At 39.2% G+C, this 72,089-nt stretch overlaps 1 pseudogene; it reads right to left on the bottom strand.

Annotated features, from left to right (window-relative positions):
- Positions 1 to 39,440: 39,440 nt before the first annotated feature.
- Positions 39,441 to 49,361, bottom strand: LOC135151456 (uncharacterized; annotated as a pseudogene).
- Between the last annotated feature and the right edge of the window lie 22,728 nt (positions 49,362 to 72,089).

Below are 72,089 nucleotides of genomic sequence, written 5' to 3'. Positions count from 1 at the left end.
ATGACCTAATCTCAAGTGCCAAAGATATGTTTGGTTCAAACTAGAAGGTTCCTTTCTTTTATTAGAGGTAGAAGATGTGTTGTTCAATACCCTATGTTGTAGTTGCAGTGCGGGTTGACTAGGATTAATTATATACAAATTGTCTTGCAATGTACCAGAACATATAATCCGTTTATTCATCATAATAGAAACATTACGATCCAAACAAACATTATAACCATCCATAGCAAGTTTAGAAACCGAAATCAAATTCCTTCTAAAAGAAGGTACATAAAGACAATTGTTCAAAACCAAAATCCTATCAGAACCAAAAGATAAATGAATAACTCCTACTGCAACTACTGCTACTTTCGTAGCATCTCCCATGAACACGTATATCTCGCCATCTCTAAGCATTCTGGATTGCTGGAACCCCTGCATAGAGTTACAAACATGATCAGTGGCTCCAGTATCTACACACCAAGTGCTCGTAGATATAGCCGCTATAAATGTTTCTGTAACTAGAGAAAGAGACATACCAGTATTGTTTGTCTTCTTAGGAAGAGGACAATCCTTTTTCCAGTGACCCGACTGCTTGCACCGGTAGCACTTCCCCTTAGGCTTTTTCACACCACCTTGAACCCCCACTGCCTTCACAGCTTGCTGTGTCTGAGCCTTTTTCTTCTTCTTATTGCCTTTCGGCTTAGAGGAAGAACCTTTCTCAGCCACATTCACTTGAACACTCTGGCGAAATAATCCTTCAGCTGCCTGAAGTTCTGTCAGCAGTTCCGCAAGACTATACTGCCTCTTGTTCATGTTGTAATTCAAGCGGAACTGCTCAAAACTCTTGGGCAAGCTCATAAGGACAATGTCAATCTGGGTTTCCCCGTCAAGCTCTGCACCAAGGATCTCTATCTCATTCAGATGTGACATCATCTTGAGAACATGATCCCTTACAGGTGTACCTTTAGCCATCTGAGTGTTCATTAAAGCCTTCATGGCTACTTGCCTAGCAGCCCTATTCTGATCTCCAAAAAGTTCCTTGAGATTAAAGAGCATATCCGAAGCAGTGGCCATAGCCTGATGCTGATGCTGCAAAACACCCGACATTGCTGCCAGAATGTAACATCGCGACATCTCATCAGCCTTTGTCCACCGCTTATAATACTCTTTCTCCTCATCAGGAGCATCAGCAGCGGGCTGCTCAGGCTTGGGTTCATAAGTGCAAAACTTGTACTCCTCAGCAGTCAACACAATGTCCAAATTACGTTTCCATTCAATATAGTTAGGTCCGGTAAGTTTGTTATCCTTAAGTATGGTGAATAGTGGATTAAACCCCATTATATCCTGAGAATCATGCATGAAAAAATCACATTACACATAAAGAAGGGTGCATAAAAAATTAAGTCCTATTGGTTCCTCTAACAATTATTAAAATTAAATGCACTAACGTTTAAACACCATAAGTTTCTGGTACGTCACGATGGGTGACATGTATACCACCTAAATTTGTTTAAACGTTACTTCGGTCCTATTACTAAACAATAAGCCACGTTGGGGTGGTCTATATTATTTTTCATAGCTAAGTGTATACCATCATCAAATCTTAAATTACCCGAAACCTATGGAACTTGGTACGCCACGATGGGCGGCATGTATACCTTCCAATATTTCTCGAATAGAATACTTCAATTCAATATTCGTGTCTGGTTTGACTTCTAGGCAGTGGAGGAGTCACATCGGTCTCACTTAATACCCATAAGCCTTAGAAATCGCCCCAAATCAGAGATAAAGAAAATTCGTATCTATTCGTATTAATTCAAGAAGTTTGTTCCAGTAATATCTATAACATTCTAGGCACCATAAATTACATGCCACGATGGGTGACGTATACATAATTTATATTCGCCTTATATGTTAAATTACATACAAACAATGATGGAGACCATGGGATTTAATACCATATTAACTCCCTCTCCCACTTAGAATTTACTTTGAGGATTTTAATCTAGATGCATCGCCCTATTTTATTTCTTCGAAGTCCACATGCATACTATCATGGTTATAGCAACATAAAGAACACATAACATGGCAGCATACTAGCATGATTAAAGCATTAATTAAAAACATCCCTATGTCCATGTCATTCTAGCATGCGAAGGGTTAGTATCACATGGCATAACAACACAGACAAGAAACACATAGTAGCAATAATCAAGAAAAGGCAGAAATTATGTAAAACATAATGAAACACATCCACTATTATGGCCCCGGAAAAACAGCTTCGAAATCATCCTTCGAAAAATTCCGAAAATCTTCGAGAGCCCGTTTGGAGGCCTACACAGCCTCAGAACGCCCTGAAAAACTGCACCAAATGGACTATGTCAATTTGGAGCCTGTCCGTCTAGTTCTGCCGTCCCCGAAAAGGTATTATGCGCCCAAATCGGACATCGTATGCAAAAGTTACCCTAAATAGCAGCGGCAACAGATCGCAGCAGCGGAAGATCTCTGTTTCTTGCAGCCCCGTTGATCAAACAATTACATACAAATTGTACAGGCGAACCAGCCTATTCTATTACATCAGATCATAATCTAAAACAATTATAAATTGAATTACAAGATTAAACTATCACGATCAACCCTCGTGATTTACAACAGCCACGATAAACCACGTGGAATCCAAACATAACAGAATAATTAAAACACGGCCATAATAGTGGACAACGACCTGCATCACAGAATCACTATATACATGCATATATAATCATGACATGGACTACATATCATAAATCGCAGAACCGCAACCTGGCTCTGATGCCATTGTAGGAACAATCGGACCTTGGTCCTGCGTTTTATGATATTAATTAAAAGTTCGAACAGAATATTAACCTTAATCGCTACGGCGCAAGCGATTCAAATCCACGTCTTCTACTGTATTCCTTGATTCTCCTTGGACGAAGTGTGGCCTTCGATCTCCCAAGGTGTGCCTCTCCTTAAAGCTCCGAAAACCCAAAACCCTAGCTGTCTCCTTGAGAAAAACGTCTGCCTCTCTCTGACTCTAGGATTAATTCGTTTTGGTGTGTCTTTCAGCTTTAGGAGAACGAGAATATATATAGGCTACAGCAGGGATCATGGATCATTAGGTCAGGCCTTCCAATGACATTCCGGGCCAGGCCCAATGTCATTAAATATTAATTCTATCCACTAAAGAACTAATATTTGCACTACCTTTCCTAATTCCGTAAATTAATTATTTAATTCGGCTCCCATATTAATTGCTTATAAATTCCCCATGTTTAAGATATCGCATGTCCATTAATTAAATTAATTTCTGACAATTAATTTAATCAATATCTTTTATCCTTGATCATCCACTCAACCTTATAATTATGCAAGAACAAATCTGCCTGCAGGACTAAAGCATAATTATCTTTATGAGCTTTCAAGAGGACATCATCACCCGAATATATTTTTCGGACACGGTTTCCTTTTATAGTCAATATCCCACTCTGTATATAATGTCATTGCCCAATACATAAATTCGTAATTTAAAATAAATTACTTAATTTATGAGTCAAGGCATGTGCATTAAATACAAGTGTCAATCACTATATCCGGATTAAGAACTTAAGCATTAATAACATCATAGAATCTTAGTTCTTTATTGTCAGAATTAAAGAAACAATTATTCTACTATTTTGATCCCGTTCAATATACACAAAGTATATAAGTATTATTCAATAGTCAAGATAAACTATTTCCAAATAATACTTCAGCCGTTCCAGTGGTTTGTCTAACACCACCTCGACTGTGAACCTTTATTATATTATATAAGGAGTCTGACAATCTAATCTTCTGCTATCCCATTTGATACTAGATTGTCTACAATATATAATATACAGACAATGTGAAAACATGCATTGAAGATTCTCAAATAATTGTTATATACTTCAAACGAATATTTCAGTATAACCCTAACAGTCCTGACAGACCAACCTCTCCGAAATGTTATACATAGCCCTAAGGCTAGTGGAAGATTGATCAAGTGGGCAATTGAGCTTGGAGAATTTGATATCCGATACAAACCTCGAACGGCGATTAAAGCACAGGCCTTAGCTGACTTCCTAGTTGAATGCACCATTAGCAACCAGGAAGTCGGGGGGCAAGGAGACAAGGTAGAAGAACCTACTCAGGAAGAAAAACCTAAAGAATATTGGCTACTATTTTTTGACGGGGCTTCAAAAACAAAAGGTAGTGGTGCAGGACTTGTGCTCCAAAGCCCTGATGGCTTTACTGTGGAATATGCTATTAAGCTAGACTTTCCGACCACCAATAATGAAGCAGAGTATGAAGCATTGATAGCTGGGCTTGGCCTAGCCAGAACCTTGAGGGTAAAGAATTTGAAGGTCTGTGGTGACTCAAAGCTTGTAGTCTTCCAAGTGAATGGTGAGTTTGAAGCCCGTGAGGAGACTATGCTAAAATATCTAAGGATTGTAAAGACCCAGATGGCACTATTCGAAGAATGCTTGGTAGAATATGTGCCAAGGGAGGAGAACACCAAGGCTGATGCCTTATCGCAATTTGCATCCTCTGATGATGAGGTATGCTCAGGAAGCGTTTATTATCAGGTTTTAAGGACCCCTAGCATCGAAGCAAAGTTAATTGCCCCCATTGACATAGGGGACACTTGGATGGATGAGATTAAGCTGTATTTACAAAGCGGTCATCTGCCGCCTAATGCTGATGAAGCACGAAAGTTACAGGTAAGGGCCCTTAAGTATGTACTCATTGAGGGGGTCTTATATAGAAAATCGTTTGTGATCCCTTATTTAAGATGTTTGAGGCCGGATGAGGCTCGAGAAGCCCTTAGAGAAGTTCATGAAGGGGTATGTGGCCAACACCTTGGTGGAAGAGCATTGGCTCATAAAGTGACTCGCCTTGGATTCTATTGGCCAGATATGCTAAAGCACGCTCAAGACTATGTGAAAAGGTGTGATCGTTGTCAAAGGTTTGCACCTATTGTACGACAGCCACCTGAGATGCTGACATCTATCAATACTCCTATCCCCTTTGCAATGTGGGGGATGGATATTCTTGGACCGTTTCCACTTGCTAGTGCGCAGAGAAAGTTTCTATTGGTTGCGATTGATTATTTCACTAAGTGGATTGAAGCCAAGCCGTTGGCCAAGATAACCACCAAGCAAGTTGCTCAATTTGTGTGGGAGAACATTATCTGCAGGTACGGGATACCTCGAGTAATGGTTACAGACAATGGGACTCAGTTCAATAATGCTGAGTTTAGAAGTTATTGTGAGGATTACTCGATTGAATTACGCTTCACTTCAGTTGCCCATCCTCAAGCTAATGGACAAGCTGAGGTGGCCAATAGGATAATCCTTGATGGACTAAAGAAAAGAGTTGAGAAAGCCCAGGGATCATGGGCCGATGAGATACTCCCTATACTATGGGCGTATCGAACAACTTGTAAGGTTTCAACTGGGACAACCCCCTTTCAGCTAGCTTATGGAGCTGAGGCAGTGGTGCCACTTGAAATCACTCATACTTCCTCCAGGGTCCAGCAGTATGAGCCAGAGGCCAATGAAGAAGGTATGAGACTTGCACTTGATATGATTGATGAAATTCGTGACGAAGCTCATGCTAAGATTGTGGAAAACCAGAAACGAGCTTCCTATTACTATAACCTACGGGTTAAGGAGCGATATTTCAGGGAAGGAGATCTGGTACTTAGAAAAATTGAGGCTTCAGGGGTAGGTCCCAAAGGCAAGATGGCTCCAAATTGGGAAGGCCCCTACCAAGTCAAGACTGTCACAGGCCATGGCTCATACAAGCTCCAGACCTTGGAAGGAGTTGAAGTTCCTAGGAGTTGGCATGCAACCAACTTAAAGATATATTACATTTGATATCTATTCTGTAATGACAGAAGTTAGTAGTTACCACAAGAATAAGGTCATGTTGACCACTGCCATATAGTTGATTTCCCAAAGTAGTTTATCTCTTTTACTACGATATTAATAAAATCCTGAGGATTATCTAACTTGTTTATTCAAGTTATTCTTACTTGTGTTTCCACCTGTGTTTTCTTCGATGGAAGTTCACGAGTTTCAAGTTTGAACTTACACGCTTAGAAATCCTAAGTACGAATCACTCTGGATAGAAAGCTCATGAAATAATATACTGACTCGTAAGAGTTAAACCCTGCCGGGTGATTACAAAAATCAGAAGATTATTCTAAGTCTTGGTCTCCCAAGTTTAATTTCAATCCTAAGTTAAGGATGTTTTATTGTTAGGTTTGAAATCCTAAATTAGATGCACGATATGCAGAAAAGCAGATAAAAGCATAAAACAAAAGTTAATCTAAAATGTTCTAAGTAAGGAATATTGAATGCGCAATATGAAGCAAAGTTAACTTGAATAAATAAGTTAAAACCCCGAAGGGTATAAATATCCGAACAATTAAATAATTACAGAAAACAAGCCTCGCAGGGCCGAAGGAAGGCCTAGTCTAGGGAAGCCCATCATCAAAAATATCTCCTTGGGCCTTCTCCTGCTCTTGGGCCTCCTTCTCCTGGAGCTCCTCGTCTTGGGCCTCGACCCCCTCCTCGAGATCCTCCTCGACCCGCTTGGGATCCTCGATCACAAGAGTCTCGGTGGGGATTCCCCCATCTTGGGAATCAACCGGGTGCGAATCGCCGAGATCCTCTACCGCCATCGGAGAAGGGGTTTCCTCTCCGGGAAGTGTAGGAACCGGGAACCGCTCCAACGTGACCCCCTCGACTTGGGCCCCCACCTCATCTATGATTCTCTCCCAGCAGGACTTGAAAGTCTCGTGGAAGGAAGCGTCGTACTCCGCCGCGAGGAGGTCGGCAAACTCCGGCGACGCCTTGTAGTCCGCGATCGCCTCCCGGCGCACCCTTTCCAACTCGGCCTCCAACGACCGCACCTTTTCCTGCTCGGCCACCAACTCGGCCTCCGTCTTCCTGAACTGCTCGAAATTGGCGGTTGAGGCTTCAAAGTAACGATCACGGTCACGTTCCGCGATCGCCTTCTCCGCCCTCACTGTTTTCAGGTTGTGGACGGCCGCCTGGAGATAAGTGTTCACCTGCCAGGAAGCAAACAAAAGATATCTAAGTAAGACAAAAAGAAGGAAAAATTCCTAAGTAAGAATATAACATCTAAAGAGAAATGGGCCTTACCGTCGCCACGGCTTGGGCCCCCAACATCTATATTTGAAGGTCCTCTGAGGACTCGACCACGTGGGCCCGGTCGCGAGGGGTCACCACGTTCTTGGACCACTCCGCAGCGGCCCGGGCGTCGCCCACAATGGTGTCCTTGTTTAAAAGGCCCCATTGGACCACGTAAGGACTCGGGTCCTCATCCACGGTCTTGGGCCTTGGAGCCAAAAAGGTAGGGACCCTCTCCACTACCTCTTGGGCCCCACTCTTCCTGGGCCTCTTGACCCGCTGGACCTCGGCCGGTACAGCTTTCGCCGCGGCCTTCTCCCTTTTTGCAAAGATTGTGTTCAATCTTTCCTGGGCTGCGAACACAAGGACAAGAAATAATTAGAACACATAATAAATAAATACGACCCAAAAAAGGAAGGGGTAAAAGCAAAATACCCTCGGGGCCCAAATCGCTAAGCCTGTGTTCCTGGAGCGAGGCCTCAGAAACAAGAACGGAGCAATGGTGGAGGCAGTCCCCGGTCAAGATTTTTATTGCGGCCTCTTCCTCCACCCCCAACTTTAGGGACCTAACAGGCCCATCTTCGGCTCTGCTAAAGTCCGAATAAAAATAGTCGGCCCAATTCCCCTCGTTCAAATATAAATAAAATCACTGTTTCTTCCAGTGGGGAAGTGAGTCAGGGGCGGTGCCTGAAACAAAGATGCTACGAGCCAAGGTCCTATATTGGATCTTGACCCAACCCTCATCGTTGGGCGCATTAACGAACTTGAAGAGGTATCTAAACACCGAGACACTGGGCTCGATGCCGTGCTTTTTGCACTGGACTAAAAAGCAATAAATAAATTTCCAGCCATTGGGCTGGAGTTGGGTCGGACAAACGCGGGCCTCGGCCAGAAGTCTAAAAACGAATTCTGGAGGAGGCAATCTGAAGCCCGCGTAAAATGTTTCTTTGTAAATTCTAAGGGCCCCAGGTTTGGGATAGCAGGCTCGGTCATTTGGGCCTGGGGCCATGGCACTATAAGGCCCATTGATGCCAAAAAGATAGGCTATGGCATCAACGTCCTTTTGATCATATTTGGAAGGAAATTTATATGCATCTAAGTGGAGTAAATTTGGGAAAGCTTGGCCGAATTCAGAAAGCAAGTCACGAAGAGAAAAAACACTTGCGTGAACGAGAGATTTTTTACCTCGATTGACCTTGGCGGTGGCCACCGGAGGCTGGGATAGCTGAGATTGTTGAGATTGTTGAGAGGATGAAGAATCCGCCATTGATATCCTTGTGATGAAGGTTTGAAACCCAGAAACGAATGAAGAAAAGATGAAGATTGAACGGGATCTGGGGAAATCTTTGAAGATTGCCCAGAAACTGGAAAAAGCTTTGAAGATTGGCCGGAAACTGCAGAAGAACTTGAAGACAGCCGGAAATACGCCTCAGAATTCGCCGAAAAACTAGAGGGTTTGAGAGTGTTTGGGAGGATTCTTTAGCTCTTAAACTTGGAAACTTTGGGTGAAATGAGAAATGAACTCTCAAGTCACTCATTATATAGGCAATCAACAACCGGTTCATTTACCGGTAAACCCTAAAATGAACTGGCAACAGCCCGTAGATTGGGCTTTGGGCCGGTCACCAAGCCGTGTCACAGGCGGGAAGCCCATAAATTTGAAAAATTCGAACCTGTTCTAGAAGGATCTCGAGAATTCTGGGAGACACCCACGAGAAAATAATAAATAAATAATAATAAGCTATATAGGCCTGACAAGTTATAGACTAAGGCCCACAACATATAACGCTACTTGACTCCCAAAACACATCTTCTAGGTGTGGCACCTGCCATGTCTCCTTGGCGGGGCATGCAACGCCTAGGGCACATTCACTTGTTGAGCAAAAACATCGTTTACTTGAAAAATAAATGGCAATTTCATTAAGGCCATAAAGTGACTATGTATTCTTGGCGTGGGTTCAAAACTATGCTTTTTAGGCGCGGCATAGCACGCCTAGGAAACAACTATTTCTTCAATCTTTGGCAAGTTACACTCATCCACGCCCAGGAGACATATCTCCTAGGCCTGTTAAATAACGTGTTTCCTTGGCGTGGTAAGGCACGCCAAGGAAGCATCATCTTAATCAGCCAGGACAGGCCTTATCTATCAATGCCCAGGAGGCACCCTGAGTAAACATGTCTCCTTGGCGTGCCCACGCACGCCAAGGAAGCATCAGTTTGATGGGCCAACGCAGGCATCAACCACACACGCCCAGGAGACACGTCTCCTAGGCGTCGTGTATATCATGCCTCCTTGGCGTGGCTAAGCACGCCAAGGAAGCAGCATGGCACTCAGCCACGGGTGGCTAACTCATCCACGCCAAGGAAGCATTCCTCCTTGGCGTGGCAGGTGACATGCCTCCTTGGCGTGGCAAGGCACGCCAAGGAAGCACCACACGAACCAGCCTTGACTGGCCTAAAGCAACCACGCCCAGGAGACATGTCTCCTCGGCGTGGCAGTAAATATGTCTCCTTGGCGTGGCAAAGCACGCCCAGGAGACACATTCCATTCAAGGGCTGATGGATCAAATTAAAGAATTATTTAATTCTTTGATTAAAATCTAAAAATTCCTGAAAAATCAGGAAAAATAGTAAAGTTGGGATTTTAATTTTCAAAAATATTTTGAAAATTCTTTAAAGGCTCAAAAAATTCTAGAAAATTTGAATTTAACCGCAGAAATTCCAATTTAATTTGAATTTAGCCTTGGAAAAATACGAAAGTGCTCGAAAGTACCATTACAAACGAAATTTTGAAGGATACTTGTTGTACCAATAAAAAAAGACTCGTAGTGTCATGAAAACGACTCGAAAAGTCAAAAGAAAGACTCATGTCTTCCGATACTCCAATCAAAAATGAAGTACGATCCCGAAGGGTACGAAACAGAGCTATCTTTACTATACAGTCAATTCGAATCATCTCTCGAATTGTTTCAGGGTAGTCAAGATCGGTGAGATCCTTGCGCTATTTATGGAACTTCAGACATTGGGTGATAAGAATTGACAGAAGTTAGCTTTCTCGCGTAATGAATGAAGCTCGGAAAGCCGATAAGGTCTCAGCAACTTTTGAAAAGTTTCTACGAAACTTGTCGAAAGTTGGGGGGCAAATGATATGGGTCGGAAATAATATTTGATTATTATTGGATATTAAAAGCCCAAGAATACTAAAGCTCAGTTAAATAGGGCCTGAGATATTAATTTCGTAATTAATTAATAGAGGCCCAGTTAAAGGTCCAGTTACAAGTCTAAATTCTACAATACATCTGATTCTAGCGGATAAACATCCCGGAGTTCGAATAAATATCAACAACGGAAGGATAAGAGTTCTATCTTATCTCTTGCCTCGAGGCATACTTCGATAAGAAGTCTGATACACGGAAACATACTTCCATCCGACTTCTGACTCCGAAGCGCCTATATAAAGGGCTCTACCCCTCGTAACTAGAACTACGTTTTGGACTTGATTCTTCTCCACGCAGAAGATACGTAGGCATCTCGCACCGAGACCAGTCCAAAGCACGAATCGCTCACCCCCGTTTTTAGTTCTATAACACACGATAAATTATGAATTAATTTAATAGAATTTAAAATTATAAAATACCCATTTACAAGCATTATATATTTGTATTTTAGAAATATAGTAAGCATGCCTTTTGTTTTGTATAAGTATTTGGATTTTCTCCTTTCAGGTAAGACAAAAAATTGAGAAAATAAACAAATGATATACATTGCAAATATATTAATTTATGTATAATGTGTATTTTGTTAAGTTTTTTTTACATACATACTCTGGTGGTGGAGACATAATCACAAATCCTCCTCCCTTTTCATTAGCAAGCATAATACACATATTTTGCATTAAAATATGATACTTTTAGCAGATTGATTATTTTATATATAGAATATTTATTATTTATATTTATTAAGTAAAAATATAATATAGAATTAATGAGTGTTTTAAATTTATTTAAATAAAGATATAAATATTTTTAAATGATATAAATTATATTTGAAAATTATAATATAAAATTTATTAGTTCTAAAAACTATCATATAAAAGGACACATCAAAAACAATTATGGGATTCCTTGAAGAGAAAATATCAAGGGAATAAAAGAGTTCAGCGTGCCCAACTCCAAACACTCCGTGGAGTTTTTGAGATTCTGGAGATGAAAATTGGTAAATCAGTAAATGCTGGAGAAGATATGTTAGATGTGAATATTATTGTGAAATCTTACGCACTTTGACGGAGAATTTCAATTATATAGTTTGCTCCATAGAAGAGTCAAAGGATATAGATCACTGGATGAATTGTACAGCTCATTGCTTGTACATGAGCAGAATATAGAAAGGTTAATAGTGAAGAACAGACCCTTAAAGTTACAAGTGGTGAAATAATCGGGAAAAGAGGACGTGGATATACTAGAGGGAGAGTGGAAGAGGACGCCGAGAAAGACAACCTTTCACTAAGGCCAACATCGAGTGCTCAAGTGTCACAAGTTTGGTCCCTTTTAGTATGAGTGCCCTAACTCAGATAAATTAAAATGTCAACTTTGCAGAGTTTGATTAAGAGATGGTACTCATGGCTCATGTTGAGATGTATGATTACACAAAAGAATGGATGTGGTTTTTGGACTACGGATGTAGAACCAGGAACCTTTCATTTGGATGTAATATTATTCATAAAAGATGTGTGAAACTCGATGTATAATAATTTTACGAATTTCGTCTAACGATAGAGTGATATTTTTTATATAATTTTTTTAATTAACTCATTTGAGTCAGTTTTGTAATCAGTGACGCACTTGATGCATTTGAACGTAAGTGACCTATTTGATAATTAATCCATTGTGTAAATATGATTGGGATGAAAGTTGTAACAAAAAATATAATGATAGTTTTAAGATGAATGTAACGTAATGGATAAAATAGTAATTTTAAAATTAAGTGTTCAACAAGGAGTAAAATGGAAATTTCCAGTTAAATGTAAAACTAATATAAAAAGATAAGACGAGTGTTAGGCATCAATTAATCCCTAATTGAAAAACTAAAGACTAATCATTCGAAAAAAGGAGGCCGCTGGTGCTAGTCATAGTCTTACAAAGTCCTTCAATCTCGAAATCGTTGTTCCTTCATGGTAAGTACTCGATTCGCACTTCTTCTCTTTAGGGGATCTAGATTTGTATATTTTATTATATGTGGATCGTATCTGGTGTTGTATAAGTGCTTGATTCTCAATTCTCAGTATTGGATCTAGATTTGTATACTTTAGTTATATATAGATCGCACCTGTTTTGGTATAATTATGAGATATTGTAGCCGATCAATTTGATTTACGGTGCCAAAAAGCTTGAGAAGCTTGAGTTAGCAACTCTTATAGTAACAAAGATGATGAATTTATTTATTTGCTATTTATTTCAGCTTATGAAATTTATACATTAAATTATATAGCAATTTATCCAATTTTAGTATCTACTCACACAATCATATCTCACATATAATAGAAACCTTTAAATTAATAATTTGTAAAGAGATTGTCTCTTTAAATTGATAAAAACATTCTAGGCATAAGTCAAGATATATATTGACATTAAACAATCCATGAATTAGAAATTTAAATTTTTAAAGTAAATTATAGTGTTTAATCTTGGCTCAACCCTTATATAAAGCGATCTTTATAATTATATACATATCTTTTTTTTTGAAAGAATTATATACATATCTTATACACTTTATGGATATGAATTGTTATGGAATATTAAAAAAATGAAGGTGAAATTCGTGTTTTTGACTGCTCTTGTTTGACGAAATTCAACGGTCTTTATGAGATGCCTAGTACCTTTAACTTGAATAAAAACGACCAATTCAAAAACATAGTTCAAGTTGTGCGGGGAAGATACCTATATAGTAGTTTCTCAAGTCTTTGAAATAATAGAATAAAAATAGGTATTTCAGATAGAATAGAGTTAATCCTTCATCTTTATTTTAAGTATTCGATGCTTATGCATGAGTCTTGATAGTCATCTCTGAATATTTAGAATTTATATAGAACTCTACGGTTTTGAATTATTCTATTAGCTTCTTGATTGGGCTAGAAGTTACAAATATGGGCTTTGATGGAGGCCCGTGCCTTGATGTTTGACAACCAACTTATCTTAAGAGTCGATGTACATTGGGCTTTTATTAAGCTTGATTGATTAATTATAAAAAATAATAAATAAATTATAAAGCTAGCTCTGAATATTAGTTCAAAAGTCTCATATTTTTTGAAAATTTTACAGTGCTCCCGGATGTTTTATGACATTCTTTGGTTTATTTTTCCTGACCTTATTTCGTAATAGGGCCAAAAAGAAATCATTTTTGGATTATTTATTAATTTTCAAGATTTTTGTCGAATTAATTCTTATTTTTAGAATCATTTTATTGAACTCACAGTATTTTTGAAATCTCTAGATATAATTTTCATAATTATCTTTTAAATATTTCTTGTGGCATCGAGTATTTTGGAAATAATAAATATATATGTACACTCATGCATAAAGTATTACTGATAACAACATAATTTTTTTTTCTAATTTGTATTAACTAAAATGAAACAACTAATAATTAAAAATCAAACTATCTTTCCTTTAATCCAAATTTCTCAACTATCTTTACTTCAGCAACTTCGGCATTTCTCCAAACTTCACTGCTGGCATCGCTCATTCGCTCCCCATACAAATTTTGATGACGTATAAGAATGTGCTTACTATAACCGTGGAAGACAGGGTTCTTGGTCAATCTATAGATGACTTGTTATCAACGTAAATTATCACTGAACTTGGGCCAACATCAGTATTTGTATTAACAAATTTCTTAACCAAATTCCTTGGCACATGCAGCAGTGGCTGTCATTATTCAGTTTCACAAGAAGATAAGGCAACACACTTCTGCTTTTGAGACACCCATGTTATCAAATTCTCGTTCATGTAGAAAGACAAGCTTTTGAAACTTGGAGTGTTACTATTTTAAATTTTAAAATTTAAAATTTTAAAATATGCAAGAGTTATGAACTCTTGCATATTTTAAAATTTTAAATTTTCTGTGTCTTATTCCCAGCCATGATCGACACACTCGGCAACATCAACAACTCAAAACTTAGCTAGCGATTGAGGGTTCGAGTCACACGGGTTTGGAATACTATTTCATCCATTTCTGACAGGTTGCTGGCAAGTGAACCTTATAGTGCTGGACAATGATGTATAATCTTTTTAACCTAAATCTATTTAACTTTATAATCGTTGAAATTGTTATAACCAAAGTATAAATATGATTTTTTTGAGTACTATCAATCCATGCTCATATACATGTGTTTCTATTTGTTTCGAGCACATAAAATTCCCATTCATGCCATTATTACCCCGGAAAAGTGGAACAACATGACTGAACCTGTGGTCGAAGGCCATGTCTATGAAATATCTGAATTTTTGGTCAGAGAGTCGAGAGTCAATATAAGGCCCCTGTCGACAACTAAATGTATTGTATTCACACCTTCGACCGTTATGCATTCTGTCATGGCAGTTGAATATAATATCCCGGTGAATTACTTTCAGTTTACTCCAATCCCAGCAAATTGAACAATTACGTTATGTTAACACAAGAGATGATCACGGTGTGCATTGTATAGGTATACCGATTTGCTTCACTTTTTGTTTGACAGGTCACCAATTCGTGTTTAAAATTCTTAGTCTACTTCGTCTAAAAAGTTTATGTACAAGCGAACATTTTTATGATACCTGTATGTCTTGATGAATTGCTGTAAATCCACAGATATAATCGGTGTGGTGGAGGATCCCGGTAATGTCTCTGACATACGTACTCGATTGGGTCAGAGGACGGTACACTCATTTACAATAACCGATGGTTTAGACTCCGGCAACATCAAAGTCTGGGAAGATCAGCAATCAAAGTTCCAATGTGTTGTTCAACCAGAATCTGGACACCCGAGTTGTTGTGATATTGACATGCATGCGGTTTCAGCCTTTGTTACGTAAGGCACTGCATATTCAGCGTATACTTGGTCCACACAATTCACTGCAGCGATATACTTCTTAAGCAAGAACAGAAGTGCATAAAAGTCAAAAAGATATTGAGATGCAAATCGGAAACCATCCCCAGTTTTAATAGGGATAAACATTATGTTCTAATTATACGAACATTAATCATGTCGGGACTTATGAATTCCAATCCATGCAGCGATATTTATAGGTGCAGAGAGACTTGTGTGCTACTCTTTTCAATAATTAAATAATCTGGAAGAGACGGATTAAAAAAATTTGCAAGCTACTACATTCCATAAATAATCTGAAATAGAATCAGATTAATTTATGCCAAGATATATACCATATCAATTAATCTGAAACAAAAAAGTAGTTTTTATTTTTGATATTTTCTCTTTTTCCATAATTAAATAATCTGGAACAGAATCAGATTAAAAAAGTTGCAAACTACTATATTTTATAAATAATCTGAAACATTAATTTATGCCAAGATATATACCATATCAATTAATCTGAAACAAAAAAAGTAGTTTTTATTTTTGATATTTTTCATCCAAAAATTCCGGAAAATTAGAAAAATAGAACGGAGCTATCTGAGAGGCGCCACCTACAGCCCCTCGCTTCTCCTTTATATAAGTATATTGATTGATGATTGATAGTAGCATCCATAATAAAATTATATTATAAAACTAATGAAATAAACAACCACTATATTTGGTCCAACTATTGTTGTTCCTTTTTGCATAAAAAATTAACGGATTAGTTAACTTATTCAGTGATACTATCTTAAAATAAAAATTATTGTGTTACTTATTTTATATATATTTTATTTGAATTTGTGTAATCTAATATTAGAAATTAAAATACTCAAATAAGTATTTATAAAACTAGAAACGAAATGTATGTACATGTGATGTATATTATATATAATAATATGTATAATTTATGGAGTGATCATAAATAAAAATTTGAGCATCTTTAAATTATGTGATGTTATGTAATTATTTTATTTAGGTGACCTTTGGCTTGTGGATGACTTTGTCCTTTAACTTGATTCTTGACCCTTCATTATACTAGTAACCTATTTTTCATGGCCTATATAAAGGCATTTTGTATTGCTTGAAAGGATATGAAAATTTTTCTCTATTCTTGATGTGCGGAAAATAATACCTTTAAATCACAAGCGCACGATCTCGTTATAGTAATATATGATTCGTCCACAGAGATTAAAATTATTTTCAAAATCCTTTACTATTAAGCTAGGCGGATTAGAACAATTAATTAATGGAGGGGTTTTTTTTAAATTAAATCTAAGACTTTGAAAGGAATTTAAGGAAAACTCGGCGTGAGTATTTTAATTAAAACAAAAACTTAATTCTACCTACAAAATTTCAATTCGATTAATACAATAAATAAAGTAACGTCAAAGAAAATACAGCAAAACTCAATTAACCAGCCAAACAAAAGTAAACTCAAACCAAAAACTAAAACAACGCAGACCCTGGCAATGATTTGAAGGATAAATTAAACAGAAATCCACTGAACAACAGCTCGACTCGGAACTATGTATCAACACACAGCCACCCGGTTGCCATGACTCAGTGCTCACTCACTACAACTCAGCTGTACTACGACTTAAAACAGAACTCAAAGCAACATAAACAGACTCTGGGCAACAACGCAGCAAGTCCAAAACAAACCCAGCAGAAACGAACTGGAATATACACAACTCAGTACCAAAAACTAAACAGAGCAGAGACCACAGGAAATCGACACAGCAATGAGACCCAGCAAACATATAAAACGCAGTGGTACTCGACTAAAACAGCAGCCGGAAGGAGTGAAAAGGATTCAAAAATGACTCGTTACTGTAGCCACAAACTCGACAAAACCCCGCTGAAAAAAACGGAACAAACTCTACTAAAACTCACTAAACTCAGAACAAACCCGGCTACAACGAGTCGAAGAAACAGAGCACAACTCAGCGAAGCACAACTAAAACACAGCAAAACTACTAGAAATCAGCCAACAACCAACAAAACTAAGCCAAGAAACACAAGACTGCAGCAACTCGGAAAGCACGACTCTTGCGACTCGGAGTCAAACAGAAAACGCAGCACAGCTCGATTCAAATCAAGATTACAGCAGCAACTCGAAAACTGACTCTGGACTCAGCTACACTACCCAACAAATCAAACTCAGCAACTCAAACATGGCAGACTCGGCATAAATTAAACTCAGAACTCGACGCAAGAACTGCGACTCGGTAACAGCTACACTAGCTCAACCCAGTGGTGACTCGCTAGCGACTCAACAGTACAAAGCAAAGAAAAGAAACAAGGCTGACTCAGTTTAAACAAGGATATGCAGAACCCAGCTAGCGACTGACACGGCGATAAACAACTCAACAAAAGCAAATTAACTCATCAATCAGAACAGCAGACAATCGACATTAAAATAAACAAAGGGTTTGGCTGGGGTTTTAAAACGAAAACGGAGGTGGGGGTTTTGTTAAAAGAAAACAGGGGAGATGATTTCAACAGGGGTTTCCAGATTTAGTTTTAAAAACTAAATGAAGAAAAGGTAGAGTAATAAACAGAGTAACGCTTTTAACATATATTTTTTATATTTATTGGCTTACTACTTAGCAATTTAAGCAATAAAACCAAGAACAAGAAAATTTAGGGTTTTAGTTATAAACCCTAACGCAAATTGATTTTGTGCTAGGATTTTAATCACTTCCCGAAAGTAAATCTATAATTAATCAACTATTAACTAGACTCCTTTCAATCCACAAGTAATTTTGAGTCTCATGTGGTTAGAGATAGATTTCATAGCCTAGGAGTAAAAGTAAAGAGCAAGATTTAAGAACAAAAATGAATAACAAAGATGAATACTTGTATTGATATAAAAGTGATTACATATTTAGAGTGCTACTACTAGATCTACTACACAGAAGATAGGCTACTAAAAATAGAAAATCCTACGTAGGTTGAAACATGATGGGGAGATGTGTATTTATAGGGGGAAATTAGGGTAGAGGGGGGGTGTAGGTGTCCCATCTAGATGCTTCCTTGAGAATATTTCCCTATGATCCTTTTCTTCCCATCTTTTTCTCCTTTTTACTTTATTCTTTTATTTCTTCAAGCTTTTGCAATTTTCCTGAAAAAGAGACAAATAAACAAATAAATAAGTGAGAACAAGCAATAATTAGGTACTTAAAAATATGAAAAATATGCACTTATCAAACTTCCCCATACCTATATTTTGCTCGTCCTCGAGTAAAATCAAAAGAAAAGAAAATAAATAAGTGTGTTACATATTTGATGATGTCACAGGTATTTAACTTGTTTAGAGTGCAGATTCAAAGATCAGAGTTTATCTGGAGATCAGAGTTTGACGACCGCCAGCTGGACCAGAGTTTATATGAAGGTCAGAGTTTGCAGGCGGCTGATTTCTAGGAGAGGATCTGGATAAACAAGAAAGGAGAATATTAAGGAAGATATGCAAATCAGAACAAGAAAAGGATAGCTACTGATTAGATTATTTTAGGAAGCAGATAATTGTAAATCAATCAGTAGATATCATGAAACTGTGTATATAATCACAACTTAGGGTTTACTCTAGATGAGTTATCAATAGAATATCATTCATGTAACCTAGCAGCTCTTAGTGATAAAATATAAATCACTAAGAGATTATTTGTAAGCTACTGTGATTTGTGAATAAGAGTTTAGTTGAATTATTCTCTTATACTGGTGTTCTGTTATTGATTGTGTTCACTATATTAATTCATATAGTGTGTTAATTCGGCCTAACAAGTGGTATCAGAGCCAGCTCTGTTGATATACCTACAGTGAGATCTTATTCACACAATCATGTCTGAGAAATCACAAACTTCAAACAGTAGATATGAGTCACTTAGGGTTCCGGTCCTCAGGGCATCTGAATATCCTATCTGGAAGGTTAGAATGGCTATGTTTCTGGAATCTACAGATCCAGAGTACCTGGACAGGATTTATGATGCTCCACACATGCCAACAAAGCTCTCTGTTGCAGTTGGAGATGAACCTCAGAAGATGATCCCCAAAGAAAAGAAAGACTATACTCCTGAGGACATCTCATCAATCAGTAAAGATGCAAAAGTAAAACACTTGTTGCACAGTGCTCTTGATAATGCTATGTCAAATAGGGTGATTGGATGCAAAACTGCAAAAGAAATATGGGATGCTTTGGAAGTCAGATGTCAAGGAACCAAAGCCATCAAAAAGAACAGAAGAACCATACTTACTCAAGAGTATGAACACTTTGATTCAAAATCTGGTGAATCATTGACTGATCTTTATGACAGGTTTGTCAAGCTGCTGAATGACTTGTCTCTTGTGGATAAAGAATATGATTTAGAAGATTCAAATCTCAAATTTTTGCTTGCTCTTCCTGAAAAATGGGATCTGAAGGTAACCACTATAAGAGACAATCATAATCTTGAAGAGATGTCTCTGGATGATATCTTTGGAAGATTGAAAACTTATGAACTTGAAATGGAGCAAAGGAGCAAACGACATGGTGGGAAACCCAAACCAGTTGCTCTAAAAGTTCAAGAAGAAACAGCTGTGAAAAGCAAAGGAAAAGCACATGTCAAAAAGTATGATACTGAGTCATCAAACTCTGATGATGACTCAGACACTGATATACCTTCAGACTCTGATGACAGTGATACTGAGATGTTGCAGCTGGCAGCACTGATGGTGAAATGCTTCAAGAAGATGGCTTACAAGAACTTCAACAAAGGGAAGAAGTTCTCAAGGGAAGACAGAAACTTTGATAAGAAGGCCTTCAAAAGGAATGAAGGCAAAGAAGAAAAATCTGGAATAACTGATAAGTCTAAATACACTTGCTTCAATTGTGGTGAGAAAGGCCATTTTGCAACTGAGTGTAAGAAAGCCAAGAAAGAAAAGGAACAAGCCTTTATCACAAAGAAGGGAAGCTGGGCAGACTCATCAGAATCAGAGGAAGAAGTCAACTATGCCTTGATGGCAAATATGGACAACAACACTGAGACTGTTGAAACTAAGGTACCTCATTCCACTCTTGCTTTTGATACTGAAGATATAACTGAGTTAAGACTGTTCCTTAAAACTTTGCATGTCAGTTATAGAGATCAGACTTTAGAAAATGATAGATTAAAATCTGAAATCTTAGAAGTTAAGAAAATGAATGATTATCTTGAGAAAGAACTAGTTCAGATGCTAGAAGTTCAGAAGGAAAGAGATGACTCTGTTTTTGTTAAAAATGAACTCTTAAAGAAAAATGCTTCTCTTGAATCAGAACTTGTTAAGGAAAGAGAGATAATCAGAACTTGGACTAACTCAGGAAAGACTACTCAGAATATCTTGGAAAGTGGAAACTGGAAGAAAGGCTTAGGATACACTGATAAAAATGAAGCTGAGTCATATAAACAAGAAACCATTAAAATTGAAAAAACTAAGGTAGTACCAGTAAGATTTGTTGCAGAATCTAAGGAAAACGACAAATCAAAGACTGATATACCTAAACAGGTCAATATTGGTTTAATGACTCAGAAACAGCTTAAGCATAAGCTCAAGGAGATTAAGAAAGAATACAGGATTAAGGAACCTAGGAAAAATAGAAATGGGAAGGTAGGAATTAACAAAAGCAACAATTATATGCCTGTTCCTAATGCTCCTAGGAAAACTTGTCATAATTGTGGTAATCCTAATCATCTTGCTTCTTTTTGCAGGAAGAATAAGGACATAAATATTATGTCTCCCAAATCAGGAGTTAAGATTAGGAATACTAGATTTAGACCAGAAAATCCTTGTTTTCATTGTGGTAGTTTATGGCATTCCATCTACACTTGTAAGGAATACCATAGTTTATATTATGATTATTATGAACTGAAACCTTCCTTGAAGAAAAAGATTGATTCTCCTAGCTTAAACTCTGTTCAAAAGTCTGTTAGCACAAACTCTGATTTAAACTCTGATAAATCTTCCGCTGCTAGTGTTAACAAACTTAACAAGAACAAAGGATCCAAGCAAGTCTGGGTCCTTAAAACTAACCATTAGTGGTTTTGTGATTGTAGGGCAACAGGAAAAATATCCTAGTTCTGGACAGTGGATGCTCAGGACATATGACAGGAAATAAAGCCCTGCTATCAGACTTTGTGGAGAAGGCTGGCCCAAATGTTTCTTATGGAGATGGCAACATAGGGAAGACTTTGGGATATGGCAATATCAATCTTGGAAATGTCATCATTCAATCTGTAGCTCTGGTCTCAGGACTTAAGCATAATCTGTTAAGCATAAGTCAGATCTGTGACAGAGGATATCATGTCGATTTCTTTGAAGAACATTGTGAAGTAGTTAGCAAAACCACTGGAAAAACTGTTCTGAAAGGATTTAGACATGGTAACATTTATGAAGCCAAGCTCTCTTTAAACTCTGAAAGCTCTGCAATCTGTCTACTTGGTAGAGCCAGTATTGAAGAAAGCTGGAACTGGCACAAGAAATTATCTCACCTGAACTTCAATAATATAAATGAGCTAGTGAAGAAAGATCTTGTAAAAGGACTTCCCAAATCAGTTTTTACTCCAGATGGACTCTGTGACTCCTGTCAGAAAGCAAAACAGAGAAAGACCTCATTCAAAAGTAAAACTGAGTCCTCAATTTTTGAGCCATATCATCTACTTCATGTTGATCTTTTTGGTCCAGTAAATATCATGTCAATTGCAAAGAAAAGATATACTCTGGTTATTGTTGATGAATTCACTAGATACACTTGGGTATATTTTCTACACAGCAAGGATGAGACATCAACTCTGCTAATTGAGCATGTCAGACAACTGGACAAAAGTTCTAAAGATGCAGTCAAGATCATCAGGAGTGATAATGGCACTGAGTTCAAGAATTCAAAAATGGAAGAGTTCTGTAAAGCTAATGGTATTAAACAAGAATTCTCAGCACCTGGAACACCACAGCAAAATGGTGTTGTAGAAAGAAAGAACAGAACTCTGATTGAAGCTGCTAGAACCATGTTGGAGGAAGCAAAGTTACCAACCTACTTCTGGGCTGAAGCTGTGCAAACTGCTTGTTTCACACAAAATGCAACTCTGATAAACAAGCATGGGAAAACTCCATTTGAAATGGTCAAAGGCAGAAAACCAAATCTCAAATACTTCCACATATTTGGGTGTAAATGTTTTGTTCTGAAAAATCATCCTGAACAGTTAACCAAATTTGATTTAAAAGCTGATGAAGGAATTTTTGTTGGTTATCCTTTATCAACAAAAGCCTTCAGAGTTTATAATCTGAGAACAAGGATAATCATGGAATCCATTCATGTGTCCTTTGATGATAAGAAAATTATTGGAATGGAAGATTTTGAAGATCATGAGCAACTGAGATTTGAAGATGAAGATGCATTCTCTGATTCCATAAACTCTGACTCTGAGACAATATCAGAACATGTCACTTCAACTCATCAACCTCAAGCACATGTTGAGGGGGAGCACTTTCCACATGAAAATCTGGATGAAAATGTTGCAGACTCGGCAGAAAACACAAACTCTGATTCTGACTCCTCAAACTCTGATAATTCTGCATCAGAGAATCATGAGAACACATCTTCAGGGAGAGCATCAGAAACTCAGAATGCTCATGGAGACAGCTTGAATAATGGGGGAGAGGCATCAGAGAATCAGAATGATACTGGCATGGATTATGGGGGAGGATCTAGTTCCAGAAATCATCTGCCACATGAAAGGAAATGGACAAAGTCTCACACACCAGATCTGATAATTGGAGATCCAGATGATGGAGTACAAACCAGAACTGCAACAGCAAATGAGTGTTTATTCCATTCATTTCTATCTCAGACAGAACCAAAGAAAGTGGAAGAAGCTTTAAAGGATGCAGACTGGGTAACAGCAATGCAGGAGGAGTTAAATGAATTTGAGAGAAATAAAGTCTGGACACTAGTACCAAGACCAAAGAACAGATCAATAGTTGGTACCAAATGGGTGTTCAGAAACAAAACAGACAGTGATGGAGTAATCACAAGAAATAAAGCCAGACTGGTAGCCAAGGGATATTCTCAACAGGAAGGAATTGACTATGATGAGACCTTTGCTCCAGTTGCCAGATTGGAAGCAATCAGAATTTTCTTGGCTTATGCAGCACACAAGAAATTCAGAGTTTATCAGATGGATGTAAAGAGTGCCTTTCTCAATGGGGAGCTGGAGGAAGAAGTATATGTTGAACAACCTCCAGGATTTGTGGACACAAAATTTCCAGATCATGTCTACAGATTGGATAAAGCACTGTATGGACTAAAGCAAGCACCAAGAGCATGGTATGAAACTCTGGCTCAATTTCTTTTGGACAGTGGTTTCAACAGAGGTACTATTGACAAAACTTTATTATATCTCAACCATGGTAATGATCTGCTTTTAGTTCAAGTTTATGTAGATGATATTATTTTTGGATCTACTAATCCTAAACTCTGTGAGAGATTCTCAAAGCTTATGCAGTCCAGATATCAGATGAGCATGATGGGAGAGATGAGCTATTTTCTGGGACTTCAAGTCAAACAAACTGATGAGGGTATTTTCATTAATCAGTCTAAATATACCAGAAACTTGCTAAAGAAATTTGGCATGCAGGATAGCTCAGCTGCTACCACTCCAATGGCAACAGCCACTAAGTTAGATAAATATACTGGATCACCAGTAGAAATTCCTAACTACAGAGGTATGATAGGCTCACTGCTATATCTGACTGCTAGTAGACCTGATATCATGTTTGCTACCTGTCTCTGTGCAAGATTTCAAGCAGATCCAAGAGAACCACATCTTGTAGCAGTCAAAAGGATATTCAAATATCTCAAGGGAACAGTTGAGATGGGACTCTGGTATCCCAGAGAATCAGACTTTACACTGATTGGTTACTCTGATGCAGATTTTGCAGGGTGCAAAATAGACAGACTAAGCACAAGTGGAAGCTGTCAATTTCTTGGAGGAAGACTAGTTTCCTGGTTCAGTAAGAAACAAAAATCAATTTCAACATCTACTGCAGAGGCAGAGTATATTGCTGCAGGAAGCTGCTGTGCTCAGATTTTATGGATGAAGAATCAACTACTGGACTATGGGTTAACTCTGACGCAAATTCCTATTTACTGTGATAACCAAAGTGCTATTGCCATGACAGGAAATCCAGTACATCATTCCATGACCAAGCATATCAGCATAAGATATCATTTTATCAGAGAGCATGTGATTGAAGGGACAGTAGAACTTCACTTTGTTCCAACAGATCAGCAGTTGGCAGATATCTTCACCAAACCTTTGGCTGAAGCAACATTTACAAGACTTGTAAACGAATTAGGGATGATTTCTGGTCCTCTCTAAACTCTGACACATTGCATAATATTATATCTGTTAGTAATTGTTGTTTTAAACCTGATCTACAACTGCATCTGTTATTCTCTGATCTAAACTCTGATATTTAAACTCTGACCCGACAAACTCTGATGGCATAAATTTTCACTGATATGAGATATCCCTATGTATAATATATTGCAAATACTTGAATTAGATCATGAAAAACTCTGGAGTCTGATTTTTGAGACATTACATATGTGGAAATCCTTGCTACACAAAACATGATTAAAATTTGTTACTTAGACTGCCTTACTTCTTGAATATTAGATAAGTATTCAGTGAAGAATTTGCTTTACTCCCCTTATGACCTAAGAGTAATTAGGTCTTAGATATGGATCACAAATTTGTTTCCTCTCAGAAAAGAAAAAGAAAAGAAAAGACAAGAAAAAGAAAAGAAAAGAAAAGAAAAGAAAAGAAAGAAATTTCAGGTACTCCTTTGAGATCTTAGAAATTCTGTGAAAGGAAAGATCCATGTGCACTGCTGGTATTAAGCAAAATGCATCAGAAAATTGTATTTTTTCTTGGTGACCTTTCACATTCTCTGATTACTGGAGAAATACACTGAAACAAAAATCTGATGGAGGTTATGACTCACTTACCCTGAGAAGTTTCCTTTCAAGAGATACTTGTCTTACAAACGAGAGAAACTTTAAACTCTGATCCAATGTGTGAGACACTCGGCTTATGAGGTGGTTAAAACATCTTCTGTACATCTGATTCTTTCCAATTTTATTCAAGAAATTTGTCAATCTCTGTTGCAATTAGAATAATCATGACAACACACACCTCTCATTCCACATCTGTGATTAACAAAAATTAAATGACATTGAGTGATTTTTGATTAAATTCAAATAATTGTTTGCAAACTCTGAGGAAAAATTGGTTGTCAGATTTTCCTTATTTATCTCTAATCAGTGCAAGATTTTATAACTAATCGCTTTTTTGTCTCATAATCTGCCATTTATTTAAACTCTGGTCAATGGTCAAACTTCTGATTCAAGTCGGAGTTTAAATTAAATGAATTTTGGTCAGGTGAATATTAGATTTTACTGTCAAACGGTACAAAATCCTTTTGAATTCCTGAGTGGAGAAAAACACGGTGAATAATTGTGTCTTCTCGGTAAATGTTACACAGTTGTACACATTCACACGCTTGCTCATAACTACTGCTCCACTACCGTTTTTGTTACCGTTCAGAGTTTGCCACGTGTCCCACTAACACTGAGAGTCAGTACGTCGTGTATACACACATATATATCGATCTTGAAAATTATTTTCACTTTTTATACACGATTTCTACTCTCTCTCTCTCTCTCTCAAACTCTCATCTCATTTTCTCATCAGAAATTTGTCAAACACCTTACCTGCACTCTCATTTTTCAGATAATGTCGACCACTGCTTTTGAAATCGATGGTGCCAAGTTCGTGACCAACAACTATGCAGCTATTCTTTATAATATTGAAGCCCCGTCAGAGTTTCACTTGATTCAGGACTTCCTCGCTCATAGTGAGCTCATGTATGCTCTGACTCAGCCTGAGTCTTTCAGCCCTTCTCAAGTGCTCACTTTCTGGAGAACTGCCAGATATGATGATGGAGGTGATCATTATTCACCATCTCTGACCTGTGAATATGAAGGTCAAGAATATTTTGTGTCCCCAGCAACAGTTAGGAAGGCTCTTCATCTTCCTAATCACAACAAGTTCAACTCCACTGTATCCACTCAGACTTTAAGAGATATGATGATATTCTTTGGGTACTCAGGGAACACTGACAAAATGGGAGAGCTCAAACGTCCACACCTATGCAAGGAGTGGAGTTTCTTTTATGACTGCATCACCAGAGCATTTGCCAACAAATGCAGCAATTTCGATGCCATACCCATCTTCAGTCAACAAATTGGGTATTCTCTGATCCACAATCTCAAGTTTGATTTAGCAACTTCTATTTTGAGATTTATAGGTGATAGGAGAACAGAGAATATGAACATTGTTTACTATGCTAGATTTTGTCAGCTGATATTCTCTTATTGCTTCCCTACTGTTCCTATTCCTGAAGCTGGTAATGAGTTGCCTTTTAAAATTACCAAGCGTGCATTTACTGATTTAATTAAAAAGGATAGTAAGAAGCCCAACGCTCCTCTATTTGCTATTCCTGTAACTGTACAGGACAAACTGAAGCTGGCAATGCCAGATAGATATGGTTCCTTATTCTCTGATGAGAATATACCATCTTCTTCCCACCAGCCACAAGATGTACCATCCTCTGGTCCTTCCCAAAAAGGGCCAGTTGTAAAATCTGACCACCAACCATCCTCTGGTCCTTCCCAAAAAGGGCTAGCTGTAACATCTTCACCAACCAGAGTGTTGAGATCTTCTAAATCCCCTTCTAAATCTTCTCCTCCACCCAGGAAGAGAAGATTCTTACAGAAAATCTCAGACTCTGACTCTGATCATGAAACTGTACCAACACCTCTTGTCTCCAGACCAAGGAAGAAGGTTAAGCCTACATCAATCACTGATCTAACTGTAGATCCACCTCTGAAGTCAGCGGTTAATCCTCTTGAAATGGTCACAGTCTCTGATCCTGTGATGGTGGAACCACTCTCTACAGTTCCTCTGACCACTTCATCTCCAGAAGCTGATATTCATATGTCAGAAGCCATTCCTGATACTCTGGCTCAGTCAGAGGACACTTTGCCTCCTACATCACCAACAACTGTTGTGCCCTTATCAGAAGAAGCTCCAGAACAACCTGCACCTAAAATTCCAGAGTTTGATCAAGAACCTCTGATTCAAGTTGAGACTCATGTTGCAGCTCCTGTTCAGGAGATCTCAGACAAGACAACCTCTGAAGCAGCTACAGCTCCTTTGTGTTCTCACACAGTCAGCATTATAGCAGATGATGATGATGATGATACAGAGATAAACTCTGTTCCACATGTTGACTTAGCTTCTCTGATAGCTGATATCTCTGCTCAACTCAGAGAAACTACGTCTGATAGAGAAGTCTCTCCAGTAAGAATATCTTCACCTGTCAAGATTCCCTCACCAGCTGCTTCCTCTTCCATTCCTCAGTCAATACCTGCACAGAACAAAGTCTGCACACTGACATACTCAAGAAAAATGGACAGAGCTCCATCTTCATCAGTGGAAGACAGATTATCATCCATTGAAGCTACTCAGAGCTTAATGCAGCATACTCTGGCTGACCTGAGCTCCTCAGTAGCTCAGCTGGTTAAATTTCTTACCTCTGCTGATGTCAAAAAGGGGGAGAAAATATCAAAAGACAAATGTAAAATGGACCAGCAACAGCAACAGAAGCCAAATGATGATGAGGACAGGGATGAAGAAAAGAAGAGAGCTGATACAAAGCCTGATAAAACAAACTCTGAAATGGTTTTATACTCTCAGGCTGAGGAAAATAGAAGGGATAAGGTTGGAAGCAGTTCTAAACAGACTCAGACTACAACAAAGTCTCAACCTCTGATTCCAGCTGACAGTAAAACAAAAGCTCTGTCTGAGCAATTGATTGAGCTTGGTAATCCTGAATCCAAAATCTTGAGTCATACTGTGAAGATTCAGGGAGAGGAAACAACTTTATTCTACAAAGCTCCTACACAACTGGATTTTGATGAAGCAGTTGCAAAGAACTTATTTGAAAAAGAAAATCCAGGAGTATCAATTGAAGATATCAGAAAAGAAGAAGAGAGGTTGGCTGCAGAAAAGAAGAAGATCAGCAAAGCAAAGTCTAATGAAAAGAAACAGATCACTGATTCCTCAAAGAAATTACCATCTTCAAGAAGAAAAGGAATAGTGATAAGTGAAGTAAATTATGCTGACATCAATAAGCCCAGAGTTTACCAGAAAAAGTCTGACTCTGATTCCAGTGGAAAAGGGAAGAATGTTATAGATGGTGTTCCATCTGAAAAGAAGGATGAGTCAGAAGCAACACAGATTCTTGAAACAATTTCTGAGTCTACTGATCAGAATTTAGCCTCTGACACTGCTCAAGCTGAAAACTTGAAGGAAATTCAGCTGAATCCAGCTGAAGTAAAAACCACCTGGATAAAGACAACCTCTGACAAGGCTCAAGTTGACACAGCTGAATCAAAGAAGAAGAGCTTGTTTGGAAGCCTTGGTACAGGACAGTACAAGGAAAGCTCTTTGTTCACACAAATCAGAGATAAAGGAACAAGAGGAAAGGAAGCAAGGGACACAACTAGTCTAGGTCACAAGAAAGAGAAGATTCAGACCAGTGCAGCAACTGTCTTCAAAGACCCATATCCTCTCACTGAGAAGACTGGAGAAGTTGTAACATAAAAAGACCTTGACAAAATAGAGTCAGTACAAATTCTGATGGATACTCATGATGGGCCAGAAGATAAAGAGAAAATTGCTATATTTTTGGAATCTGGCAGAGTTTACAGAATATCTGAAGCTGATCTATTGGTAAAATCTCTGAGGGAACTTGAGCATATTCACTATATGCTTGAGATAAAGAATGAAGCAACCAAGAGATGGTGTGAGCTGTTGAAAAGAACTATTCGAGAGAAAAGAAGATTTTATGGGATAAGTTCTGATGCAGAGTATGTTCCTAAGATAACTCAAGAAGATGGTTCAGAGATTAATATGGAGAAAAATAGTTCTGTCATAGAAACTATAGCTGGAACCAGAATTTTGGGTTACAATAATGAAGCTGACAGACCAGGAGCTATTCAACTGGGAGAAGCCATGAAAAGATGCAAGGCAAGGGCCTTGAGATCAGCTATATACCAGACAGGAGAACAAAATGAAGAATTGAAGACTGTCAAAGCTCAAATGATACAGACTCTGAGACAAATTGAAGAAGATCTGATAACTCAGTTTGTTAAAGAGAGCTATGGGTATAGACTGATTGGATAGCTAGTTCTGCTGGTTCTGTAAGTTGTAATTAGTTCTGAGAATTAATTATTTCATGCATTTGTCCTTGATTATTTTTGACATCATCAGTAAATATATAGAACTTGTTCATTCTGTCTAATGTACAAGTTGGGGGAGATTGTTACATATTTGATGATGTCACAGGTATTTAACTTGTTTAGAGTGCAGATTTAAAGATCAGAGTTTATCTGGAGATCAGAGTTTGATGACTGCCAGCTGGACCAGAGTTTATATGAAGGTCAGAGTTTGCAGGCGGCTGATTTCTAGGAGAGGATCTGGATAAACAAGAAAGGAGAATATTAAGGAAGATATGCAAATCAGAACAAGAAAAGGATAGCTACTGATTAGATTATTTTAGGAAGCAGATAATTGTAAATCAATCAGTAGATATCATGAAACTGTGTATATAATCACAGCTTAGGGTTTACTCTAGATGAGTTATCAATAGAATATCATTCGTGTAACCTAGCAGCTCTTAGTGATAAAATATAAATCACTAAGAGATTATTTGTAAGCTACTGTGATTTGTGAATAAGAGTTTAGTTGAATTATTCTCTTATACTGGTGTTCTGTTATTGATTGTGTTTGTTGTGCCATAAAATCTCCCTGGACTTATTTTATAGCCCATCATATTATTTGGGCTTCGCTTGGGCTTATTGGAATCATTTGGTTAAGAATAATGGGCTTCGCCATGGCTGGATGGATCATTGAAGATGTACAAGAAGGTGTATGGACTTGCATTGGAGGCACATTGAAGGCTGCCATCATAATGGGGTTGCACCTGAAGGCGCTTTAGGGGTTACCACTGTTAGGGGTTACCGCTAAGTGCATCCTGGCTTGCAGTTATGGGGCTGCAGCTAGGGGATGCCGCTGGCAGGGCTTCCGCCGCCTGGGCAGAATGGCAGGCAGATTTCAAGCAGGACTCTTCTTCCTTGTTTCTAGGAGGACGAATTGGAGACATATTGGGAGTGTATCAGCTATTATTTATCTACGAATTAAGGGATAAATACATCTATTATGAAGATAATTATAATCGGAGGAGATAATTCACATATATTCGGATATCTATTGAAGATGAAGGCTTCAAGTGACCTACTTGGAGTGGGATACCTCTGGATAACTACTGAAAGAAGGCTGTTTTATCCTAAACTAGAGGGGATAAGAGCTTATCTCTTCAGAGTCCTAAATCGAGAACTAAATGGGCTTGATCCCTATAAATATAGGGTATGTAGGCACCTTGCAAGGGGACGAGAATCATATTCACGAGTTCTACACTCTAAAGAGAGGCACGTGTAACCTTTGTGACAGATATTTCCGGGCAATTGCAGGACGGAATTCCATAATTCCGGCCTCGTTGTTTGGTTCTTTGCAAGCTCAGCCCTTAAACACACTTGTTTCTCATTTGTTTTGTTAGTTTATGTCAACGGTAGCCCCTAAGAGCTAGCCGTGATTTTCGTAGTTGTAATAGATATCCCTATAATTGTGCTATACGGTTCTGGGGGTGTTGTATCAATTCCTCTCACAACACTTTTTGGCGCTAGAAGGAGGGCATTACTGATCTTAGAGAGGAGAGATGTCAGAAATTCCCGAAAACACTGAAAACCCCAAGACGCCGGAAGGCGCTACGCAGGATGAAAGTGATGTTCCAAGCGGAGAACTAACCCGCGAGGAGATGAAGGCAAAAATGAAGAGAATGAGTAGGAGGATTGCCTCCTTGAAAAGAAAGTCAGCAAGGTCGAAAAAGGCTAGCAAGGTGACTCCCACCAAGCAAGATTTTGGTGTAGAAGGCGGCAGGAAGGAAGGTGGCAACCCTGAAAAAGAAGCTAACCCCGAAATGGATGATAGAGAGCACTCACAGGCTGCTAGTGTGTTCGACCGCCTTGGGAGGAAACTGACCGAGCAAGACTTGCGGCACAGGCTTGGCAACAAGGCCCCTAACGGGGATGGACCTGAAGGCTCGCAACATAGGGCTCCTCCCAGTCAGCGACATGAGAAGCCCGTGTCTGAAGCTCGGTCGAAGGATAAAAACCAAAGGCCGTCAAAGGTTATCTCCATTCATGACGATGAAGAAAGCTCAGGGTCGCACAATGATAATGAAGTGAGCAAGAAGAAAGACCAGCCCCTGGATGATGACTATGAGGTGGCACTTGATGATGGGGATAATAAATGCAAGATGGAAGAACTGCTGGAAGCCCTAAAGAAGGTGAAAGCCGACAAGAAGTCGAAAGCCGAGCTTACCGTAAAGTCACCCTTTACTAAGAAGGTTAGGGAGTCACCCCTACCTCGCATCTACAGGGGGGTTGGCGACCTGCGATTTAACGGAACCACGGATCCCGTGGAGTATCTTAGCCGGTTTGACACTGAGATGGAGGTCTACCAGATTCCGGACCTCACAAAATGTCGCTTGTTGGCTGCAACCCTCAGGGATGACGCTCATCACTGGTTCAAGAGGCTTCCCGCTGATTCCATCAGCTCTTGGAGGAAAATGTGCGAACTGTTTGTGGGACAATTCAGGGCTTCCGTCACTTACGCCCCACCTGCCAACACTCTGGCCAATATTAAGCAAAAGGAACATGAGACATTGAGGGAGTATTTTAAGCGCTTCAACGCAGAGGTACCCCGGGTTAGGCCAACTTCGAAGGAAACCCTGAAGAACTTCTTGATAGCGGGGGTAAGGCCTGGAACAGACTTTTGGAAGGAGTTGCAAGGGCGGGAACCTGAGACCCTAGCTGACTTCTTTGCTAGGGCTGAACCCCATAAGGTGATAGAGGAATCCCTGGCCAAGTTGAAGAAGGAGTCAAAGTCTGAAAGCCGTAGCAGCTGGAAAAACAAGAGGGATAGGTCTTACAGCCCAGATAGGAGGAACACCTACAAGAGGAATCCCTACGCAAGGCCTGCTGGTGAAAAGCCCTCGAGTCGGGATGGCAAAACCTCGCCCATTACAGTGAACACAACCAGCACGCAGGGCTTCGACAAGTCAAGGTTGACAGTGAGGAAGACAAGAGAAGCGAGGTACCACGAATACACGCCACTAACGGCCTCTATAGATCACATTTTTGAGGTCGGAGACAAGGCGAGACTCTTCCGGAAGCCCTTTCGAAGTGGACCCCCTGGAAAGAAAGATCAGGGAAAATATTGTGCTTTCCACGATTTGAACGGACATGACACGGCGGAATGTATTCATCTTAAAGACCACATAGAGGATCTTATCAGAACAGGATATCTGACGGAGTTTGTAGCCCAAGAGGCTAAGAAATATAAGGAAAAGAAAGCTGAAAGGACAAATAACCAGGAAGCCAACCGTAACACCCGTGCTGGTAGTGTACGAATGATCATCGGAGGGCCCTTTGTGGGAGGCCAGGGACGCAGTGCTATGAAGAGATATGTACGGGAAGCCCGAGGGCCGCCCTTAACCAATGTGTGCCATCTGTCTGAAAGGCCTCCCAAAATGTTCAAAGGGGAGACTATGGACATTACCTTCACTGAGGGGGATGCACGCGCGGTACACCATCCTCATAGCGATGCCCTGGTGGTAACAGCCGTGATCGGAAATGTCAATGTACACAGGCTCCTCGTCGATAACGGAAGCTCTGTCAATATCTTGGCCTACAATGCGTATCAAAGAATGAAAATGGCGGATAAGGATATGATGGCTTGCTATAATGAGTTGTATGGTTTCACGGGGAATGCTGTCCAGATTGTTGGAAGGGTAAGACTCCCGATCACCCTTGGAGTGGAACCCCGAGCTGTCACTCAGGTTGCAGAGTTCATGGTAGTGAACGAAGACATCTCCTATAACGGGATCCTGGGCAGACCTATTTTAAGGGACATGCGGATTGTAACCTCAATATACCACCTATCCATGAAGTTCCCAACCCCCAATGGGGTAGGATGTGTACGAGGATGTCAGGCTGACTCCCGGGAATGTTATAGCAAGGCTTTGAGGTCCGCAGTAAAAGCCTGTAAAGAAGCCCAGCAAATGGATGAAGACATCCCGGAGAGCTGTTACAAGCAAGTGGATATAGAAGAGGAACCTGAGACCAAGGCTCAGGGAAGGGTTTTAATAAAGTTTGTGAAAGCAACCTGCAACATGGTGATTATCGTGCAACATCCGGGGGAAGATCCTTATCTAGAAGCCTCGCATGCCGTGCATGAAGGGCTTGCACCCACGGATGCACTCCCAACAAAGAATATTGATACGGCCGAAACCCTGGTTGAAGGGATCGTGGAAGATGCTACTGACAGTGACTTTGAAGGGGATGGTCAAAAACAGCCCCAAAATAAAAAGCGAGAAAGTGGGTGCGAGGCACCTTGTGACTTCAATAGTGCTATGGTAACCTATCAACTCGGAAACTGAACACGGCTTCCCGTTCATGAAATCCTGGGTACGCAACCCCAAGGGGGTGGCAACAAAGAGGTTACCGTTGAGATCGACCTCGACCCAAGGATGCCGGAAACCCAGGTGAAGACTGGAGCAGCTGGGGATACCCTGTCCATCTTGGTGGATGAGTCCGTCCCCACTAAAGAACTAAAAATTGGGGAGCAATTGGGGCCGGACCTAAGGGAAACCCTGACCGCATTCTTAAAGAATAATCTGGACGTCTTCGCTTGGAACCATTCGGATATGATCGGGATTCATCCAGAAGTCATGTGCCACCACCTCAATATTGACCCAGACAGGAAGGGAGTCAGACAGAAGAGAAGACCAATTAGTGGGGAAAGGGCTACCGCTCTTCAAGAAGAGGTAGACCGACTATTGAAGGCAGGCCTAGTGAAAGAAGCTTTTTACCCCACGTGGCTAGCAAACCCAGTGTTGGTGAAAAAACCTAACGGAAAGTGGAGAACTTGCATAGACTTTACTGATCTGAACAAGGCTTGCCCTAAGGACAGCTTCCCGCTCCCTCGAATTGACCAATTGGTGGATTCCACTGCGGGGCATGCACTGTTAAGCTTCATGGACGCCTACTCGGGCTACAATCAGATCCCCATGTTCGAGCCAGATCAGGAACACACCTCCTTCATCACCGACAGGGGGCTTTATTGCTATATAGGCATGCCGTTTGGGTTACTAAATGCTGGGGCTACATATCAGAGGCTGGTCAATAAGATGTTTAAAGATCAGATTGGAAGAACTATGGAAGTGTATGTAGATGACATGTTAGTAAAATCAAAGGAAGCTTACGATCATGTTACACACTTATCAGAGATGTTCGACATACTGAGGGATTACAGGATGAAGTTGAATCCCCAAAAATGCGTATTCGGGGTTGAATCCGGCAAGTTCTTGGGCTTCATTGTCAATCACAGGGGAATCGAAGCTAACCCTGCGAAGATCAAGGCCTTAATTGAAATGAGGTCGCCTAGGAATGTAAAGGAGGTGCAATGCCTTACAGGCCGGGTTGCCGCCCTAAACCGGTTCATCTCAAAATCCTCAGACAAATGTAGAGAATTTTTTGCAGCCATAAAAAAGGGGCAAAAATTTGAATGGACGACAGAATGTGAGGCTGCTTTCCTGAAGCTGAAGGAGCAACTTGGAAGCCCGCCACTGTTGGCCAAACCAACGGAGGGTGAAGCCTTGATCCTTTACCTAGGGGTTTCCGAGTTCTCAATTAGCGCCGTCCTGATCAAGGAGGAAGAGCAAGCCCAACAGCCAGTATACTATGTGAGCAAGAGATTACTTGATGCTGAAACCCGCTACTCAAACATGGAGAAGTTAGCCTACGCACTAATTTTGGCTTCCCGCAAATTAAGGCCTTACTTTCAGGCTCACAGGATTGAAGTACGAACATCCTTCCCTCTCAGACAGGTCTTGCACAAGCCGGAAGCCTCGGGAAGAATCATGAAATGGGCAATCGAGCTGGGCCAGTTTGACATAGAGTACAAGCCTAGAACCGCAATAAAGGGGCAAGCACTAGCTGACTTCATCTTGGAATTTCCACCCACTTTTGAAGTCGAAGGGACAGAATGCATAGCTGAATCCCAGTCTCCAGTAGCCATACCTGAGAATTGTTCCCCTTGGTGGAACCTGTACGTCGATGGGGCTGTAAATGGAAATGGGGCCGGGGCTGGCATTGTCTTAGTCAGTCCGGAAGGCCATAAGCTGCAAAGCTCCATTCATTTCGACTTCAATGCCACTAACAACGACGCGGAGTATGAAGCCCTAATAGCTGGCCTGAAGCTGGCCTTGGAAATGAGAGTGGAAAACATGAATGTTTACAGTGATTCTATGCTGGTAGTCTGGCACATCCGAGGAGGCTTTCAAGCTAGGGGTCCCCGCACCGATCTCTATATGCGGTATGCCCAGGAACTAATCGGGAAATTCAGGGAAATCAAGCTAGAGCAAATACCAAGGTCTGAGAATGCAGATGCCGATGCCTTAGCCAAGTTAGGCTCTCAGAGGGATGCACACATGCTCGGGGTGATCCCCCTCGAGATCCAGTATCAGCCTAGCATCCCCAAAATTGAAGTTATGGATGTTGAAGCTGATGAGACTAACCTCTGGACAACCCCAATCCATGAATACATAGCCAACGGAACCCTGCCTACCGACAAGGATGAGGCCAGGAAATTGAGGTACAAGGCAGCCCAGTATGTAATTTATGATGGAATCCTTTACAAAAGGGGATTCAACCGGCCCCTCCTCAGGTGTGTTGCTGGGGTAAGATGTGAATACATTATGCGCGAGGTGCATGAAGGAATCTGTGGGAATCACTCGGGGGGTGCCTCCCTCGCTCACAAAATCCTCCGTCAAGGCTACTACTGGCCTACCCTCCACAAGGATGCTCATGCCTTCGCCAGGGCCTGTGACAGTTGCCAAAGGTTCTCTAATACAAACAAGAGCCCCGCGGTACCCCTGAAGACCCTGACAAGCCCCTGGCCGTTCGCTGTTTGGGGTATAGATCTGATTGGTGAATTACCAAAAGGGAAAGGAGGGGTGAAATATGCAGTCGTGGCTGTAGATTACTTTACTAAATGGGCTGAAGCTGAACCCCTAGCTTCCATCACTGCAAGGAAGTTGGTAGACTTCGTTTGTCGCGCGATCGTCTGTCGATACGGGGTTCCCTACAAGCTCATATCAGACAATGGGAAACAGTTTGACAGCAATGAAATGATGGATTTCTGTGAAAACCTAGGTATAAAGAAAGGCTTCTCCGCGGTGTGCCACCCTCAGAGCAACGGTCAAACGGAGGCCGTAAACAAAATTATTAAGCACACCCTGAAAGCCAAACTCGAAGAGAAAAAGGGATGCTGGCCAGAAGAACTTCCCATGGTGTTGTGGTCTTACAATACCACTCCAAGGTCTACCACCGGTGAAACCCCGTTCACCCTAACATACGGGTGTGAAGCCATGGTTCCCGTAGAAGTTGGAGCAGGATCTTTTCGAAGGGATAACTACGACCCTGAGAATAATGAAGTCAACCACAGGCTCTACTTAGATCTGATTGAAGAAGTACGAGATACGGCTCAGTTGAAACTTGCTGCATATCAACAGAGGACCCGTAAATATTTTGATAAGAAAGTAAGGGCTCGACCCCTCAAAACGGGAGACCTAGTTCTCAGAAAAATGATGCCTAACATGAGGATTCCCGCTCATGGAGCCTTCGGTGCGAAGTGGGAAGGCCCATATATCATCAAAACAGTGCTTTGGGAAGGTACCTATCACCTCACAGACATGGATGGAAGACTCATACCACGGGCATGGAATGCCCAACACTTAAAGAGGTATTACCAGTAGCTTCACCCGGGTAGTATTTCTGTAGGCTTCGGCTTAAGGGTCAGGAAATAAAGGCAATTTATTAGTTGTAATTGCTATGCTTTTAGGAGAATTATCAGGCTACTATTTGCTTTACTTGCTAGGACGCTCGGGGGGTAGTGTCGTCGCACCCCCCAATATTATGCTATGTCAATTTTTACCATGTGATTCAATAAAATTCCGCAGCTTTCCGTTATGAAAATGTTGTGTATGCTTGCTTACGATGATTGTTGATTGAATACTTCATGTATGCTTTAAAAATTATTTAAGGCTTCGATTGCATCTAGTTCTCCACCATAATTAAAATTATGCTAAAGAACTCGGGGGGTAGTAGGCGTATCATTAACATTATTCATTCGGCTTAGAATTCAAATAAATTTGGGAATCGAAAACACTAAAACTCGTAAACACAACTTGATAACTTGGCTGCACCGGTGGGAAGGAAAGCTTTTCAAGCTTTCAAGGTTTCAAGCCTATCAAGGCTTTCAAGGCTAAAGCTTTTCAAGCTTTCGAGGTTTCAAGCCTATCAAGGCTTTCAAGGCTAAAGCTTTTCAAGCTTTCAAGGTTTAAAGCCTATCAAGGCTTTCAAGGCTAAAGCTTTTCAAGCTTTCAAGGTTTAAAGCCTATCAAGGCTTTCAAGGCTAAAGCTTTTCAAGCTTTCAAGGTTTAAAGCCTATCAAGGCTTTCAAGGCTAAAGCTTTTCAAGCTTTCAAGGTTTAAAGCCTATCAAGGCTTTCAAGGCTAAAGCTTTTCAAGCTTTCAAGGTTTAAAGCCTATCAAGGCTTTCAAGGCTAAAGCTTTTCAAGCTTTCAAGGTTTAAAGCCTATCAAGGCTTTCAAGGCTAAAGCTTTTCAAGCTTTCAAGGTTTCAAGCCTATCAAGGCTTTCAAGGCTAAAGCTTTTCAAGCTTTCAAGGTTTAAAGCCTATCAAGGCTTTCAAGGCTAAAGCTTTTCAAGCTTTCAAGGTTTCAAGCCTATCAAGGCTTTCAAGGCTAAAGCTTTTCAAGCTTCCAAGGTTTAAAGCCTATCAAGGCTTTCAAGGCTAAAGCTTTTCAAGCTTTCAAGGTTTAAAGCCTATCAAGGCTTTCAAGGCTAAAGCTTTTCAAGCTTTCAAGGTTTAAAGCCTATCAAGGCTTTCAAGGCTAAAGCTTTTCAAGCTTTCAAGGTTTAAAGCCTATCAAGGCTTTCAAGGCTAAAGCTTTTCAAGCTTTCAAGGTTTCAAGCTTATCAAGGCTTTCAAGACAAAAGCTATTCAAGCTTCCATGGCGTTGGGCTTGCGGCAGCCCTTCAAGGTTTAAAGCCCATCGAGGCTTTCAATACCGAAGGCTTACCGCGGCTTTCGAGTGTAAAGCCTATCCAGGCTCATAAGGCTTACTTGGTGAATTATTACAAGGCTAACTCGGTGGAACTACTAAAAAGCTCACTTAGCGGAATTACTTCAGAACTTATTTGGAGGAATTATTACAAGGCCTACGTTGTAAAATTATCTCAAAACTTATACTTGGAGACTACTCTAAAGGCTTACACCCAATGGTGTCCCTAGATTCTCACACATGTGAGATCAGATTCAACTGTGCTTAAATGGATTATTACAAGGAAAGACTAAGTGCTTTTACATACGCTATTGGGGAGTTAACACAAACGTATACATCAACATACATTCACAAAGAAGGAAACGACTCTGAAGAACAAGGTCCCAAGGGTCATAACCCCCCAGAAAGCAAACAACGCTTACAAGGGCTATCCCCTATATTCGTTCTTTCTACCTGCATGGAAAAGTTAGGCGACCAACACAAAATATCCAAGGAAATGCAAGAAAGGCATACAAGGCAAGGAATGAAGAAATGAAAGCAATTACATATAAAATAAGCTACAAGGGAAATTCCTCCCCACACCAACAGGGGGAGGCCCTTGTAGCACTAAAAATGTCTTGCGGAGCATTCGGAGGTGCCCGCACCCTCATCCAAAAAATATTCAATTCGTGACGACAAGCGCCACACACAAATTCACAATTCGTAAATAAAAGTTTAATTAAACACGGGGAAGGAAGGATTAAAAAGCAGCTGGAGAGGAGGAGGCCTTGGGGTCTTCATCGATTGCCAGGGCGTCCGAGGAGATTGCGTTCTGGGAAGGAGCCACAACTAAGGCCTCCACCTGGGCCACCACATCAAGTTCCGGAAGGGATGCCTTCTCAGCCTCCTGTCGGTCCTTAGCCGCAGTTTCTCCCTCAGAAGTACCCCCAAGAACTTCCTTGGCGCTGGCTTCGGCTTTCCCAGAGCTGGTGGCGTCTTCAACTTTTGCCTCCTCAAGGGCTACCGCAGCGTCGGGCCCCAACTTGGCCCAATCGTTGTCAGGGAAGAAGCGGTAGGCCGATTTCACGCAGTCCTTGACCCCTGCGGCAACTCCGGCCTCAAAAACGGCGGCCTCCCGCTCCTTCCTCATCGCCTTTGCAGCGACGGCAGCCTCCTGCAGCTCCTTCACCTGGCCCTCCAGCCTCTTCACCATCTTCCCAAGGCCATCTGCCTCCTCCTCCAAGGAACGCCTCACGGCGTCCTCCTTCCTCCTCTCCTCACGGACTTTGGCTTCAGCCTCCTTCAGCTCCTGGTTGGCCTTCAGCACAAGATCTCTATCTTTGACAGCGGAAGCCAGGTCCGCCTTAGCCTGCTTCAAATCCGCCCTCATCTTCTCATTGACCCGGGCTGTGTCAGCAACATGCTCCCCCATCTTCAGATCGAGGAACAGGCTCTTAGCGTTGGCCACCACCTTGTCACGGGTGGCCTCAGCTATCGAAAGCCTGTCCCACTCCCGGACGGTAGCCTCGGGGACCTGGTCGGAGAGCATCCGCTGAAAAAGCTGAGTCTTTTGGGAAGAGGAGGAAGCGGGAGAGCTGCGGGCCAGGGCTAACCTGGGCTTCTTGCTTGTACGGCCTTCAGCTGAAGACCCCGCCTCAGCAGTCTTGGAGGGGTCCCGCTTGCGACCCCTAGAGGAGGCCTTCTTCTGCTCCAGAGAGGGAGAAGGGAGCTGAGAAAGTGGCTTGACAGGAAGGGGAGCCTGAGGATCGGAGGCCTCCCCGAACAGATCCTCGTATTTAGTGGAGCGCTTGATGAATTTGGGAATGTTGGCGGCCATATCTGTGGAAAGAGACAAGGGAAAACAATTAGACAATATCCAGGCATATATGGGAATATGGGAAGAGGCAAGCCTAGCAAATGGCATAAAGATCATAAATCATGCATGAAGGAAATCTATAAAGCAAATATCAGGAAAGTAAGTTCAAAGGTGCAAACTAAGAGGAAACCTGGGCTTCCCGTCGCCTCCACATCTGCACCCCCCTCGTCAACGGGGGATGCATCTACCACCGTAGTGGAAAAACCGAGCCTCTCCAGATTTTCTGGAGTAAGCAGGCTGGAGCCATCACCTAGCCCGGTGGATAGCCCCAACACATGCTTGGCCCTCTCAAGGGACTCTCCCGCCAGAGGAGTCTGCACTGGCATGTCTACAACAAATACAAGCATAAGGAAACTAAACGGGAACCCTAAAGGGCTAAACTAGGCAATGGATTAAGGAAAAGCTGGCTTACTGGGGGAGAGATTGAAGTCCTTCCTGTAGACTGGGCAGTCATAGCAGTAAAGGAAGAGCTTCTGCCAGTCCGACATCGACTGACGGTTGCCCTTGATGCCCTTCTTGTGATGGGTGTTCCAGGCAGTGAGGTAGAAGAACCCTGGGGTCCTGCCAGTAAGTTTCAGCTAGAAGAACCAGCCTAATTCCAAGGCAGACATCCTCACCCCATGGTGGATGTCGTAGAGGATGTAGAGGCAGACTGCCATGCGGTAGGAGTTGGGGGTGAGCTGCATGGGAGAGACCTCATAGAAGTCCAAGACCTCCAGGATGAAAGGATGGAGGGGGAGAGACAAACCCAGCCTGAAGAACTGGGCGGAAAGCACGGCTTTGGGGTAGCCAGTGCCTGGCTTGAGGGTGTCGAAGCGGTGACACCTCTCTCCTGGCTTCGGGATCCCCAAGGTACAGCCAGGGTTGCAGGACTCCAATAGGGATTGCAGCCGAACAGGAGTCATGATGGAGTCCATATGCTCGCAGGCCAGGACTACAGCTGGAGGCTCGATCACCTCCACGGAAGCCTCAGCCTCCCGTTCAGCCTCCTCGGGGCTCCCCTCGAGGGCTTCAGCAGCGGGGTCCAGCGGGAGGCCCGAGGTCCCATCCTCCTTACTGGACTCAGAGGTTGTCCAGTTGAGCTCCTTCACCACCAAATTGCGCCTGGAGCGGGTTCTGGAGCTAACCCCTAAACTGGGTCTGGCAGGCTGAAGGTCCTGGCTAAAGGAGGATCCCGTGTCAACCGCAACAACGGGAGCCTTGCTGGTGGCAGACTGAGAAGAATGTGAGGACATGGATCCTTGAGACATCTACAATAGGAAAGGATGGGTTAACGAAAGGACACAGCAAGACGAGGAGGGGTCGAGAGAAAGAAAGACAAAAAGGGGAGAACGAGAAAGGGGTTTGCGGAAGACTGGGCTGCAAGGGTGGAGCCCTACGGGTGTGAAGGAGGAATGAAAAGGCTTCAGTTGGAGCCCTGAAGTGTAAGAGGACTATATCCCTCACAGGAAGTAGCACAGGCCACGGAGGACGGTTCGTCTTCTTCGGGAAACCCGACAAGGGACCCGGAGCGGGAAGCCTAATCCTAACCCTAAACTCAACCACAACAATCAACGCCCAATCACAGTCCTAAGATACCAACTAAACAAGTATGGCAAGCAAATCACACAAACAATACATTCACAGCAGATCCAGGGCACAAAAAGAGGGGTTCGATTGTGAAAGAGGGGTTCCCCCCTGGAGGCGATTGGGAACCTAGGGTCTATAATCTAGGGTTACGATCACGGCCTCAAAGCAATGCGACAACACCAAGGGCGATAACCCGGTTGGGGAAACAATCAAGGCCTAATTGGGGTCAATTAAAACCAGTGGTGTGTGTATATTTAAAGGATGAGTGTACATGTTTAACTATAACTGGCATGCAGAGCAAATTAGCAGTTCAATCGGGCATAATAACATCAAGCAAGGCAAATGTGGGTGTGTGCACGCATACCGAGGTGAACAATCAAGGGAAAAAGAGGCAGACAGGCATGGATCATACAAGCATTTAGTCACAAACATGGATGAATGTAACGAAAAGGAAAGCCGGAGGTCAAGAAACATACCTTTGGTTGGAAGTTGGAGAAAAGTCGAAGGGTCGCCGGAAGGAGTAAGCTAGCGTCTGGAGTACTTCGAGTGTGAGAGAAGTGTAAGAGGAAAGATGTGAGAGTTAAAAGTAAAAAGTAAAACAAGGCTTCAGAGGCATGAATTTATAGTAGTGGTAAGTGGGAGACACACGCGCCAGGTGGCACGATTGGATTGGAAAGGCGTGAAGATAGCCTTGATGATGCACGGCTTCCCGAGGAGAGGCTAGGCAGGTGAAGAGGGAGAGTTTAGCTGGAACTCTACAACTAGCCACATTATTAGGAGTTCAGTTGGGTTTTAAATTAATTTGAATTCAAATTAAACCCCTAGATAATTGGGATCAGCCTTATCACAAACTGACATGGCACACGCGGGAAGCTAGAAAGGTGGAATAAAATTGTGGAAGCTCGGACACATTCGTGGAAAATAATTTTAATTATCTTTGGGAATAAATATTCAAGGCTTGCGGTGGTTGTACTGAATTAATATAATTGGTTTTATAATTATGTGTGGGGATTACGTCTGAATTATTTCTTGTTTCTTACACCGGGCTACGCCCACGTAAGCTTAGAAATAATATACGACTAATTTCTGACATAATTTAAGGGCTTGCAGCTGGATGATTGAGGGTTACCGTTCTTAGGTTCCTCTCGTATTTAATAATTCAAGGAACCGGGGGGTAGTTGTTGTGCCATAAAATCTCCCTGGACTTATTTTATAGCCCATCATATTATTTGGGCTTCGCTTGGGCTTATTGGAATCATTTGGTTAAGAATAATGGGCTTCGCCATGGCTGGATGGATCATTGAAGATGTACAAGAAGGTGTATGGACTTGCATTGGAGGCACATTGAAGGCTGCCATCATAATGGGGTTGCACCTGAAGGCGCTTTAGGGGTTACCACTGTTAGGGGTTATCGCTAAGTGCATCCTGGCTTGCAGTTATGGGGCTGCAGCTAGGGGATGCCGCTGGCAGGGCTTCCGCCGCCTGGGCAGAATGGCAGGCAGATTTCAAGCAGGACTCTTCTTCCTTGTTTCTAGGAGGACGAATTGGAGACATATTGGGAGTGTATCAGCTATTATTTATCTACGAATTAAGGGATAAATACATCTATTATGAAGATAATTATAATCGGAGGAGATAATTCACATATATTCGGATATCTATTGAAGATGAAGGCTTCAAGTGACCTACTTGGAGTGGGATACCTCTGGATAACTACTGAAAGAAGGCTGTTTTATCCTAAACTAGAGGGGATAAGAGCTTATCTCTTCAGAGTCCTAAATCGAGAACTACATGGGCTTGATCCCTATAAATATAGGGTATGTAGGCACCTTGCAAGGGGACGAGAATCATATTCACGAGTTCTACACTCTAAAGAGAGGCACGTGTAACCTTTGTGACAGATATTTCCGGGCAATTGCAGGACGGAATTCCATAATTCCGGCCTCGTTGTTTGGTTCTTTGCAAGCTCAGCCCTTAAACACACTTGTTTCTCATTTGTTTTGTTAGTTTATGTCAACGGTAGCCCCTAAGAGCTAGCCGTGATTTTCGTAGTTGTAATAGATATCCCTATAATTGTGCTATACGGTTCTGGGGGTGTTGTATCAATTCCTCTCACAACAGTGTTCACTATATTAATTCATATAGTGTGTTAATTCGGCCTAACAAAGTGAGAACAAGCAATAATTAGGTACTTAAAAATATGAAAAATATGCACTTATCAAACTTCCCCATACCTATATTTTGCTCGTCCTCGAGTAAAATCAAAAGAAAAGAAAATAAACTATGAAAACTAGATGCGATTCCTAGGCTCCTTTTCGTAGGCGTGACGGGTGATTTTAGGTTCACCAACCCGTTAAACTCGTAGACGATCTCTACAAGAGGAGTTTTGTCTCCTAAGGGTATACAGAAGATATACCCATAAAATCTGTGAGACATTCTAGCAAGTGTCTACTCGACTCTACTCTAATTTCGCCGGTGTTAACAAAAAGCGTTTTTAAGGAAAATACGACTCAAAGACTCTTTTCCTAATAATCAAGATACAGTTGTCTCTAATCTACTTGAATCGACACAAAAATTTACTCGAAATCCAAGGTGTGAAATGAATTTAAGGCCTTTGATGGATCCTAATTATCTAAGAACATTTTCTCTTTTTCAACCAATTTTGAACTGACCCAATCTCTATCGAAACAAATATCTAGCCAAACTTCACAAACCCTTAGTCTATTTTTTTTTTCTCTTTCTTTTTCTCTTTTTTTTTTCTTTTTTTGCATTGACTTTATTTTGTCAGTTTTCTTAGGCAAACAATGTTACCCATGTAGCGAGCTTTAGGTCAGTGACTCCCAAACCAAACGGTCTTAGGGCACTAGGTTTTGAAATCCCCTGATGGACTTAATAACTCGAGTAACAAATGCCACAAAACGAGACTAGCCAATCTACTTTTGCCCATTTATCTAAAGATTTTATCTATAAAGAACAATGGGTATTGAAGTAGTTATTCCTTTTCATTTTCTATCTCTTTTTTTCTCTTTTTCTCTTTTTTTTATTCGCAAAGGCTCGATTCGACATTGTTTCAACATGTGGGTTCTCTCTCAGGTATCGAATAATATCACTAGACAATCTCTCCATCAAAGGTCTTGTGCAAATGTGTGTGCCGTCTTGGAATTACGAGTACAAATCGGTCGATACAAGCTTCAAAAAGACAACCTTACTCAACTACGTTCAAATTATCTAAAAGACACTACATAAATATACTTTTATGAAAACATGCTAACACCAACTACTCCTAAAGTTCAAGTGTGGCAAAGACAACTTAGCTAAAACATCTCTATTTTCGGATTTTTCTATTTTTCATTTTTTAGGGTTTTTCATTTTTTAAGAATTACACTAAAGCCCTCCCCATACCTAAATCATGCATTGTCCTCAATGTATGCAAAAGAGAGAATCGAAATGTAAGAGTAAAGAGGAAAAATACCTGAATAGGAGATGAAGGTATTTTTATTAACTACTGAAGCAACTTACATGATCAAGGGTCGATGAGGTGGATGACCTCTTCCTCCGAATCAACGGGCAATTCTAAAAATGGTTTAAGGCGTTGACCATTAACTTTAAAAATATTACCATTTTTAAGATCCTGAATTTCAACAGCACCATGAGGAAACACAACTTGAACAATGTAAGGACCATCCCATCTAGAACGCAACTTTCCGGGAAACAAATGAAGCCTAGAATTGTAGAGAAGAACTTTTTGGCCGGGAGAAAAGGATTTTCTCAAAATAGTTTTATCATGGAAGGCCTTGGTTCTCTCTTTGTAAATTTTAGCATTTTCATAGGCATCATTCCTAAGCTCGTCCAACTCGGTCAATTGTAACTTCTGTTGACTACCAGCGGTGGGTAAGTCGAAGTTCAATTCTCTAATGGCCTACATGGCCCTATGCTCTAACTCAACCGGCAAATGGCAAGCTTTACCATACACGAGTCTATAAGGAGACATTCCTAAGACGGTCTTAAAGGCGGTCCGATAGGCCCATAAGGCATCTATCAACTTGGTTGACCAATCCTTCCTATTCGAGTTGACAGTCTTTTCTAAGATTTGCTTAATTTGCCGGTTCGAAACCTCTACTTGGCCACTAGTTTGAGGATGATAAGGGGTAGCCAACCTATGAGTGATGGAGTACTTCTTAAGAAGTGACTCGAATTGACGGTTCTTGAAATGCGTCCCTTGGTCACTAATGATAGCCCTAGGTGTGCCAAATCGAGAAAGATATTCTCTTTAAGGAATCGAAGGACAACTTTATTGTCATTAGACCGGGTCGGGATGGCTTCTACCCACTTAGAAACATAATCTACCGCTAGAAGAATGTAGAGGTGGCCAAACGAACTAGGAAAGGGACCCATGAGATCTATGGCCCACACATCAAAAAGCTCTATAACAAGGATTGGGCTCATAGGCATCATGTTTCTCCTAGTGATTCTTCCTAGATGTTGACACCTACTACATGCGGAACAATACTCGGCGGCATCCTTAAACAAACTAGGCCAATAAAAACCGCATTGGAGGATTTTAGCGGCGGTCTTCTTCGCACTAAAATGACCTCCACATGCTTGATCGTGACAAAATGAGAGGATGCTATGAAACTCACTATTTGGGACACACCTCCTAATGATTTGATCGGGACAATTTTTAAATAGATATGGGTCGTCCCAAAAGAAATGTTTCACTTGAGAAAAGAACTTGGCTTTATCATTCTTGGACCATGTCGAGGGAATGTCACCGGTTGCTGAGTAATTGACAATGTCGGCGAACCAAGGGAGAGTGGAAATCGAGAGAAGGTGTTCGTCGGGAAATGACTCGCTTAAGGGCAAGTCGTTAGTGGATTCAACCACTAATCGAGAGAGATGATCGGCGACGACATTCTCACAACCTTTCTTATCCCTAATCTCTAAGTCAAACTCTTGGAGTAACAATACCCATCTAATCAATCGGGCTTTTGAGTCTTTTTTAGAGAAAAGGTACTTGAGAGCGTGTAAACAATGATTTTGGACCCGATAAGATAAGAGCGAAACTTTTGTAAGGCAAAGACTACGGCTAGAAGTTCCTTCTCGGTGGTAGAGTAATTGAGTTGGGCATCATTTAAGGTCTTACTAGCATAGTAAATGACGTGAGGCCTCTTATCTATTCGTTGTCCTAAAACCGCTCCTATGGCATAATCGGATGCGTCACACATAAGCTCAAAAGGTTGACTCCAATCGGGAGACTTCATGATCGGGGCCGAAGTCAATTCTCTCTTAAGGTCTTCGAAGGCATGAACACACTCGCTTGTGAACTCGAATTTGACATCCTTAGCTAGAAGGTTGGTCAAAGGTCGGGCCTTTTTGCTAAAATCCTGGATGAATCTACGATAAAATCCCGCATGTCCAAGGAAGAAGCGAATTTCCTTAACGGACTTGGGGGGTGGGAGATTAGCAATTAGGTCAACCTTTGCCTTGTCTACTTCAATCCTTTTTTCAGAAATTTTGTGTCCTAAAACGATTCCCTCCTTAACCATAAAATGACATTTCTCTGAATTTAACGCTAAATCCGTTTCCTCACATCTTTTCAAAACTAAGTCTAGATTGTTAAGGCATTGGTGAAAAGATGGGCCAAAGATGGAAAAGTCATCTAGGAAGACTTCTAGAAAGTCACCTATCATTTCCGAGAAGATGCTAGTCATGCACCTTTGGAACGTGGACGGGCCCGTAGTTAGGCCGAAAGCTAGACGTCTATAAGCGAAGGTTCCAAAAGGGCAAGTGAAGGTGGTCTTTTCTTGGTCCTCGGGTGCGATTGGGATTTGAAAATATCCCGAGTAACCGTCTAAGAAGCAATAAAATGCATGACCCGCTAACCTCACTAGCATTTGATCGATAAAAGGCAAAGGAAAATGGTCTTTCCTAGTGACGGCATTGAGCTTCCTAAAGTCTATGCACATTCTCCAACCGGATTGGATGCGGGTTGGAACTTGCTCATTGTTCTCATTGGTCACCAAAGTAATGCCCGACTCACCCACTTACTATCAGAAATGGGATAGATGATCCCATTGTCTAAGCACTTAAGAATTTCTTTCTTAACTACCTCCATCATGGGAGGATTCAACCTCCTTTGAGGTTCTCTTACGGGCTTTGCATCTTCTACCAAATGAATCCTATGTTGGACAATCGCTGGGCTAATTCCTTTAATGTCCGAGATGCTCCACCCTATCGCTTCCTTATGCTTTCTAAGGATTCCTAAAAGTTCTTTCTCTTGTGACATAGTCAAATTAGAGGCAATGATAACAGGATAGGACTCGTTAGGGCCTATAAAAGCATACTTAAGAGTGTCGGGAAGAGGTTTGAGTTCTAATTCCGGCGGTTGTGACTCAACGGTTTTATTTGGTGAAGGCAAATGGTCGGGTTCAACATCACGCTCTTGACTTGTTGTAGGAATAGTGGATTCTAACATTTGGTTGACCTCATGTGTGTAGTCGGAAACATCCCAATCCTCTCCAAAATGTTTTAAGCAAAATTCAAGGGCATCTTTAGGATTCATGAGATCTTGATCAACTATTTCATCAATTAGATTGACGCCCATAGGTTGATCATAGAAATCATCGGATTGTTTCCCTACATGAAATATGTTAAGGTCGATTGTCATGTTTCCAAATGTTAGCTTCATTAAGCCATTCCTACAATTAATCAACGCGTTGGATGTAGCTAAAAAGGGTCGTCCTAAGATGATGGGAATTTGATTCTTCGGATCCTTAACCGGCTCGGTCTCTAGGACGACATAATCTACGGGAAAACAAAGTCACCTACTTTAATTAGCACGTCTTCGATCATTCCCTTAGGAATTTTCACGGATCGATCGGCTAATTGAACTGTGACATTAGTTTGTCGGAGCTCCCCTAAACCTAAAGCTTGGTAGACAGAATATGGAAGGAGATTAACACTAGCCCCTAAATCAAGTAACGCTTTATCCACAAAAGTTTCTCCTATGACACATGAAATTGTAGGACAACCGGGGTCCTTGTATTTCACGGGGATTTGGTTTGAGAGAATCGAACTAATGTGAGATGTAAGGAAAGCTTTCTTAGGGACATGATTGGTTCTCTTATGGGTACATAACTCCTTAAGACACTTAGCATATGAAGGAATTTGTTGAATTGCATCTAAAAGGGGTATGTTGATCTTGACTTGCTTAAACACTTCCAAAATCTTCTCCATTTGAGCCGATTGCTTCGGTGAAATAAGTATTTGTGGGTAAGGGACTCTCGGTTTATAGACCACTTCACTTTGCAACTCGGGTTCCGGGTTTGGATCACTCGACTCCTCACGGGCTTTTGATCACTCGGGTTTGTCATGATTAATGGTAGTAATGGGTGGACTCGAATCCCCTTTATTACCAAGGTTCTCACCAACGTGGGTATCTATTTGCTTACTAGACCTAAGAGAAATGACCTCATGCACATTATCCGGGGGTCTTTGATTAAGTGGAAATTTTGGGTTCGGCTCCGGTTGACTTGGGAATTTGTTCTTTTCTCGCTCACACAACGTGCTTGCTAATTGACTCAATTGGGACTCTAACTTAGAGACGGCTTGCATATTAGAATGCAAAAGTTGCCTATCTTGGGTTAAAGTTTGCATGAAAGTTTGCTGGGATTGAGTCAAATTAGTTTGCGATTTCACTAAGGCCTCTATGCTTTTTTCTAAGGAATTGAGTCTCTTATCCGAATCATTAAAACCGGGAGGATTCAAAGGAGCTTGACTCAGGTTTTGATAATTCAGAAAAGAATTGGGATTGGGCCTAGGAAAATTAGGTTGTGGGGCTTGAAAATTTTGCCCTTGGTTCCACGAGAAATTCGGGTGATTCTTCCACCCAGGGTTGTACGTTGGTGCAAAAGGGTCATTTCTAGGCTTAGGTTGAAACATCGTGTACGTTCACTTGCTCAAACTCGTGGGATTGTAGGATCTCGGGATGGGGAGCATTATAGTTCGGGAACATAGGCAAAAATGAAGGGCCACTATGAGACTCTAAAGCTTCGAGTCTCTTAGTAAGGGTTGCTAATTTGGCATCGGTTGTCGGTTGCCACATTGTTTCCTATCGAATGCAAACCCCTAGAGCTAGACGACTCGATTGACTTTTTAGGTTCCCTAGTAGACTCCCATAACATTGTTTTTCGGCTAAGTCCTCGAAAAATTCCCACCCTTGGTCCTCATCTTTCTCCATGAATTTTCCTTGGCACATAGACTCTAATAACGCGGTGGTTTGACTATCTAAGGCCTCGTACACAATCTTACAAAGTCTCCATTTCTCTATTCCATGGTGGGGGCATTGTGATAGAAGATTTTTAAAATGATCAAAGAATTTCAAAAAGACTCGTTTTCCCTTTGATGGAATTGATTTATTTCATTTGTAATTCGAGTCGTTTTATGGTTTGGAAAATACTTTTTAAGAAACATTACCACAAACCACTACAAGTGGAAATAGAATTGATGGGTAGACTATACCCGTCATGAATTGATAAATAAGAAACAGAATGATATTCTCTCTCTCTCTCTCTCTCTCTTATTTTTCTAGTAAATCAAGGAGAAGTGAGGTAAAAATATTGTTAATCAAATAGAAGTGAGGTAAAAATATTGTATTGTAATCATTGCCCCTTATTTGTAATATTTTCAGAGCAATTAAGTTAATAGTCTATAATAATGATGCATAGTTGTATCAACTTATCTTGTTTTTGACAATTTTAGCTCGAGCGGGAGGAAGACTCTTATTGATAGCCTATATCAAGACGAGGATTCTAAGAAATCTGTTATAGATCGGGCAGAAAAAGTGCTTCAAAGCATACCAGTTCAATATCCTAAATTTTCAAAACCGATGGTTCAATCCAATATTTCCAACAGTTTTTGGTTGGTATGCATCTCATACTCTCCTAGTAAAACTATTTGCTTATTGGTTTTGTAGACAAAGTCATTATTATTGAATTAAAAAATTTCTTTTGTATTTATATCGAATATAGATATATTAGTCGACTTCTGTAATTTGTACATGCCAACTGAAGATGCTAAAGCTGTCTTGGTTGATGAAGCTGGCCAAGAGAAAGACACAACATATCTAGGAAAACACCATGGTTTGAGTGCTCGTTGGAAAAGGTTTGCAAGAGGGAGCATGAGCTTGTGAGAGGAGATATATTGGTATTTCATATGATCACACATTACATATTCAAGGTATTGTTTTTCTCATTTAGATACTTTGTTTGTACATGTTGAAGTTCCACCCTTAATATAATTCGATCGTGCATTTACTCATGCGTAACGGTTGACATATGTAAGGGTGGAACAAAGTATCTAAATGAGAAAAAAATATCTTGAATATGTATGGTGCGGTCATCTGAAAAACCAATACATCTCTTTTCACGAGCTCATGCTCCGTCGCAACCTTGTCCAACCAGCACTCAGACCATAGTGTTTTGCTAGATATGTCGTGTCCCACTCTTGGCCAACTTCATCTACCAAGACGACTTTAACATTTTCACTCGGCATGCACAAATTACCAAAGTCGGCTGGTAATTTCTATATTCGAAATAAATACAAAAGAAATTTTTTAATTTAATAATGGCGACTTTGTCTACAAAACTAATAAACAAATACTTTTAAGGGGAGAGTATGAGATGCATACCAACCAAAAATTATTGGAAACATTGGAGTGAACTATTGGTTTTGAAAATTAAGGATATTGAACGGTATGCTTTGAAGCACTTTTTCTGCCCGATCTATAACTTTCTTCGAATCCTCGTCTTGATATAAGCCATTAATAAGAGTTCGCTTCTGGCTCGAGCTAAATTTGTCAAAAACAAGATAAGTTGATAGAACTATGAATCATTATTGAAGACTATTAGCTTAATTGCTTTTAGAATATTACAAATAAGGGGCAATAATTACAATAGAATATTATTACCTCACTTCTCCTTGAACAACCTAATTGCCCTGCTAGTGAACACAAGACAACTTTACTATTTAGTTTAGTTTAATTAAATAACAAAATTATGTATGAATGGACTGCAGTTTTCGGCAAAATGTTCACTATCAAATTCCTAATGGCACTTCATCAAATTATACTGTCATTATAATTTTACATTAATTTTGAAATAAGAATATATATTATTAAATAAGTTATTGAGAGGAACAAAATTGAACTTTCTACCAGTATAAGGACCATTGTGTGGAACGACCGACTTACCAGCCTTGATCGTTAGCCGTTGCTACAGAAGCGAGCGAGCTCCTGGAGAAGAAAATCAATATATCACTTATGGAGAGTCTTATCAATTGTCATGAGTACCAATTTGGCACAAAATATTAGTCATATAAATAGTTTTGTAAAGTAATATGACGTTTAGCGGTCATGAATTGATATATAAGAAACAGAATGATATTCTCTCTCTCTCTCTCTCTTATTTTTCTAGTAAATCAAGGAGAAGTGAGGTAAAAATACTGTTAATCAAATAGAAGTGAGGTAAAAATATTGTATTCTAATCATTGCCCCTTATTTGTAATATTTTCAGAGCAATTAAGTTAATAGTCTATAATAATGATGCATAGTTGTATCAACTTATCTTGTTTTTGACAACTTTAGCTCGAGCGGGAGGAAGACTCTTATTGATAGCCTATATCAAGACGAGGATTCTAAGAAATCTGTTATAGATCGGGCAGAAAAAGTGCTTCAAAGCATACCAGTTCAATATCCTAAATTTTCAAAACCGATGGTTCAATCCAATATTTCCAACAGTTTTTGGTTGGTATGCATCTCATACTCTCCTAGTAAAACTATTTGCTTATTGGTTTTGTAGACAAAGTCATTATTATTGAATTAAAAAATTTCTTTGTATTTATATCGAATATAGATATATTAGTCGACTTCTGTAATTTGTACATGCCAACTGAAGATGCTAAAGCTGTCTTGGTTGATGAAGCTGGCCAAGAGAAAGACACAACATATCTAGGAAAACACCATGGTTTGAGTGCTCGTTGGAAAAGGTTTGCAAGGGAGCATGAGCTTGTGAGAGGAGATATATTGGTATTTCATATGATCACACATTACATATTCAAGGTATTGTTTTTCTCATTTAGATACTTTGTTTGTACATGTTGAAGTTCCACCCTTAATATAATTCGATCGTGCATTTACTCATGCGTAACGGTTGACATATGCAAGGGTGGAACAAAGTATCTAAATGAGAAAAAAGTATCTTGAATATGTATGGTGCGGTCATCTGAAAAACCATACATCTCTTTTCACGAGCTCATGCTCCGTCGCAACCTTGTCCAACCAGCACTCAGACCATAGTGTTTTGCTAGATATGTCGTGTCCCACTCTTGGCCAACTTCATCTACCAAGACGACTTTAACATTTTCACTCGGCATGCACAAATTACCAAAGTCGGCTGGTAATTTCTATATTCGAAATAAATACAAAAGAAATTTTTAATTTAATAATGGCGACTTTGTCTAAAAAACTAATAAACAAATACTTTAAGGGGAGAGTATGAGATGCATACCAACCAAAAATTATTGGAAACATTGGAGTGAACTATTGGTTTTGAAAATTAAGGATATTGAACGGGTATGCTTGAAGCACTTTTTCTGCCCGATCTATAACTTTCTTCGAATCCTCGTCTTGATATAAGCCATTAATAAGAGTTCGCTTCTGGCTCGAGCTAAATTTGTCAAAAACAAGATAAGTTGATAGAACTATGAATCATTATTGAAGACTATTAGCTTAATTGCTTTTAGAATATTACAAATAAGGGGCAATAATTACAATAGAATATTATTACCTCACTTCTCCTTGAACAACCTAATTGCCCTGCTAGTGAACACAAGACAACTTTACTATTTAGTTTAGTTTAATTAAATAACAAATTATGTATGAATGGACTGCAGTTTCGGCAAAATGTTCACTATCAAATTCCTAATGGCACTTCATCAAATTATACTGTCATTATAATTTTACATTAATTTGAAATAAGAATATATATTATTAAATAAGTTATTGAGAGGAACAAAATTAAACTTTCTACCAGTATAAGGACCATTGTGTGGAACGACCGACTTACCAGCCTTGATCGTTAGCCGTTGCTACAGAAGCGAGCGAGCTCCTGGAGAAGAAAATCAATATATCACTTATGGAGAGTCTTATCAATTGTCATGAGTACCAATTTGGCACAAAATATTAGTCTATAAATAGTTTTGTAAAGTAATATGACGTTTAGCGGTCATGAATTGATATATAAGAAACAGAATGATATTCTCTCTCTCTCTCTCTCTCTTATTTTTCTAGTAAATCAAGGAGAAGTGAGGTAAAAATACTGTTAATCAAATAGAAGTGAGGTAAAAATATTGTATTCTAATCATTGCCCCTTATTTGTAATATTTTCAGAGCAATTAAGTTAATAGTCTATAATAATGATGCATAGTTGTTCAACTTATCTTGTTTTTGACAACTTTAGCTCGAGCGGGAGGAAGACTCTTATTGATAGCCTATATCAAGACGAGGATTCTAAGAAATCTGTTATAGAGCGGGAGACAAAAAAGTGCTTCAAAGCATACCAGTTCAATATCCTAAATTTTCAAAACCTATGGTTCAATCCAATATTTCCAACAGTTTTTGGTTGGTATGCATCTCATACTCTCCTAGTAAAACTATTTGCTTATTGGTTTTGTAGACAAAGTCATTATTATTGAATTAAAAAATTTCTTTTGTATTTATATCGAATATAGATATATTAGTCGACTTCTGTAATTTGTACATGCCAACTGAAGATGCTAAAGCTGTCTTGGTTGATGAAGCTGGCCAAGAGAAAGACACAACATATCTAGCAAAACACCATGGTCTGAGTGCTCGTTGGAAAAGGTTTGCAAGGGAGCATGAGCTTGTGAGAGGAGATATATTGGTATTTCATATGATCACACATTACATATTCAAGGTATTGTTTTTCTCATTTAGATACTTTGTTTGTACATGTTGAAGTTCCACCCTTAATATAATTCGATCGTGCATTTACTCATGCGTAACGGTTGACATATGCAAGGGTGGAACAAAGTATCTAAATGAGAAAAAAGTATCTTGAATATGTATGGTGCGGTCATCTGAAAAACAATACATCTCTTTTCACGAGCTCATGCTCCGTCGCAACCTTGTCCAACCAGCACTCAGACCATAGTGTTTTGCTAGATATGTCGTGTCCCACTCTTGGCCAACTTCATCTACCAAGACGACTTTAACATTTTCACTCGGCATGCACAAATTACCAAAGTCGGCTGGTAATTTCTATATCGAAATAAATACGAAAGAAATTTTTTAATTTAATAATGGCGACTTTGTCTACAAAACTAATAAACAATACTTTAAGGGGAGAGTATGAGATGCATACCAACCAAAATTATTGGAAACATTGGAGTGAACTATTGGTTTTGAAATTAAGGATATTGAACGGGTATGCTTTGAAGCACTTTTTCTGCCCGATCTATAAATTTCTTCGAATCCTCGTCTTGATATAAGCCATTAATAAGAGTTCGCTTCTGGCTCGAGCTAAATTTGTCAAAAACAAGATAGTTGATAGAACTATGAATCATTATTGAAGACTATTAGCTTAATTGCTTTTAGAATATTACAAATAAGGGGCAATAATTACAATAGAATATTATTACCTCACTTCTCCTTGAACAACCTAATTGCCCTGCTAGTGAACACAAGACACTTACTATTTAGTTTAGTTTAATTAAATAACAAAATTATGTATGAATGGACTGCAGTTTTCGGCAAAATGTTCACTATCAATACTGTCATTATAATTTTACATTAATTTTGAAATAAGAATATATATTATTAAATAAGTTATTGAGAGGAACAAAATTAAACTTTCTACCAGTATAAGGACCATTGTGTGGAACGACCGACTTACCAGCCTTGATCGTTAGCCGTTGCTACAGAAGCGAGCGAGCTCCTGGAGAAGAAAATCAATATATCACTTATGGAGAGTCTTATCAATTGTCATGAGTACCAATTTGGCACAAAATATTAGTCATATAAATAGTTTTGTAAAGTAATATGACGTTTAGCGTCATGAATTGATATATAAGAAACAGAATGATATTCTCTCTCTCTCTCTCTCTTATATTTCTAGTAAATCAAGGAGAAGTGAGGTAAAAATACTGTTAATCAAATAGAAGTGAGGTAAAATATTGTATTCTAATCATTGCCCCTTATTTGTAATATTTTCAGAGCAATTAAGTTAATAGTCTATAATAATGATGCATAGTTGTATCAACTTATCTTGTTTTGACACTTTAGCTCGAGCGGGAGGAAGACTCTTATTGATAGCCTATATCAAGACGAGGATTCTAAGAAATCTGTTATAGATCGGGCAGAAAAAGTGCTTCAAAGCATACCAGTTCAATATCCTAAATTTTCAAAACCAATGGTTCAATCCAATATTTCCAACAGTTTTTGGTTGGTATGCATCTCATACTCCACTAGTAAAACTATTGCTTATTGGTTTTGTAGACAAAGTCATTATTATTGAATTAAAAATTTTCTTTTGTATTTATATCGAATATAGATATTATTAGTCGACTTCTGTAATTTGTACATGCCAAGTGAAGATGCTAAAGCTGTCTTGGTTGATGAAGCTGGCCAGAGAGAGACACAACATATCTAGCAAAACACCATGGTCTGAGTGCTCGTTGGAAAAGGTTTGCAAAGGGAGCATGAGCTTGTGAGAGGAGATATATTGGTATTTCATATGATCACACATTACATATTCAAGGTATTGTTTTTCTCATTTAGATACTTTGTTTGTACATGTGAAGTTCCACCCTTAATATAATTCGATCGTGCATTTACTCATGCGTAACGGTTGACATATGTAAGGGTGGAACAAAGTATCTAAATGAGAAAAAATATCTTGAATATGTATAGTGCGGTCTTCTGAAAAACCAATACATCTCTTTTCACGAGCTCATGCTCCGTCGCAAACCTTTTCCACCAGCACTCAGACCATGGTGTTTTGCTAGATATGTCGTGTCCCACTCTTGGCCACTTCATCCACCAAGACGACTTTATCATTTTCACTCGGCATGCACAAATTACCAAAGTCGGCTGGTAATATCTATATTCGAAATAAATACAAAAGAAATTTTTTAATTTAATAATGGCGACTTTGTCTACAAAACTAATAAACAAATACTTTAAGGGGAGAGTATGAGATGCATACCAACCAAAAATTGTTGGAAACATTGGAGTGAACTATTGGTTTTGAAAATTTAGGATATGAACGGGTATGCTTTGAAGCACTTTTTCTGCCCGATCTATAACTTTCTTCGAATCCTCGTCTTGATATAAGCCATTAATAGAGTTCGTTTCTGGCTCGAGCTAAATTTGTCAAAAACAAGATAAGTTGATAGAACTATGAATCATTATTGAAAGACTATTAGCTTAATTGCTTTTAGAATATTACAAATAAGGGGCAATAATTACAATAGAATATTATTACCTCACTTCTCCTTGAACACGTAATTGCCCTGCTAGTGAACACAAGACAAACTTTACTATTTAGTTTAGTTTAATTAAATAACAAAATTATGTATGAATGGACTGCAGTTTTCGGCAAAATGTTCACTAATCAAATTGCTAATGGCACTTCATCAAATTATATTGTCATTATAATTTTTACATTAATTTTGAAATAAGAATATATATTAAATAAGTTTTTGAGAGGAACAAAATTGAACTTTCTACCAGTATAAGGACCATTGTGTGGAACGACCGACTTACCAGCCTTGATCATTAGCCGTTGCTACACGAAGCGAGCGAGCTCCTGGAGAATAAAATCAATATATCACTTATGGATAGTCTTATCAATTGTCATGATGTGCTCAAAATATGATTTAAATCGCAAGTGCACGATCCTGTTTAAGTAATATAAGATTCGTTCCAAGGACTAAATTTATTTTCGCGAAAACTTAATTTCTAACTTAATCAAATTAGACCAAAAGAATTTGAGATGATTTTTATATATCTAAATTAATAATAAAATAAAACACAACACTAACTAATGCTCATTAAAACTAATAGAGTTAATTAATTAATTAAGAAAATAAGATTAATAAAACAGTGAACAAAAAACAAAACAAAACAAAACAAAAGCGGTAGATCGAATAACAATAACGAAAAGAACAGGTGCGGCCAAAAGTAAATGAACGAGAATGGAAAACAAAACGGCAAAAGAAGCAGCAACTTGACGCGAAAGGAAAAGAAAACAAAAAAATAATAATAAAATAAACTGAAGTACTTTAACTCGCGCGGTGTTGTAAAGAAACTAACAGCGAATCGAGAGGCGACACAAACTAACGACACGCTACGGCCCTTCCGGAATCAATGGTGATGCCCGGAATAACTTAAATCTCGCCGGAAAATTGATTTGACCGGAAAATCTAGCCATTCCAAATTTATATAATCAAACCCCACTAAATTCTAAATCAAATTTAACAAAAAATTCTAACACTAAATAGCCTCTAAACTACCCATTTCTTACCAAAACAAGACCCAATTAAGCCAAAACAACTCCAAAATACAACCAAACTTTAAATCTAGCCTATATAAAATATAACTAACCAAAACCCACTAACCTCAAGTCAAAATCATAAACTAAATTTACACCAAAAAGCCCAAAATCAAGAACAAAGAGAAACACCAAAGCATACCAACTAACTCCAAATCACACAAAACTTCAACACTAGCTTATCTACCAAGTCTCTAACAAAGCCCCATCAAACTACAAGCTAAAATCAAATCTAGAATACTAAACCATTGAACCCACTAATAATATTGAGAATTATAATATTGAGAACCCCTAATAATATTGAAAATTAAAAGGGGCTCAATCTAAATACTAAAAAAATGCAAGCTTAAAACATATAATTAGGCTCCTTTCAATCCACAAGTAATTTTGAGTCTCATGTGGTTAGAGAAAGATTTCATAGCCTAGAAGTAAAAGTAAGAGCAAGATTTAAGAACAAAAATGAATACTTGTATTGATATAATAAAAGTGTTTACAAATTAGAGTGCTACTACTAGATCTACTACATAAAAGAGAGGCTACTAAAAATATGAAATCCTAGGTTGGTTGAAACATGATGGGGAGGTGTGTATTTATAGGGGGAAATTAGGGTAGAGGGGGGTGTAGGTGTCCCATCTAGATGCTTCCTTGAGAATATTCCCCTATGATCCTTTTCTTCCATCTTTTTCTCTTTTTGCTTTATATTCTTTTATTTTCTTCAAGCATTTGCAATATTCCTACAAAAAGACAAATAAACAAATAAATAAGTGAGAACAAGCAATAATTAGGCATTTAAAATATACAAAAATATGTACTTATCAAACTTCCCATACCTATATTTTGCTCGTCCTCGAGTAAAATCAAAAGAAAAGAAAATAAACTAAGAAAACTAGATGCGATTCCTAGGCTCCTTTCGTAGGCGTGACGGGTGATTTTAGGTTCACCAACCCGTTAAACTCGTAGACGATCTCTACAAGAGGAGTTTTGTCTCCTAAGGGTTTACAGAAGATATACCCATAAAATCTTCGAGACATCTAGCAAGTGTCTACTCAACTCTACTCTAATTTCGTTGGTGTTAACAAAAAGCGTTTTTAAGGAAAATACGACTTAAAGACTCATCTACTAATAATCAAGTTACAGTTGTCTCTAATCTACTTGCATCGACACAAAGATTTACTAGAAATCCAAGGAGTGTAAGTAATTTAAGGCCTTTGATGGATCCTAATTGTCTAAGAACACTTTCTCTTTTCAACCAATTTTGAACTGACCCAATCTCTATCGAAAACAAATATCTAGCCAAACTTCACAAACTTTTATTCTTCTACTCTCCTCTTTTTTTTTTCTTTTTTGCATTGACTTTATTTTGTCCGTTTATTAGGCAAACAATGTTACCCATGTAGCGAGCTTTGGGTCAGTGACTCCCAAACCAAACGGTCTTAGGGCACTAGGTTTTGAAATCCCCCTACGGACTTAATTGCTCGAGTAACAAAGGCCACAAAACGAGACTAGCCAATCTACTTTTGCCCATTTATCTAAAGATTTTATCTATAAAGAACAATGGGTATTGAAGTAGCTTATTCCTTTTTTTTTCTATCTCTTTTTTTTTCTATTTTTCTTTTTCTCTTTTTTTTTATTCGCAAAGGTTCGATTCGACATTGTTTCAACATGTGGGTTCTCTCTCAGGTATCGAATAATATCACTAGACAATCTCTCCATCAAAGGTCTTGTGCAAATGTGTGTGCCATCTTTGAATTTAAAGTACAAATCGGTCGATACAAGTTTCGAAAAGACAACCTTACTTAACTACGTTCAAATTATCTAAAAGACACTACATATATATACTTTTCGAAAACATGCTAAACACCAACTACTCCTAAAGTTCGAGTGAGGGAAAGACAACTTAGCTAAAAGTATCTCTAATTTTGGATTTTCTAATTTTTCATTTTTTAGGGTTTTCATTTTTTAGAGAATTACACTAAAGCCCTCCCCATACCTAAATCATGCATTGCCCTCAATGTATGCAAAAGAGAGAATTGAAATAAGAGAGTAAAGAGAAAAATACCTGAAATGGATATGAAGGGGATTCTTATTAACGAATGAAACACTAACACGACCCACACACTCACACATTTCCTTCCCCATACCTGAACTTCACGAGGGAAGGTTCTAAGAAGAACCAAATCAACCAATTCCGGAAGGAAAGATGGGAGGAAGCTTCGAGAAAGAGTCAAAATGTGTTCGAAAATTTTTAGGCACAAAAACTTTCTCTAGCATGTGACAATCGTTCATCCCTATAGGACAAGTATCACTAATGTTCTCCCTAAACCAACTTAATGCTTCTTTATTATCAAGCAAATATGAGACTATGAAATTTTGGTCATAGGATAAATCACTAGGAATGATGTAAGAACTGACGTCATCCTTTCCTAAGGCACTATGTGAATGATGGAACAATGAGTCAAATGTCGGTGGTTCACCAACATGACTCGCAAAATCGGGCCTAGGGTTCACACTAACAATCTCGGGTGGAGTTTCCCATTTTGAACAAATGTCGTTCAATTCCCCTAACAACTCCTCCGAGGTCAACTCTTTCAACGACTCATGATATTCCCTATTGTTCTCGTTGTTGACTTTGAAATCCTTGTTGAGAAGAGACTCAATCTCACTATCCTCAAAACTAGACCATGTGACAAACTTGTTGACAATATTGACCCCTATAGGTTGCTCATAAAGCTCATTGGGTTCTTTTCCTACATTGAAAATGTTTAAGTCAATGGTCATGTTTCCAAAAGTGAGCTTCATTGAACCATTCCTACAATTGATTAAGGCATTGGATGTGGCAAGAAAAGGTCATCCTAAAATGATAGGAATTTGGTTCTTAGGATTCGAGACGGGTTGAGTCTCGAGAACAACAAAGTCAACGGGAAAGATAAAATCACCGATTTTTATCAACACATCCTCAATAATCCCCTTAGGCATTTTAATAGAACGATCGGCAAGTTGAAGGGTCATATTGGTGGTCTTGAGATCCCCTAAACCTAGGGCTTGGTAGACCGAGAACGGAAGAAGATTCACACTCGCTCCTAAATCAAGTAAAGCCTTATCCACGAAAGTATTGCCTATGACACAAGAAATCGTAGGACAACCGGGATCCTTATATTTCACGGAATTTGATTCGAGAGAATCGAGCTAACTTGTGAGGTCAAAAAGGCTTTCTTTGGAACATGAGTGGTTCTCTTATGGGTACACAAATCTTTTAGACACTTAGCATAAGAAGGAACTTGTTGAATGGCATCTAAAAGAGGAATGTTTATCTTGACTTGTTTGAAAACCTCTAATATTTGTTCCATTTGGGCCGATTGTTTAGGGCGAATGAGTCTTTGCGGGTAAGGAACCCTTGGCTTGTAAACTTCTTCGTTGGGCTTTTGAGAAATGGGCCCAGGACTAGGTTCACTCATGGACTCACGGATTCGAGAACATTCGGGCTTATCATGATTAGTGCTAGACAAAGAAGGATTTGGTTTAGGAATCAACTCCTCATTTTCATTCATGTGCTCACCTACTTTGTTATCCACTTGGTTTCCCGACCTTAGAGAAATAATCGCATTAACATTCTCGGGAGGTCTTTGATTGAGAGGAAACTTAGAATTGACTTCGGGTTGACTTGGGAATTTGTTTTTCTCGCGCTCACACAACGTGCTAGCTAATTGACTCAATTGGGCCTCTAACTTAGAAACGACTTGCACATTAGAATGCAAAAGTTGCCTATCTTGGGTTAGGGTTGTCATGAAGGTTTGTTGAGATTGAGTCAAATTAGTTTGCGATTTAACTAACGCCTCAATGCTTTTCTCTAAGGAGTTAAGTCTCTTATCCGAGTCATTAAACCCGGGAGGATTTAACGGAGCTTGACTCGGGTTTTGATAATTGGGAAAAGGATTAGGATTGGGCCTTTGAAAATTTGGTTGTGGAGGTTGAAAATTTTGACCTTGAACCCACGAGAAATTGGGTGATTCTTCCACCCGGGATTGTAAGTGGGTGCAAACGCATCATTCCTAGGATTTTGGAACATCGCATTTACTTGTTCAAGTTCGTGCGGAGGTTGGGTTCCGGGATTTTGAAAATTGTAATTAGGGAACATGGACATTTGTGGGGGAGATTTACTAGTTTCTAAAGCTTCGAGTCTCCTAGTTAGGGTAGCTAATTTGGCATCGGTTGCCACATTGTTTCCTATCGAGTGCAAACCCCTAGAGCTAGACGACTCGATCGACTTTTTAGGTTCCCTAGTTGACTCCCACAACATCGTTTTTTCCGCTAAGTCCTCGAAAAATTCCCACCCTTGGTCCTCATCTTTCTCCATGAATTTTCCTTGGCACATAGACTCTAATAAAGCGGTAGTTTGACTATCTAAGGCCTCGTAAACAATTTTGCAAAGTCTCCATTTTTCTATTCCATGGTGGGGGCATTGTGATAGAAGATTTTAACGATCAAAGAATTTCCAAAAAGACTCATTTTCCTTTTGTCGAAATGATTTATTTCATTTGTTATTCGAGTAGTCTTATGGTTTGGAAAATACTTTTTAAGAAACATTACCACAAACCCTCCCAAGTGGAAATAGAATTAACGGGAAGACTATACAACCATTTTTTAGCATTTTCTTTTAAAGCAAAGTTGATAAGTCTAAGCCTAATGGAGTCTTCACTCAATTGTTGGAGTTTTTGCAAACCGCAAACCTCCTCAAATTCTTGAATAAAAAGATAGGGATCCTCACCTTCACTCCCTAAAAACTTAGGCAACATACTAATGTGATGTGCCTTAATCTCGAAATTATTCCCATTGACGGGAGGAAGGGTGATGCACGATGGTTGAGCGGAACGGGACGGGTAACAACGGTCTTTAAGAGACAGCGCCATTTTTACTATCGGTTCTGGAACTTCTAGGGTGTCGGAATCGGAAGAAGACGAAGAGGGAATCTCGATAATCGGTCTAACTAATCTAGACGATTCGTTCCTAACCCAAGTAGTTCGCATAAACTAGATAGTAAACACGTAGCAAATAAGTGCTAAAAATTAAAACAAACAAAAAAAAGGGTGTAAAAGCGAAAGAAAAACCTAGTTCTATGATTGCCTAATAAAACCGAACTAGACCTTGCTCCTAACGTTAAGGACCACCAAAAACTCGATAAATCAATTATTATTCGGACCGGTTTGGCCAGTTTGGAGCAGGCATTGCCAAGAGGCCAATCTCCGCGCTTAGACACCAAACCTTAATCGGCCAGGTAAGCTTTCGCTTGCCTTAGACACCGAAAAGTCGGAATAATTAAAGATTACCTCGTCTTTTAGGTACCTTCCTAATTGAGCGCGAAACCTAGGGGCTAACGTCTAATTCAATTTTATTAAAAGGCTAGGGAAATGCAAAATGAAGTAATTAAATCGTTGTGGGCCAAGGAAAGAGTGATGAAATCCCTCCCCTTATCTTGTGATTGGGTTTTGCCCTTAAGATTTATTTAAAATGATTCATCACACAACGAGATAATTAAAGCGATAAACAACTATGGATGCTTAAACTACGTGTCCTAATCTAGAGAAAGAAAGAAATTAACGCACCTTAGGGTCCTCCAGCGATCACCACAATTAAAGGTACGAAAATTTTAAAACAAAAATTAAAAAAACTAGATGATGTGCCCTAAGTGATTAAATGCATGATGCGACACATATGAAGTTCTAACTAATATTTTTGGATTTTAATTTTTTTGATTTGTTTTATGATTTTCAATTTTCAAATTTGTTTGTGATTTTCTAAATAAAAAAATGAAATAGGAGAGAGATACAAGTTACCCAAGCAAGCTTCCAATACTCCAAGAATATTCTCCACTTATTCCAAGCTAGCTCATATTCCTCCAATTTCCTAAAATTCAACCAAAAATAAGTGAGAAAATATAAAAAAATAAATAAAACTAATCCGAAAAATTGAAAATTAAGACGCGAAAATTATTTTTAGTCCCCGGCAGCGGCGCCAAAACTTGATGTGCTCAAAATATGATTTTAATCGCAAGTGCACAATCCCGTTTTTAATATAAGATTCGTTTTAAGGACTAATTTATTTTCGCGAAAACTTAATTCTAACTAATCAAATTAGACCAAAAGAATTTGAGATGATTTTTATATATCTAAATTAATAATAAAATAAAACACCAACACTAACTAATGCTCATTAAAACTAATAAGAGTTAATTAATTAATTAAGAAAAATAAGATTAATAAAACAGTGAACAAAAAACAAAACAAAACAAAACAAAAGCGGTAGATCGAATAACAATAACGAAAAGAACAGGTGCGGCCAAAAGTAAATGAACGAAGAATGGAAAACAAAAACGGCAAAAGAAGCAGCAACTTGACGCGAAAGGAAAGAAAACAAAAAAATAATAATAAAATAAACTGAAGTACTTTAACTCTCGCGCGGTGTTGTAAAGAAAACTAACAGCGAATCGAAGGCGACACAAACTAACGACACGCTACGGCCCTTCCGGAATCAATGGTGATGCCCGGAATAACTTAAATCTCGCCGGAAAATTGATTTGACCGACCGAAAATCTAGCCATTCCAAATTTATATAATCAAACCCCACTGAATTCTAAATCAATTTAACAACAAATTCTACACTAAATAGCCTCTAAACTACCCATTTCTTACCAAAACAAGACCCAAATTAAGCCAAACAACTCCAAAATACACCAAACTTTAAATCTAGCCTATATAAAATATAACTAACCAAAACCCACTAACCTCAAGTCAAAATCATAAACTAAAATTTACACCAAAAAGCCCCAAAATCAAGAACAAAGAGAAACACCAAAAGCATACCAAACTAACTCCAAATCACACAAAACTTCAACACTAGCTTATCTACCAAGTCTCTAACAAAGCCCCATCAAACTACAAGCTAAAATCAATCTAGAATACTAAACCATTGAACCCACTAATAATATTGAGAATTAAAAGGGGCTCAATCTAAATACTAAAAAAATGCAAGCTTAAAACATATAATTAGGCTCCTTTCAATCCACAAGTAATTTTGAGTCTCATGTGGTTAGAGAAAGATTTCATAGCCTAGGAGTAAAAGTAAAGAGCAAGATTTAAGAACAAAATGAATACTTGTATTGATATAATAAAAGTGTTTACAAATTTAGAGTGCTACTACTAGATCTACTACATAAAAGAGAGGCTACTAAAAATATGAAATCCTAGGTTGGTTGAAACATGATGGGGAGGTGTGTATTTATAGGGGGAATTAGGGTAGAGGGGGGTGTAGGTGTCCCATCTAGATGCTTCCTTGAGAATATTCCCCTATGATCCTTTTCTTCCATCTTTTTCTCTTTTTGCTTTATTCTTTTATTTCTTCAAGCATTTGCAATATTCCTACAAAAAAGACAAATAAACAAATAAATAAGTGAGAACAAGCAATAATTAGGCATTTAAAATATACAAAAATATGCACTTATCATGTCATGAGTACCAATTTGGCACAAAATATTAGTCATATAAATAGTTTTGTAAAGTAATATGACGTTTAGCGGTCATGAATTGATAAATAAGAAACAGAATGATTTCTCTCTCTCTCTCTCTTATTTTTCTAGTAAATCAAGGAGAAGTGAGGTAAAAATATTGTTAATCAAATAGAAGTGAGGTAAAATATTGTATTGTAATCATTGCCCCTTATTTGTAATATTTTCAGAGCAATTAAGTTAATAGTCTATAATAATGATGCATAGTTGTATCAACTTATCTTGTGTTTGACAACTTTAGCTCGAGCGGGAGGAAGACTCTTATTGATAGCCTATATCAAGACGAGGATTCTAAGAAATCTGTTATAGATCGGGCAAAAAAAGTGCTTCAAAGCATACCAGTTCAATATCCTAAATTTTCAAAACCGATGTTTCAATCCAATATTTCCAACAGTTTTTGGTTGGTATGCATCTCATACTCTCCTAGTAAAACTATTTGCTTATTGGTTTTGTAGACAAAGTCATTATTATTGAATTAAAAAATTTCTTTTGTATTTATATCGAAAATAGATATTATTAGTCGACTTCTGTAATTTGTACATGCCAACTGAAGATGCTAAAGCTGTCTTGGTTGATGAAGCTGGCCAAGAGAGAGACACAACATATCTAGCAAAATACCATGGTCTGAGTGCTCGTTGGAAAAGGTTTGCAAGGGAGCATGAGCTTGTGAGAGGAGATATATTGGTATTTCATATGATCACACATTACATATTCAAGGTATTGTTTTTCTGATTTAGATACTTTGTTTGTACATGTTGAAGTTCCACCCTTAATATAATTCGATCGTGCATTTACTCATGCGTAACGGTTGACATATGTAAGGGTGGAACAAAGTATCTAAATGAGAAAAAAAATATCTTGAATATGTATGGTGCGGTCATCTGAAAGACCAATACATCTCTTTTCACGAGCTCATGCTCCGTCGCAAACCTTTTCCAACCAGCACTCAGACCATGGTGTTTTGCTAGATATGTCGTGTCCCTCTCTTGGCCAACTTCATCCACCAAGACGACTTTAACATTTTCACTCGGCATGCACAAATTACCAAAGTCGGCTGATAATATCTATATTCGAAATAAATACAAAAGAAATTTTTTATTTTAATAATGGCGACTTTGTCTACAAAACTAATAAACAAACTTTTGAGGGGGGAGTATGAGATGCATACCAACCAAAAATTGGAAACATTGGAGTGTACTATTGCTTTTGAAAATTTAGGATATTGAACGGGTATGCTTTGAAGCACTTTTTCTGCCCGATCTATAACTTTCTTCGAATCCTCGTCTTGATATAAGCCATTAATAAGAGTTCGCTTCTGGCTCGAGCTAAATTTGTCAAAAACAAGATAAGTTGATAGAACTATGAATCATTATTGAAGACTATTAGCTTAATTGCTTTTAGAATATTACAAATAAGGGGCAATAATTACAATAGAATATTATTACCTCACTTCTCCTTGAACAACTTAATTGCCCTGCTAGTGAACACAGACAACTTTACTATTTAGTTTAGTTTAATTAAATAACAAAATTATGTATGAATGGACTGCAGTTTTCGGCAAATGGTTCACTATCAAATTCCTAATGGCACTTCATCAAATTATACTGTCATTATAATTTTACATTAATTTTGAAATAAGAATATATATTATTAAATAAGTTATTGAGAGGAACAAAATTGAACTTTCTACCAGTATAAGGACCATTGTGTGGAACGACCGACTTACCAGCCTTGATCATTAGCCGTTGCTACAGAAGCGAGCGAGCTCCTGGAGAAGAAAATCATATATCACTTATGGATAGTCTTATCGATTGTCATGAGTACCAATTTGGCACAAATATTAGTCATATAAATAGTTTTGTAAAGTAATATGACGTTTAGCGGTCATGAATTGATAATAAGAAACAGAATGATATTCTCTCCCTCTCTCTCTCTTATTTTTCTAGTAAATAGAGGAGAAGTGAGGTAAAAATATTGTTAATCAAATAGAAGTGAGGTAAAAATATGGTATTGTAATCATTGCCCCTTATTTGTAATATTTTTCAGAGCAATTAAGTTAATAGTCTATAATATGATGCATAGTTGTATCAACTTATCTTGTTTTTGACAACTTTAGCTCGAGCGGGAGGAAGACTCTTATTGATAGCCTATATCAAGACGAGGATTCTAATAAATCTGTTATAGATCGGGCAGAAAAGTGCTTCAAAGCATACCAGTTCAATATCCTAAATTTTCAAAACGATGGTTCAGTCCAATATTTCCAACAGTTTTTGGTTGGTATGCATCTCATACTCTCCTAGTAAAACTATATGCTTATTGGTTTTGTAGACAAAGTCATTATTATTGAATTATTAATTTTCTTTTGTATTTATATCGAATATATATATTATTAGTCGACTTCTATAATTTGTACATGCCAAGTGAAGATGCTAAAGCTGTCTTGGTTGATGAAGCTGGCCAAGAGAGAGACACAACATATCTAGCAAAACACCATGGTCTGAGTGCTCGTTGGAAAAGGTTTGCAAGGGAGCATGAGCTTGTGAGAGGAGATATATTGAATTTCATATGATCACACATTACATATTCAAGGTATTGTTTTTCTCACTTAGATACTTTGTTTGTACATGTTGAAGTTCCAACCTTAATATAATTCGATAATGCATTTACTCATGCGTAACGGTTGACATATGTAAGGGTGGAACAAAGTATCTAAATGAGAAAAAAATATCTTGAATATGTATGGTGCGGTCATCTGAAATACCAATACATCTCTTTTCACGAGCTCATGCTCCGTCGCAAACCTTTTCCAACCAGCACTCAGACCATGGTGTTTTGATATATATGTCGTGTCCCTCTCTTGGCCAACTTCATCCACCAAGACGACTTTAACATTTTCACTCGGCATGCACAAATTACCAAAGTCGGCTGGTAATATCTATATTCGAAATAAATACAAAAGAATTTTTTAATTTAATAATGGCGACTTGTCTACAAAACTAATAAACAAATACTTTTAAGGGGGAGAGTATGAGATGCATACCAACCAAAAACTGTTGGAAAGATTGGAGTGAACTATTGGTTTTGAAAATTTAGGATATTGAACGGGTATGCTTTGAACCACTTTTTCTGCCATTAATAAGAGTTCGCTTCTGGCTCAAGCTAAATTTTTCAAAAACAAGATAAGTTGATAGAACTCTGAATCATTATTGAAGACTATTAGCTTAATTGCTTGTAGAATATTACAAATATGGGGCAATAATTACAGTAGATTTTTTTTACCTCACTTCTCCTTGAACAACTTAATTGCCCTTCTAGTGAACACAAGACAACTTTACTATTTAGTTTAGTTTAATCAAATAACAAAATTATGTATGAATGGACTGCAGTTTTCGGCAAAATGTTCACTATCAAATTCCTTATGGCACTTCATCAAATTATACTGTCATTATAATTTTACATTAATTTGAAATAAGAATATATATTATTAAATAAGTTATTGAGAGGAACAAAATTGAACTTTCTACCAGTATAAGGACCATTGTGTGGAACGACCGACTTACCAGCCTTGATCGTTAGCCGCCGTTGCTACAGAAGCGAGCGAGCTCCTGGAGAAGAAAATCATATATCACTTATGGAGAGTCATATCAATTGTCATGAGTACCAATTTGGCACAAAATATTAGTCATATAAATAGTTTTGTAACGTAATATGACCTTTAGCGGTCATGAATTGATAAATAGAAAGAAGAATGATATTCTCTCTCTCTCTCTCTCTCCCCCGCTCTCTCTCTCTTATTTTTCTAGTAAATCAAGGAGAAGTGAGGTAAAAATATTGTTAATCAAATAGAAGTGAGGTAAAAATATTGTATTGTAATCATTGCCCCTTATTTGTAATATTTTCAGAGCAATTAAGTTAATACACTACTATGGGCAAATAAGACACTTTCTAATGTAATGCCAACTTTGTGTTACAGTAGCCATACTTTTTGGACCTACTATGCTTATATTTTAATTCATAATTATTTTCAGTGGTCCCCACAACTGTACACGTCAGCTCATGTGGGACCCACTGTACACATCAGCATATGGGCTCCACTATTGCTGACGTGGCAGTGGTAGTCCCACACATGGGTCCCACCACCGCTGACGTGGAGGTGGTGGGCCCCACTACTGCTGATGTGGCGGTGGTGCGTCCCACAACCGCTGACGTGGCAGTGGTGGGTCCCACATCCTCCGACGTGGCAGCGGTGGGTCCCACTACTGTTGATGTGGCGGTGGTGGGTCCCGCAACCGCTGACGTGGCAGTGGTGGGTCCCACATCCTCCGACGTGGCGGTGGTGGGTCCCCCGTCCGTTGACGTGGCAGTGGTGGGTCCACCACTGCTGACGTGGTGGTTGTGGTCCCACCACTGCTGACGTGGTGGTTGTGGGACCCACGGCTGCTGACGTGGCAGTGTTGGGTCCCATGGCTGCTGACGTGGCCGTGGTGGGCCCCACAGGCTGGGTCCCATCTTTGATTAAAAAGTTATCAACAAATTTTTGAAGGCCAAGGGAATCGAACCCTTGACCTCACACTTAACAAAACTCGTTGCAAACCACTATAGCAACATTTCATTGTTTAAAATTTTGCATAACTAGTTTATATCGGGTTCCTTTCTTTGCTGGGCTCTCCACTTATCTAGCCCATTTCATCCATCACCGTGTTTCATCAATCTAATCTGGCCCATTTCTTTGCTTTTTGGTTTAAAAAAATCTTTGATTTGTTTAAAAAAATTATTTGCTTTGTTTAAAATAACCAGATTAATTTTTCAAAGTCTGCCATGATTTATTTTAAGAATAATTGTAATATAATTTTAAAAAACATATCAATTGGGTTTAATTTATTGAAGCATTGTAAAAATATTTTATGTATTTAAATATAATATATTGTAATATAATTATAAAAAACATATCAATCGGATTTAATTATTGAAGCATCGTAAAAATATTTATGTATTTAAAAATAATTGTAATATAATTTTAAAAAACATATCAATTGGGTTTAATGTATTTAAATATGCAGTGTTTAAATCACGTTGCCTTCAAACAAAAAAAAAATAATGTTGCAAAAGAAACAAAGAGGCACCGAGTGTGATTAATGTGCCGTGTGTAATTGGTGAATGCACCACAGCCGAGGGGGTTTTTTCCACTGCATTATAACCCTCCAGCCGAGGGGGTCTTTTTTCATCTTTCTCAAGCAAAGTCGAGGGCCTCTTCATCTTCATCTTTCATTTTTCTCAAGCATCTAACTCGAGGGTTTAATTTTCATCCTTTGAAAATGGCGTCTTCAAGGTAATCTTCTTCACATCTTCTACTTTATGCATGTTTCATTTTCGTTTCCTTCATTTTTTGATCACTAATATTTTTTCTTTTCATAGCAATCACTCTGCCTCCACTCGGTAACACAGCAGCCCATATACACGGAGAATGTGGAGAAATCATTGTGCAACCTGAACGGTCACCTGGCCACTCTCCGTGAACAGATGGTGGAGCTGAACCAGATGACTGCTACCCTGAACAAAATGGTGGAGATGCTCGGGGACGATCTGAAAGCTGTGATGGTGGAGCAGGCGGAACTGGTCCGGCGTCTGCGTCCATGGGAGTGGATGATCAAAAGTCAGTTTGTTTGAAGACTTTTGAATTTACAAAGTATGAATCTTTTGATTTTAAAATTCGTTTTAAAGTATGTTTGAAATCTTTTGATGTAAGACTTTAAGTATGTGATTTAAGTTGTATAATCT

This window comes from Daucus carota, chromosome 3, assembly GCF_001625215.2.
Source record: "Daucus carota subsp. sativus chromosome 3, DH1 v3.0, whole genome shotgun sequence".
Classification (NCBI taxonomy): domain Eukaryota; kingdom Viridiplantae; phylum Streptophyta; class Magnoliopsida; order Apiales; family Apiaceae; genus Daucus; species Daucus carota.
This window is presented reverse-complemented; position numbering and strand designations above follow the sequence as displayed.